The sequence below is a fragment of the Lactuca saligna genome, chromosome 7, assembly GCF_052625555.1.
Source record: "Lactuca saligna cultivar CGN05327 chromosome 7, ASM5262555v1, whole genome shotgun sequence".
NCBI lineage: Eukaryota > Viridiplantae > Streptophyta > Magnoliopsida > Asterales > Asteraceae > Lactuca > Lactuca saligna.
The window spans coordinates 51,059,566-51,131,654 of record NC_136423.1 but is presented as its reverse complement, the minus strand read 5'-3'; the positions used below and the strand labels follow the sequence as shown (position 1 = coordinate 51,131,654).

Sequence of the window (72,089 nt, the reverse complement as noted above, 5' to 3'; positions counted from 1 at the left end):
AAGTGATGACCTCATACCTCTCCTTCCTGGCACTTTGGTGGTACCTGTCAAGTAAATCCTGATGCATTTTGTAGGGATAGAAGTTATCGTAGGACTTTTGGAGTTCAGCAGTCATGGTCGCTAGCATGATGCAATGGACATTCATGGCATCACACTCATGGCCCTCAAAGGCAACAATCTCCCCGGGAGTAGTAGTGTTTACATCCACCTCCTTCAGCTCCTTGTCGAGGACATACTCCTTGTCCTCATAGCGGGTGACCATCCTTATGTTGCAGATCCAATCGTTAAAATCATTTTCATCGAAGGTCACCCTCCCACACAAGTTTATGAGTGAGAATAAGCCGGAAGAGCTTGAGCCGGAAGCGTAGTTGTTCGGGTTATATATCTGAAAAAGAAAAGAGAAAATTTTGATTAGATAAGAATCCCCAATTAAACACATAAATGAGAAATTAGGGCTAGGACCCAATAATATTATTTGCAATTTAGAAGACGGATGTCGTAATCTAAACTGCAAATAATTCGAAGGTAAGTGAATGATGATTCACTAACTTCCACCATGAAAAACAAAAGCAATTAATTTTTAAATGTATTGAAACTCCTAAATTCTTTGAGATTCATTCAACTTTTCAATGGCATGTTTAAGTCTCGATATGCCCCTCAAGTTTGTGTATGGTATACTGAGAATCACAAACAGGGTGTGAATAACCATGCAAATGTACATGGTGCCCTCAATGTTATAGTCACCTAATCAATGTGTCGGTTAACCACACACGCTCCATTGATCTATGAAAAATATCGAGTCACCCTTTTCCACCTTTTCTTAGACCCCAAATTAGTGTGCCGGTTAACCACACACGCCCTACTAACATCTAGGCAAGGGTACAAAGTGTAATTTCATGGATTAGCATCATTTTCACATTTTGCCTAAAGTAACTAAGATTGTGAATTTTATAAATAAATTAAGTTACTTTATTAATCATTATACTTTTAATGAGAAGTTAGTTTCCGTATCCTACCCATTCGACTAACGACCCTCCACCAATCAAGGAAGCACTGGGTGAGAGTGGACACCCATTAAACTGTCATTTTATAGGCAACAACCTTATACCCCCTTATAGATCAGCTTCGTGAATGAGGCCTACAAATGGTAAGACTAGATTTTATCTTATACATATATAGTAATTATTCTTATAGTAGTATAATAGTATAGGGTTGGATTTTAAACTTGTAAAATTCTAGGATTTGAAATTTAATTATTTCAAAATTAAACTTTTAATCAAAATTTTAAATTCCAAAACTTGAGGGCACGTTTTGAAACATTTCAAAACTATCTAGATCAAAATTCAAATAACACAATTAAACAATTAATTGGTGATTATCTAATTTTGACCTAATCCAATTTCATGCAAGATAATTGATCAAATAATTCAAATAATTAAGATTTATCATATAAGGCAATAATTATCTAATTAAATGATAAATATGTTTTATTTTGACTAAGATAATCACATAGAATCAATAAAATCCGGATTTTATTAATCAAAAACATTTTTGGTAATTTTCTCAAGTCAAAATAAGCCAAAATCCTTCTGTCTAACAGCCCGAATCGCTGAGTCCTTTACAGGACTCGTCAAGTTCATCCTAGTCGTCGACAACCTCATAGGGCTCGATGAGTCTGTCAAGCAGATAGCATAATATTCTATTTTAAGCAATCAATAAATACACGATGCATGAAATACAATATAAACCAAGCAAGTCTCTGATACCACTGATGGGTTTTGAGCAAAAGAACATCCTATGTGCACATGCAAAACCCTAAAGCTTTGGATCTAGGTTTCTCTATTGTACATGCAAATTTATCCAATGCTTGTGAACCCTAATCTAGCATACAACAAAAGTAATTGAATATAAAATAAACAAGTTAGATGAATACCTTGATTGTTGATTGTAGATCTTGAAGTTTTGAGAACTTTAGCACCCCAAATATTGTACCTCTAATGGCTTACAAACCCCAATGCAATTGGATAAAGCAAGAAAGATGGGAGAGGGAAAATTGGCTCCAACACTCCTAGGGTTCAACTGTAGCCAAAATCTTATGCTCTAGGGGTCTTTATATAGGTGTGGAAATTAGGGTTTCAGTGGTCATCCTTATCTGGTTACGTAGCCACCAAGCAGCCCAAGAATCATTCTAGAATCCCCTTAGACGAATTTCGAAGGCGCTTATCCTTAGAATTCATCCACCCTATGATTTAGGGTTTCCTTACCTAACTTTGCAACTATCACATAATTCCATGTTCAGTCCCCTTAATTTAATTAACCTCTTTTGATCACAAAATTAATTCTTAATTAATTCTTGACTAATGTTAACTAAATAAATATGATTTCTCTTTTAATATATTATTCTTATAATATATTAATAAACCATAATATCCTCTTTCTCCATTATTCATCTAGTCAAGTTACTTTGGTGAAGGCAACCCAGAAGGATAATGAACAACCGGTTCAAGTACATACCAAATATAGTTATGGACTTAGACACTAATCCAACAACACCATGATCTTTCTAACAACTCTTTACTTTAATTTTTTGGAAAAACTATATTCTTGTGAAAATCTTTCAAACCCTTGATTTGAGTCCAAACATTCCCAAAAGTGTGTCCAAATACCTAAAACCAAGGCTTTGATACTAACTTGTAACATCCCAATTTTCCAGACCAAAAATTTCATTTTTGATATAATGTTTTAGAAAAACATTTATAAGAAAATATGATCAAGTCATATCATTTCATAAAACCATTATCACATGTCTCAAAACCATATCATAAAAATAGTAATAATGTCATAGTACAATCCTACGAATCTCATAATGCGGAAATCTTGTGTGTGTGATGCGTTGCTACCGTGCCAGCTCCTTCCCCTTCGATGAACAGGTACTTACAAATAAACCTGAAAACTATAAGCACGAAGCTTAGTGAGTTCCCTCATCATACCACATACCACATAACTAACATACTGCCAGACAATTCTGGGGTGTCAACCTACCATGTCTGGAATTTCTGGGGTGCCGACCTACCCTATCTGGCATTTCTAGGGTGCCAATCTACCCTCCGGTTTATCTCAACCGGATACAGGTACTACTCCACCCCCTACCACAAGCACATAATAACATAGCATAAACATACTGCTAGGCATAGGGTGCCCGACCTACCCTTTGGCCCTTACAACCGTAACATGTGGACTATTCCCCCTACTACCTACTATCATATAATCATCATATCATGCTAGTACATAATCATAACAAATAACACATACTAGACAAATATCATGAAGTCAATCATCTCTACTATAACTCTTACTAGTGGGCCGGCCTTGGTGCCTTAGACCCACTTCTACTGGAAGGTAACTCACCTCAATGTCGCGTAGTATCTAAACTATCCTCGGTGTTGGTATCAACTCCTCAAAAAAATCCTCAAACTCCTACACGTAAAAACCTTCCTTAATTACCATTTCATACTCTTAACCCTTTCAAGGGTAAACTCAGGTCAAAGTTAAAGTCAAGGTCAACACCTTGGTCAAAGTCAAGTTTTGTTTGACTCAACTCGCCGAGTTGGTCCACAAACTCATCTAGTTCCTTAACCCACCAAAATCCTAGAACTTCAATCCTACTTATCGAGTCTTTCAAGAACTCATAGGGTTCTCCTTCATATAGAATCGGGACCCTTTTCTCATGACTCGCTGAGCTCATCCTTGAACTCATCGAGTCCTATTTCATTCAAGTTAAACTGTTTAGTCCTTGACTCACCGAGTTCTTCCTTGAACTCATTGAGTTCTTCTTCATATATTTGGGACATTGCTTTGAACTCGTCGAGTTCATCCTTGAACTTTTTGAGTTCTTTGATCTTTAAGCCCATATTATTGGGTCCTCTTTTAGACTCAACCAGATCGATCAGAAACAGAAAAGGTTGGGGAACCATAAACTGACTCGCTGAGTCCCATGAATGACTTGTCGAGTCCCCCAAGATCCATGTATATCCAGTCGATTTCAGTCAGGCTTAATGCATCCAGAACATAGATCTGACATCCTAAGGTCAATATAGCACATAAAGTTACAAACTTTATGTGCATGCATGGGTTAACTAGCTTATAAGGACCTAAAATGAAGTCTACATGGTGTATGGGACTCCCATGCTATAAATTTGGCACCTTTATGCCATGTGAACACTTAAGGTTCAAGATTTGAATGTATGACCCCAAATATGTACACAACTCCTAAAATGGCTTCACCATGTCTTAGAAAAGGTATAAACTAGCTGTAAATATAGATCTATGAAATGAATAGTCAAGGTATCAGCTTTATACCTCAACTGAGTTGGAAATGTGCCAAAACTTGTGGATCTACTTGCTTTCTCTTGATCTCCTAATTCTCCTCTTTCTTCTCAAGCTTCAAAGAAACACATAAATGGCACAAAATCTCAAGAACACTCAATAATCAATTAGGGTTTCATGAAGATATTATGAGGGTGATGGAGGCTGGAGTGTAGACCATGTAAGTTGTTTAAATAGGGTGCAAACCCTAAAACTTAAGGTTTCATCCAGACGGGTCTACTCGTCGAGTAGGGGCTTCCGACTCGACAAGTAGATTCTTCCACCCGCATCCCAAAATTCGCATCTACTCGACGAGTTGGGGTCTCCCACTCGTCGACTCCTAGAGTAAAAATGCAAAACTTTTATTTAAAAATACGTACTGAGAACCGGGCGTTACATATTATTAAAATCAAACAACACAAAAGGGAAGCTTTCCACACATTTTGGGAAGTTCAAGAAGCTTTGTTCCCATTAACTAAAGCATGGAATCACCAAAAATCAACTCTTCTAGTACATCATTAAAGGCATGACACCATGCGAAATGAGGCTTCTTAATGCCGCAAGAGGAGGGTCTTTATCCAACAAGACCAGAGTATTAAAGAGGTGCATACTTCTCAAATTGAAGCTCAACTCTCTTATCTTACAAAGGTAGTCATGTGGTTAGCCAAAGATAAAGGCATGCAACCCATACCCCACCCTTGTAGTATTTTCACTCAAGTAGGACATCCACCCAATATGTGCCTACGACTACAAGAAGATATGAAAGAAGTGCAAGCAATGGGAGGTTATCATGTAAAAACTCAGAGGGATTTTGATGAGCCCCGAGAAAATCAATGGTTGGTTAAAAAGTAACATATGGGTTATTAACTGAGCAAACCACCTACTTACCAATAAATACCACCATTTCTACCTCATAATTTTTAGCTAAGGTAGCCACAACATCCACCTCAACAAATAGGTTCATCAAGTATGTCATTAGAGGACATAGTCAAGAGCTTTGAAACTAACACCCACCCAATCCTTCCAACAAGAGACAAAGGCAAGAAAAAAAGAATTTAGAGAAACAAATGTCACATCTTGCTATATCTGTAAGAAAATTAGAGTCTCAAGAAATGTTGAATGCCCAAACCGAAAGCAATTCTAGGCTCAATGAAGATATTGTTGAATATATAGTGGTAGAGAAGTTGGGTAAAGATCAAGAATAGAAAAAGGAAGAAACCCTAATCAAAATAATCTAATCATCACCAAAGCCAAAGTCACACCTGTTCTATTTATAGGTAGATTGTTAAGTTTAAAGAAAGAATAGGAAGAAAATGAAATTATGTAAATATTCTAGAAGGTTGAAGTCAACATCCCACTCATTAATTCCATGAAACAATGTACCTATATATGTTAAGTTCTTAAAATAACTTTGCACATATAAAAAGAAACTTAAAGGTAATTCAACGGCAAAAATGAGTGAGTATATCTCAGTAGTTTTGAAATAAAGGATGTCTCAAAAGTTTATGGATCTCAGTGTCTTTATTGTGACTTGAAAATTGGGAATCTTCATGCCCCAAAAGATATGATTAATCTTGGTGCATCTATAAATATCCTATCATATTACTTTTGGGTTTTGAGCATTCTAACACTTCCTAAGTGTACATGCAACCCTAATAACCTTGGATCTATGTTTGTCTAATTATCATGCAAAGTTGATTTCCAAGGCTATGATCCTATCTAGCATACATGGGGAAAAATTTTAACTTGAATAATAGATAGAACTACATACCTTGTTGTTGTAAGTGTTCCTTGAAACCTTGTGAGCCTAGCACCTCAAGTGTGATGCCTCAAATGCTTCACACCACACCAAATGCAAAGTATAAACTTGAGAGAATACTCTAACACACTCAAAATCGGCCAAGCCCTCTTTTTTGTCTAGTGTAGCCGATTTTGGGGAGAGACATGGTCCTTATATAGTGTGTTGCATTAGGTAAAACCCTAATGTAACATGACTCTTCTTTTCTCAATCCATGGGTTAACTCCGTGGAGCATCCATGGAGCATCCTATGGGTGGAACCCAACTTGATATTCCATGGAGCCTTTTAGCCCACTATATAAGAAATGGAAGATTTATATAATCTACTCATATATTTAATTAGTTATTCTTTTGATCACTTAATTAATTCTAAATTAATTATTGATCAAAACTAATTAAATAATATTATTAATCTATTAGAACTTATAATATATTAATAAACCATAAGTGTTATTTCTCTCATTTAGTTTTCCAATTGCATGGTGCCATGCAACCCAAATGGACCATGTCGAGTCGGGTCAAGTATTAACCAGAAATAGTTATGGACTTAGACACCTTATCCAACAATTACATTTACAAATAAAATGGGGTAGGAACATTGAGCAAAACCAGTGTAATTATTCAACTTGTCCCCCAATCGATAGTTCACCCCAAAGGTGTACTAGATGAAGTGTTTGTGCAACTACCCAAATTCAAGTTCCGTTCCTTTAGTTAGACCTTTTCTTAAAATAAAAAAAAAAAACTAAAATTGATGTCTATAATGGTACTTTATCTATGGAATTTGATGGGTGAAAGACCCCAACTTTCGTATTTATGAAAGACCCAAACTTTGATACTATTTCAGAAAAAAAAAAATCTTAAGTTACTTCCACAAAACATGCTACATGCATATTTATAAAACAATATTTTATATTGATAAAGTGATTAAAAAAGATTGGATACAAACCGACTAAGTTTTATTACATTTCATGTCTACCCAGGAATCTACTATTCATATACATACATGAACATTAAAATACAGAGAAATAGTAATAACTATTCTAAATCTTTCAGCAGTATAAAACTACATTGGATACTCATCACCTGCAATTGTTAAACATTGAGATGGATAAGCGATAACGCTTAGTGAATTTAATAAATAGATACAATATAATCTTATGCCTTATATATACAAATATGAGAAAAGCAAAAGGGAACAAGAACAATAATAGCATACGCGTATCATAGGTCAGGCTTTCAATATCAACTCAAGATTTGATTCAAAGATTTACGATCAATGAGACATAACGATTTCAATACTTGATATGCATCAATAAAGTTTTGACCCAAATGGCACATAAGACATATAATTTCTGATTAACATTTTGGTAGATTCTAGCCCTATCTAACCATTTGCCAATACCATAGAATAAAGTTCATTCTCTTACGGAGTCATGCTCTACATGGTCAGAGGCTACATACCATTCCTATCTAACCTTCTGCCAATGCTATAGAATAGAAGTCATTCTCTTACGAGACATGTTCTACATGGTCAGAGGCTACATACTAGTACCACCGTGAATCTAAGTCCTTGCACTGATCACATGGTCAAAGGTATAACTTTGCTATTAAAAATAGCGAATAAAAATAACACGGGAAAATAACTCAGAATAACAACATTGAAAAGCACATATCACATATAACACATAACATACAATTGTTCCTATATATTGAACTCACCTTAAATTAACCGGGGGTTAAAATAGTAATTCGGACAACACTTCGGCTTTAAATATGACTTTCTATGTTGAAAACCGGGAGCTTAATTGAAAACCGGGCTCTGCGAAGGTAGGGCTTCAAAACCGAAAGATAAAATTTTAGGGCTTCTCGAGAGCTTCGGGGCGTGTTTCGGGTGCTAAAATTGATACTGGGGCTTTGGGGAAAGTCAAAATGAAGAAAATATGGAAAAGGGGTGAAAAGTGTCAAAAATTCAAAGTTAGTTGGCAAGTCTCGAAGGTCTCCCTTTTATAGGGTGCGAGACCGAGGATTTCTTGGCTAAGGAAGCTCCACGTCGTAGCTACGAAGCTTGGATCTGGAGGGGAGACGTGGCTCATGCGAGCTTCAGACACGCGGCACGAAGTGCGAGGGCCACGAGGCTGCTGCGAGGCTCGGACGTGGCTTCAGGAGGAACGAAGCACGTGGCTCGCATGCGAGAGGGGGTGGCGGTGGCGAAGCGAGGCTCGGACACGCGTGCGACACTCTTCGCTCTTCGGACGTGCCACGAATCCGGTGATGTACCTGCTTCGTGCGAGGTGACGTGTCTGGTACTATTCATGCGAGATTTCTCGGAAATTAAGTCCCGAACTTCTAAAATCCATAACTTTCGCATACGAGCTCCATTTTTGACGTCATTTATATGCACATGTAGCTAAAATTACGCTCTACAACTTTTGTTTAGACTTTGTCGGCTGATTTTGAATTTATTTTTAATATTATTATTTTTAACAGAACGGGACAAGAAAATCCGTTAAAAAGTCATAACTTCTTCATTTGACATCCGCTTTCGTCAAACTTTTTACTGTTGTACTACAAATGACGAGACCTTCGATTCTAGTTTAGGATGTATCGGTCAAATATCGCTCGATCTAAAATTTGAGTTTTTAGCTGTCTACTGCTAAGTTGAAACTTCAAAAAATCATAACTTCCTCATACGAAGTCAGATTTTGGCGTTCTCTTTATCGAATTTCTCGGTTTAACGAATACTACGAATTTCATTTAGATCACTAAGGATAAAAAGTATTTTATCAAAAACCTCAATTTTAACGTCATTCAGCGTCGTGTCGGTTTTATCGCGGATCTTCAGTTGGTTATAACTTCTTCGTTATAACTCGAATTTCGACGAGGTTTTCGCCTACAAGTTTCTAACGAGATGATTTAAAACTTTCAATAATAAAATTTTACTTATTTAAAATTTTATATTTTCGCTAAATTTCACTATTTGGCTTTTAATTGGAATCTCATAAGACTTCCAATATTTTCTGAGTGATTGTAAACATAGTTTTACTTCATTTCTAGTAAAAACTATCTTGTTAGAACTCAACACTCAATTTAACATAGTATTTCACAATTTTATTCATTACAAAACACGATTTCAAAACGTGTATGTTACAATGGGGAAATCATTATGTTCAATATTTATGAAGCCATGAGGAATCCGTCTGACACGCATTCTCTTAATTGTGTAGATGTGATTTAGCCCTTGAATGAAGAATGTTTTCATTTATCTAACCATGAGTTTTTTGACTTATTTTGTCACAAAGTTTAGAAAAGGATACAGTCACTAAACTTGCAAGGAAATTCAACATGGACAAGGAGGTATTTTAAATTTCTGAGTTTATAGAAGACAAGAAGCACATGGGGATTGATGATAAAAAATCCAAGATGGAATTGAAGACTCTCCCAAACCATTTAAATTATGCATATCTTGGAGAAGAAAACACATTACCAATCATCATTTCCAATAAGCTGTCAAGAAAGGAAGAGGAGGAATTGATCACTTTCTTCAAACAGCAAAAGAAGGAACAATCACGTATATTAAAAGTTTGAGTCCTTCCATATGTGTGCAAAAGATCATAATGGAGGAAGACTTCAAACCAATGAGTGAGGTATAAAGGAGGTGGAACCCTTTAATGATGGAGGTAGTGAAGAAAGAGATCATGATGCTTTTGGATACACGTATAATTTATTGATCTTTAACAGTAAATCGGCCAACCCATTCAAGTTGTCCATAAAACAGTCAGAGTAACAGTTGTGAAAAACTCTAAAGGAGAGTGTGACATCCCCAAATTGACAGTCATTTTAAAAATTTTATTTATGCTTAATTTAAGATCAGAGTAATCTTTTAAAGAGAAGTGTTGCAGAATTTGTTCCCAAAAAAACATGGTAAATATGTTATCAAAGAATTTCCTAAGAAATGTATTTCATTCATTTTAAAACTTTAGGATGTCATTGTCAATAAAGAAACATAAGTATAAACATATCTTACATTCATTTACGCTAGTGATCTATATCTCCTTAATCTCTCGGTGTAATGTAGCTTCATATCGACACTTGTGATACAAATAAAGTGAGTGAGTGGGTCAGGTTGGGAAACCTGGTGAGTACATAGGGTTTTCAACCCATAATAATATAGTTGTTATGTTTCATCATCAAACAATTAACCCATTTACCCATCCTCATTCTCTTCTTTATTCTTAATTATCTTCTCTATGAATCATCTACTCCTCATTATTTATTCCTAAGGAATAGGCACGAATTCCATTGTTGCTAGGGTTTATATAACAGACAATAAGTCCACAGTGTCCAGGGTTTATATAACAGGCACTAAGTCCATAATTGTCAGGGTTTATCTCGTTTATTGACAATATTATTTTTGAGATTCCACTCGCATTATATATCAATGGGTTTTTAGAGTACACCAGGTGAATGTCTCGTTCACAACACCTATAGTTTGCGAGCCTGCTAGTGTTCCACCAGACTGTCTAGAATAGTTTGTGGTTGTCATCCATACTCTGCTAGATGACAGGGTCAACGCTTAGGTAAAGGCTTCTCTCATTTTTCACCTATCACCCTCATCTCATGATCTATTTCACCTTTCATTTCATCATCCAACTCATCTTTCATCTACCTATCTTTACCCGTTATAATTTATACGTATAAAATACGTATACAGTTTAAATCATTTAAAACATGTATAATACTGTTCATATAGCATATATAACAAGTATACATATAATATGCACACATAGCACGTAATTTATATAAAATACTTCATATTTATGTGAAAGATGAAAGTAACTATGCACTCATTTGTTAAAGTTATGATTCCAAACTCGAGCAGCGCTTCGCTTTTAACAATTCTATTTTCCTTCGACTAAACCTAACATTATTATTTCTAAGTTTTAGTCTAATTTTTATTGCGACTAATTATTAGTCTACATTCATCATTAACTCAAAGTATACTTTATGATCTATCAAGTAAGGAACAACCAGGTAGGATCATATCGGAGGTAGGATCTGTTTGGTACACGAAGTATACTGTTTGGAAATCTCACTTTAAACACCTCACTAAATCACAGTCTAGACATCATCCCAGTAAGTAGACCAATTAGTATAACGACTTTGAATCGTTGATAAATTTTATTTATAGGTTCATAATAAAGATATTATAAGCTATATTTAAAGTATGGTAGCATAACTTACTTAGCTAGGAGTTGGGCTCTACACAGGTAGAACTTCGTCACTGAATCTTTCTAAGAAAGATTTTTGCAGCGCTTCAGCGCTCACCTTACTATACTAAAAACTAAAGAAAGATAAGTCAAATCACAAGGGACCGAAATGCTCGGGGGATAAGAAGAGAAAGATTCTTGAATCAAGAGAATGGTGCAAGAAATATGAGAGCCTATAGGCTTTTATTTATAGTAATTGAATTTTCAAAAACCATCCTATATATTTACTTAAATGACTAAACACCCCTTTATAATATTATTTTAAATAGATTTAATGATATTTGTATTAAACTAATGTCGAAACTACTCAACAATAGTCTTATAACGACAGCATCGTCGATAACTTTCTAACGATATATATATATATATATATATATATATATATATATATATATATATATATATATATATATATATATATATATATATATATATATATAATTTATACTTTATTTTAATACATAAATGTATTATTAAAAATTATAACTCGTTCATACCAACTTTGTTTTTGATGTTTTTTATATCCATGCATAACCATTGATGAGATCTACAATTTTCGTTTAGACTCTGTCGGCTAATTTTGAATTTATATTTTGTCCATATTTTTATAAAATTAAATAATTTTGTTAAAATCATAACTTTCTCGTGCGGACTTCGTTTTTGGCATTGGTTTCTCAAAATTCCTATTTTAAGGTGTACTACCATTTTCATTTTGATCGCATTAGCTAAATGTCAACCATTCTCTTCGTAGCTTTTTACGTCATACATTCGTTGTACGCGGCTCACTTTTATATCTTATAAAAATTATATTTAATTCATAAGGATTCAGATTGCGACGAAATTTATATTTTCGTGATCGGGACGACGTATACTTCCTATATATATATATATATATATATATATATATATATATATATATATATATATATATATATATATATATATATATTGGCACACTTATTTTTACAATTTACGGATGACTTGATTGATTTTTCCTATTTTATTATATTATAATAATCGTGAAACATATAATATTCAAATAATTATTTTTTATTATGTCGAATAGGTTACAATTGTTAACCTTAACTATTACTTTGGTTAAGATTATTTATCCTAGTTAATATTCTATAAAAAAAATTCATTTTTAACACTTATTATATCTTAATTGACTAGTCCGAATCTGCATGTGTTAAAGAGAGTTGGTCTCCACTCTTGTGCCAAATGGTTGGAAGTTTTGTATTGACTATTGGAAGCTAAATGTTCCCACAAGTAAATACCATTTCCCGTTATCTTTTATTGACCAAATGTTAGAGATATTAGCCAAAAAAATATTACTACTATTGATTAGATGATTTCTCGTGTTTCATCAAATTCCAATAGCTCCAGAACACTAAGACAAAACCATCTTTACTTGTCCCTTCGGCACATTTACATATATGTGTATGTGTTTTGGTCTATGCAATGCACCCACAACTTTTTATAGTTGCATGGTGAGCCTTTTCTTTGAATATTTTGAACAGTTTATAGAAGTCTCCATGGATGATTTAAATAGTCTATGGAGACTTCTTTTATGTATGGTTAATCAATCCTACAAAAATTATGCAAATGTGCATTGATACAGACCATGTGCTTTAATATGAAAAATGTTCTGTCATGGATGACATTGGGTTAAATTTAGGACATATTACGTCCCAAAAGTATTTAAAGTTCCCAAGTCCAAAATAGATGTTATCAAGAGTCTCCTTATCCAAAAAATGTTAGGGATTTTTGTTCGTTTCTTGGTCATGTGGGTTTCTATCGGCATTTTCATCAAGGATTTCTCAAAGATCACGGTAATGATGTGTCAGATACCCAAAAAAGATGTTGAATTTGAGTTTAGTCAACCATAAAAGTATTATTTTGATCATTTGAACGACTTACTCACCTGCACTCCCATTATCCAACCATCTAATTGAGACCTCCTATTTGAGATCATGTACGACGCGAGAAACGTGGATGTTGGGGCATTTTTAGGTTAAAAAGTGGATCGAGCACACCATGTCATATATTATGTATCCTAGACTCTAGATAGTGCATAAGGAAACTACTCCACAATATAAAATGAGTTTCTTTCTATTTTCTTTGACCTCGAACGGTTTTGGCATTATCTCCTAGATACAAAAGTGACATTTTATTTTGACCAAACAGCTATCAAACACTTATTATCAAAGAAGGATTTAAAGCAATACTCATTAAGTGCATACTGTTACTCCAAGAGTTTGAGCTTGAATTCAAATATAAAGTGGAAAATAGAATTTGGTGGCAGACTACTTAAGCTAGATTAAGTCGCCTGAAGACTCCACACCCATGTGTGACACTTTCTTAGATGAGCACTTGTTTGCATCTAAATTCGTGACATGGTATGCAGATATAGTGAATTATCTTGTCATAAACCAATTACATTCCGACCTTTCCTATTGGAAAAACGACAAAATCAAAAAAGAAATGAAAATGTACATATGGGACAAGCCTTACTTATGGAAATATTATACTGATCAATTCATCCAAAGGTGTGTTGAGAAAAACGTGATACAATATATTCTTGATTTTTGTCACTCTTATGCATGTAGGGGGACAGTTTAGTCCCCAACTAATGACAAGAATGATTTTTGATAATATGTTCTATAAGCCACACATACTTCATGACTCCTATGTTTTTTGTGTAAATTATGAGAGATGTTAAAAGTTCGGATCCCTTAGGTCTAGGAATCAAATTCCCCGTACACTTATATTAGTTTACGAGATATTTAACGTGTGCGGCATAGACTTCATAGGATCATGCCCTTCATCTTTTGGTTTTTCATATATCTTATTGGAGGTGGACTATGTGTCCAAATGGGTAGAGGACAGAGCCACCTATACTAATGATTCCAAAGTTGTTGTGGATTTTATAAAAGCATAGGTTTTCTCCTAATTTAGCACTCTAAAAGCTCTTATAATTGGACCCATTTATTCAATCAAATGCTTGATGCCATTTTGAAGAAGTATGGGGTGACACACAAAGTTTCTACAACTTATCACCCTCAAACTAATGGGTAAATGGATGTACTAAATACGAAAATTAAAGAGAATTTAAGGAAAACAAACAATCCAAATTGCAAGGACTAGAGCATAAGTTAGATGATGCTTTATGAGAAAACCGGATAGCTTTCAAGACACCCATTGGTATGTCCCCACACCGGTTATTGTTAGGAAAACCATGTCGCCTTCCGATAGAGCTTAAACATAAGGTATTTTGGGATGTCAAGAAATTTAACATGGACGAAGATGAAGTAGGTAACAAAAGCAAGCTAGACATTCAATAATTAGGGGAGATTAGGAATGATGCATACGAAAATGAATTGATCTACAAGGAGAAGACCAAAGCTTACCATGAAAAAAATAATCTATTGGAAGAACTTTTAGAAACAAAAAAAGGTACCCCTCTATCATTCCCATTTCAAACTCATTTCTGGGAAATTGAGATCTTATTAAGTGGGAACTTTTTCTATGACTAAATTATTCGCTCATGAAGCAATAGGAATCCCAATTCCATATACTAGAAAGACCTTCAAAATCAAAGGACATTGGTTGAAGTCATATTATTAAGAGTTTGAGGTGATAAATAAAGAATTGGAAGAGTTTGAGAGCCTCACATGCAAAGAATGATGCATCCTTAGGGTCCAAGCTGAGTGAACAACTTAAAATAAGGGAGGCGGCCCAAGGGTATTTTCATCAACTTTTTATTTTTCAAATTCCATTTTTCTTATATGTTCCAAATGACTTTCAGTAGTTTTTATGATTAAAAATGAGTTTTAAAATAATTCTTGTGGAAGGCTTGAGAGCGCCGGAATAAAAAACGTAGCCTGATAATAGAAGATCCTACACGGCTCATGTTATTTTATTCATTTGGTTGACATGAGTCGTGTCATTTGGGCTGCTATATTTTTTCATAAAAAAACGAATAACACTACCCATGTCATTTTTCCTTTAGCTGACAAGGGGTGATGTCATTTTTCTTTTAGGTGGAAAGATGTCATGTTTAAGGATTTCATAACAATTTTTAAAGAAAAATGGCTTTGATCATTAAATCACAACACATACTACCTTGTATTGGTTTTTCTCTCAAGCTTTTCCCTAATATCCGATTTTTAGACAAACCCTATCCTAGATAATCCAATTGAAAGTGTAATCTTCTTCCAAGGTATCAATTTTATCTTCTCCATAATGAAGATTTTTCTTAGATCTTTAATGAGGTATTTACGTTTCTCATATAAATATTCGGTCCAAAAATCTCATAAAATTTATGCTTAATTGTTTAAGTTTTGTGTAGGATAAGCTTCGTAGGTTGAATAAGGAATATACATCACGAAATTCACACATTCAAGCTCAAATCCGTTAAACTCCTTCAAATTTTATAACTTCTTTAATTTCTTGAAAAAGTTAGAATTTTGTGTGTGATATTGTATGGAATTCGATTAGGACTTAGTAATGGTTTATCGCCCTTTGTGCACCAAATTCTAATGGCTCCCCAAAAAAGGACTCGTGTCCTAGATAACCCAGACCACGAGGACCTTGTTTTTGTAGGTGCAATTCAATAAAACAATTTTGGTACTCTCTTTTATAGAGATTTTGGAAATCAATAATTTCCGTATCTTGATGTGCTCCATCATCTCCATGTGTTGCATGGTGTTTAAACCCTCTTATAAAATATTCGGTGGGAACATATACTCGAATACGTATGTTGTAGCTATAAAAAGCCCACTATTGAAATCATGTAACACCGTGAATTTCAAAAAAAAAATTCAAATTTTCGTAACACATAATTCAATTAATATTCATAAAACAACCATATTAAATTTCCAACTCAAGTCAATACAAAATCCCAAGATCACAAATGTATAAACTCCGTGTGTGTGTACGGATCAAGCCGGTGCCTTCCCGCGGTCGTCACTAGTACCTGAAACAATAACATCAAACACTGTAAGCACAAAGCTTAGTGAGTTCCCCAAAATACCACATATAACACATATTAGCCACTCGAGGCTATAACTCTGTGGGTCCGTGCACCCAAACTCTATGAACCCTCAGGTTCTAACTCTGATAAACATGTACCACATAAATCACATAGAAATAATGCAGTACAACACATAACATACATAGCATACAAATACTCTATCACATAACTCTGGTTACCTACTCAAGGTAAAGTATAGTGAGAAGACTCACCTCGCGTATCTCAGTATCTCACGAATCCTGGAAATCCCTCGTGCTCGATCCTCCGAGCTCTAATCCTCCTATAACATCATATGTCTCTGATTAACACTTTATATCTCTAAGGTTGACTATCCCTAAGAAATCAACACATGTCAACTCCGGTCAACGGTCAATGGTCAACTTTGACCGGACTCGGCGAGTGCGCTATGGCGACTCGGTGAGTCTAGATGTTTTCACCAACTCTCTAGAATTCCCTTCCTACACGTCGAGTACTCTCCCTGACTCGACGAGTTCCACCTGGAAGAATCGCGGGGCCACCCTGACTCAACTCGCCTAGTCTCAAGAACAACTCGGCAAGTCCCAGTTCGACTCAGTCCACCTGTCGACCCTCTCTAACTCACCCTGACTCACTGAGTCAACCTATGACTCGACTGGACCACTCACTGAGCGAACTCAAGGCAATATTCAAACTACTCACCGAGTCTGTTCATCGGACTCGGCGAGTCCATGCCATGCAACCACTCCAACTTGCTTCTAAGGTCAGATCTGCTTCCACAATTTATAGATCTGGCCTTCCTAGACTGATTCATCACGTAAAGCCCCTAGCTTGGTGTCCATAACACATCTCATGGCTCATAAATAACATTTTGACCTAAGGCATAAGGATTCCAATCCAAAACCTCCATTGATTCCCAAAAAGCTTGGGCAAAGGGACACTCTGGACCTCCAAGGGTCCAGATCTATGGTTTAAATCACTTAAGGGACCAAGGGAGCACTAGATCTTGCCACAAGAGGGTTCAACAAACCCTAAATCAAAATAAACATCATCATGGAAAAGGATAGCTTGAAATTATTACCACAATAGTGATGCTCTGGACTCCAAACTCTCAGAAATGGCTCCACTTGCTTTCCGTTAGCTGGTTCTCCCTTTCCTTGCAAAAATGACACCTCCAAGATCAATAATGGCCTCCTACTTTGCTCCAAACGCTAACACTCGATTAGGGTTTCACTCAAGGGACTGGTGAGCACAAATTACGGCCATAAGGCCCTTTAAATAGGTCCCAAACCCGAGAAATTAGGGTTTCATTACACAGCGCGGACTCGCCGAGTCTATATCGTGGACTCACCGAGTCCAGGCGTGATCCCGCGACCAGATCCGCGATCCTACTCGGCGAGTCTGAGCTCCAACTCGCCGAGTCCCCTCTCAGAACACCAAAATCATAAACATAAAAGATACCTGGAAATCCGGTTGTTACAAATCATATCCTCCCTTGTCTTTGATCAAGGCGTCTTATCATTTCATTTAAACAACCAACTGTGAAAAATATCAACAGAACAAATATGTGCTTATCTCGAAGCTCCCGTTAACTACACTTTTGAACCAAATATTAACCATATTGACGGGTTTAATGTAGTGAACGTTTGGTTGCAAATCTCAAGTGATACAACCTATCAATCAAAAGCTTGTAAAGCCTCCCGCTATATCACGGTACATGATATGCCCAAAAACATAGACTTTTCAGGTTCTCATCTCTGTCTGGAATTTAACACTGAATCATAAAACACTTAAGAAGAATGATAAGGACAAGAAAAGGTTGGTGCGTGTGATAGCCAATAGTACATAGTCTAACCATCGGCATAAAGTTTTGAACTTTTTAGTGTGTGATATTACACAGTGGATCATCAAGTTCTTATAAAGAAGACTTGTGGGAAAGAAGTAGGATGTCTCAATCATGCAGAGGTGAAATTAGTGTGAATCATTGACAATGAAAACCCATTAACAAAAGGTAGTTTAAACTTTGCATCATAGAGTTAGTTACAAACTAGAATCAAATATTTATCGTCAGTTTGTTCAATGGTACCATTCCATACATCAGTTTAGGAGGTCAAGGACATGAAAAAAAGATTGGCTAAGAGAGGGGAAAACATCCTTTCCATATAAGAATTTTCATTTGTGACTAGGCAATAACTGTAGGTAAAGAATAGACCTTGCTATTAGTTTCAACACAAGAGATGGATGGCTCACTTAGTCTCAACATATAAGATAATGACCCATTGGGTTAAAGACTTCTGAAGTGAAGTCTCATTAGGCCATTAACTGCTAGAAGACATGAGACATAAGGCATGTGCAGCAACATTTGTTCCAGGGATAATGAATTGTCAACAGTTGCATACTTGGCTTATGAAATGTTACCGTCAAAACATGAAAGGTACAATGATTTTAGAATGAGTGACTATACGAGATGAAACATATGTTTCGGATTCAAAATTCATTACTACCTGCTTTTCAACTTCCAGCTCAGTTACCTTTGACAAACTTGATTGCTCCCCCTAAGCTTTTGATTCATCAACAACTTCAGTTTCGACTCATAAAGCATGACATCTTCGAGCACATAGTTCATTGTCAAATTGTTCTAAAAAGGTGAAATGAAATTGAAAATCTTGAACCAATTGTGTATTGGCACATTCGGTAGATCGTTACCTAGACATACTAGAAGCTATCAAATCTAAGTAAAAAGAACCATCATGTAATCTAACATCCAAGTTATCACTTGTTCAATTGCAGATTAGTGCTTGAAACCAAAGAGCCTTGAACACACAAAAAGATATGAAGGTTAGAAATTTGAGGGGTAAATAAGTACTAATGTTCATAGATAATTTGAACATCAGACACAACGTTAATTCTTTCCCTCATAACTGAATAATTTACTCCATTTTGTTGTTTCTGAGCATTCTTCCCATTTATGTTTCTATCAAGATGATAGAAAATATATATTTGCAGAAGTTTGCTAAGAAAACATGTACAACACTTTTTTTGTATTTTATATTTAAAGTATAACTAGAAAAACTAAATAAGTATAAAGGATAAAATTGCAACGAACGAAGAGGAAATGAATTTAACATCTAGAAACGAAAATAAACAATTTAACCCGAAAAGAAAAGCTAATCAGCTGAAACTAAATAAAATAAGAAATTAACTAATAATTTGAAAACATTTATTTATATATATATATATATATATATATATATATATATATATATATATATATATATATATATATATATATGTTATTATTTATTTATTTATTTATTATTTTATTTTTTTAAATAAAAACCGAAAAGAGCATGTGGCATTTGACTAATCTAGTCTTCATAGTTTTCTTCTTCTCTTTTTTATTTATTTATTTTTTTTTCAAAAAACTTTTTAAGAAAGTAATTTACAACACATATCAATAATATTTACTGATTACTTACCTGTGGTACTGATTACTTACCTGTGGATCTGACTTTTCTTGTTCTTTGATTACTTTCTATGCAAACCCATTGTCAATTTGTACTTCATAGGCTTGACTTGTTTTTCTTGATTTATCACCACCACCCTTTAATTTTATGCTTCAGACATTTATATCAAAGAACCTTTACCTTCACTAGAGCAATTCGTTAATGTAGGCATTTGTGCATCTTTAATGCACCATTAATGCTTTGACAATTTCACACCATTTAAAATCCCATGTTATGAACTATCTCGTACAAAAAAATCTGATGCTTGACATATTTCTTGAATTGCTTTTTTTTTTTTGAAACAACAAATATATTGAAACAAGGCCCAGCCTAGCAAGAAGCTAGGTGGACAAATATATATTACACATTTCAAAACAATTAAATGACTTATAGAGAACTAAAGGGGTAGTGCAACCATTCTTCCCACTTATAGTTTCCCAATTTCCCCCTATGTTTTAACCAAAAGAATACCATCGATTTAACATATTCCGTCCCTTTAGCTGGATTAGTAAACACTTGTTGGAACAACCTTTCATTTCTATATTTCCATACACTCCAAAGAAGACCGTAGCATATTGTTGTGAACCTCTTACTCATCTTCGGACTCCCACCCCATGTAGCTACAAATCTTAGAAGATCTTCCACACTGTTGAGGAATGTTTGCTGCACATCACACCAAGTGAAAATCTGATCTCTGATCATGCACGCATACGGACACCCAACTAGTAAATTATCTGTGCATTCAATACCATCAATGCAGGAACTACACAAAATTGTATCAATCACAACTCCTCTCCTTCTTAAAGCTACCGCATATGGGATTTTGTTCTGCATAGCTCTCCATATGAAGCATAAAACTTTTGATGGAATTTTCTTACACCAATTCACCTGTATGGATTCGGGGTTTGTTAGGGGATGAGGGTCTATCAATTTCAGTAAGGAGTTAACTGTGTAGCGTCCATTGGAATCTAATTTGCATCTCCAAATATCCGACCCCGAAGCTAGTTGCACACCATCAAGTTCACGTTGTATGCTTGTTATGTCATTAGTCAATTCATTTGCGTTGGGACAAGATTTCTAATCCCATGACCACCCACCTACATGTATCCTGTCAGCCACCATACATCTTTTTCTAGTTTCGAGATCGAACAGAGAAGGATATTTTTCTTTAAGCGAACTAGAACCCAACCATGTGTCTAGCCAAAATAAAGTGTTTTCGCCCGACTTCACCTCGTGTTTAAATATATCCTTTAGTTCAATGCCCAGTTTTTGTAATGACTTTTTTGCATTAGCTATATTGTTCCATACTCAACTTATAGCCTTATTTGCTAAGTACTCTTTCGGCTTTCTATTGAGATTGTGAATACCAATAATACCCCGACTCTATTAATTAGGACTATCTGATTTCAATCGCCACCACCACTTAGCAATCAGACCTAAGTTTAAAGCCTTGATGGATCCAACTCTAAGCCCATCAGATATTTTGGGGGCGATCACCTTATCCCATGTCACCCAGTGAATTTTCTTTTTGTCTTCTTGGCCACCCCATAAAAACCTTCTTCTTATTTTTTCAAGTTCCTCTAACACTCCTGATGGTGCCTTAAAAAGTGACATAAAGTAGGTAGGCAAGTTTCCTAACACCGACTTTATTAATGTGAGCCTACCACCAAAAGTCAATGTTTTAGATCTCCAATTAGAAAACTTAGATTTGAATTTTCTAATTATTAGTCTCCAATATTTTCCAAGATTCATGTTCCCTCCTAGGAGCACTCCAAGATAACTAAATCGAAGAGTACCCGCCTCACACCCGAGAATGCTGGCCCAATTCATTGTTTCAAGATCGTTTACACCAATACCAAACACTTTTGACTTATGAAAATTCACTTTGAGTCCGGATGAAATGTGAAAGCATTTGAGAATGCGAGCCAAGTTTTTAAGATTTGTACGTGGCCATTCACCAGCAAAAAGTGTGTCATCTGCATAGAACAAGTGAGATAAGGTTGGCCCATCATGTGGTATTTTAATCCCATTGAAGATACCTTGATCCCTAGCTGCCTCCATGGCCACATGTAAACCTTCCATCGCAATTATAAATTAGAAGGGAGACAAGGGTTCTCCTTGTCGAGCTCCTTTAGAGATTTCAAATTCTTTTGTAGGCGATCCATTGACCATAACTGAGGCTCTTGAAGACTGTAGACATCCTTTGATCCATGAATGCCATTTATTACCAAATCCCATCTGAGAAAGAATGGAGTTAAGGTATTCCCATTTGATTGAATCAAATGCCTTGTCGAAGTCCACTTTAAATAGCAAAATCTTCTTTTTAATCTTTTTGGCCCATGAGCATAGTTCATTGATCACTAAAGGCCCGTCAAGTATATTTCGTCCCTCCACATAAGCGGACTGGACATCACTAATGATGCTACCAATGACGGGTTTGATCCTTGTGGCAAGAATCTTTGATATGATTTTGTAAATACATCCAATTAGGCTGATTGATCTATAATGAGCAAGGGTAACCGGATCTTTAAACTTCGGGGCAAGCGTAATGAACGATGAATTACATCCCTTCCCAAGAGTACCATTGCATGAGGCCTTTAAACACATCTTTAATATACTTAATTCACTAATTAAATCTAACCATTGAATTGAATTAAAATGGTATTTATTCCAGAATCTTTTTGTTCCATTAGGTAATAGAAGGACCACGTTTTCTCTAACTATTTGACTATGCTTACCTCATGCAAGATATTACCCACTGAACCTTGTGTTTCCTTAGGTGTTTTGTTTGGCTAACTTCGATAGGCAGGATTCTTGTGGCGGATACTTTATTAGCAAGAGGATTAAATGTTACTAATTAGATGTGTCCATTTTGCAACAATGACTTAGAATCGGTGAACCATTTGCTCCTCCATTGTGAGTTTGCCCAAAATGAGTACTTTTGGATCTTCAAATGGCTTCAATTGGGAAGTAAAGGTGCTCAAGTATCTCAGAATTTCTTAACTCACCTAATGGGTGGCATAACAGTCAGTTACAGGCACCGATTGGTGATACAGTATTATATTGCACACTCTAGAGTATTTGGATTGCCAGGAACAATTGGATTTTTAAAAATATTCAAGTGTCTTCAACAAAGATTGCAAATGTCATTATCGCTAATTCATACTCATGGTGCAAATACAAAAAAAAAAAAAAAAAAAAAAAAAAATGGTTGCGGCAACTGGGTTGAATAGATTTGCTCACCTTTTACTCATTTATCCTTGTAATTTGTTTTACTTTTAATATCGTCTTTTTCCCCTTGTATTATTTTTCTATCGCGATTTACTTTTTCTCCTTGTATTGTTTTTCTATCGCGATTTAGTTGTTTGCTAATCACTGACCTTTTAAAGATATTTGCCGTTTCTAAAAAAAATAAAATAATAAAAAATAATAAAAAAAAAAACTTTTGTTTCCTTGTCTTCATTTGCCAATGAATGAATTAGTAGCTAGGCGTGGGTATTTACCTATTCTTTTTGCTAAAATACAACCGTATTAAACCATGCAATTGAAAAAATAACCTCTTTTTTTCTTTGTATCACCAGGACACAATCCATACAAAAAGGATCACATACAGTATTTTCTTGACTGAAGCAACCTGACAAACAGTTGATGACATAAATTAGTTACAAAGGTGCTTTTTAGCATCACAATCAATGCGACACCATGAACGACCCTATGGATATTTAATAGAAACTTATTTAAAATTGTTGTGATTCCTGCCATTATACACTACATCCCATGTCTTTATTTGAGATAAACGTCAACCAAATAAAGACCAAAAAATCCATACTTTCGCTGTAGTTATCCTTGTAAACCAAAGAGAAAAAAATTCACATACTCCTTTTCAAACTTTAACCAAAATGTCCTTGTAGCTTTTCTCACTTAATTTATTGAACACACTTCATCTTTCCTTTTGTATTACAGGCAAAAAATGATGGTGGTATTCATCGGGTTTAGAGAAAGGTGGAGTAGATGGAAATGAGGGATTCCATCACAAGTGAAGCTAAAGGATCTTGAAGCTGCATGAAATAGTGCTGACGAAGCTCATGGAGCTGATTGGTATCAATGATCCAAACGATTTCTTTGATGAGACACAAAAAAAAATCATGAATGTCAATGAATAGATGAAGCTGGAACTTGAGTCAGCAAAAGAAATGGTTTCCCAAAAATCTTCAGCCTGACTGTTGTTTCTTGAAAACGAGGCCCCATAAAAATCGACATTATGCTTGGAACTTGATCCATGAGAAACTTCCCATGTACTATAACTTTTTTCTTAAAATAAACTAATCATTACAACATAATTATCTTTTTATTAATTATCATTACATACTCATGATTATTGACCTACGTAAAGATGTGTTTATAGAAAAAAAAAATAATACCATTTTTATAAAAAAGTATTAAAATAAACATTAATTTGATTTTTTTGGAAATGGCAAATTTATTAAAAGGGAGAGCCTTACATAGCAAGTAACTAGATAAGGGTCCCGAAAACAAAATACAAGAGTACAAATTTTACAAACCAGAGAATGGAGATACAACCCATTCCTCCCAATTGCACATCATTTACTACCTCTATGTTTACACCAATGGAAAACTATAGTTTTGATGCTACTAACCCCCTGCAGCAAGGAAACACCTTCATTACTGAATAACCGCTTGTTCCTGAATCTCCATATGCACCATAGCATTCCATAGATAATAATTGTAAGCCTTTTCCTTTTCTTGGGGCAGCTTCCCCACGCCAAAATTGACTGAAGTAACTCCGCCGTAGTATGTAATGGTCGATGGTTTAGAGAGACTCCGCACCATCTCATAATGTTCTCACGGATTTCATGAGCAAACGGACAGCCAATTAGAACGTGGTCTACACTTTCCTGCTGCCCTATACACAAACTACATATGAGAGAATTGACCAAAATACCCCTCGATTCTAACTCAACAGCGACCGGAATTCTACCCTGCACAGCTCTCCAAATAAAACCTGAAACCTTAATGGGTACAACCTTGTACCAATTAATAATTGAGTGGCCGATGGCTGAGCTAAGGTTAATATCAAGAACCTTCCAAACTGAACTAACAGTGTACATTCCATCACCAGTCAGCTTACACTTGTATCTGTCTGCTCCATGGGATAGCTGAATCCCAGATATATCGGCGATGAGAGCTTGAACAGCAGGTCCAAGGCCCAGATCTGAGGGCTGAGACTTCCAACACCAGGTGAAGGTTGATCCCGAGATTCTGTCAGCAACACTACATTTTTTCTGCACATCCAATTCAAATAGAGTAGGGTATTTTTCTTTTAGAATCCCTGAACTTAACCAGGGATCATACCAGAATAAGGTATTGTTCCCAGACTTAACCTCCAGCTCAAAAATATCATTTCCAGCCACTCCATTACTCTCCATTTGCTTTATTGTCCTTCCTATACAACTCCAAACTCCACTACATTTCTGTCTAGAAAGGTAACCAAACGGCTTTTTATCTAAATTATGGATCCCATGAATTACCTTTGACCAAAGTCCTTGTTCTTCCTTTTTTAGACGCCACCACCATTTTATAAGCAGCCCCACATTTAATGCCCTGATCGATCCCACCCCGAGACCACCTTCACTTTTGGCAGCAAGTACTTTATCCCAAGAGACCCAATGTATTTTCCTCTTATCCTCACACCCACCCCTTAGAAAGGTTCTTCGAATTTTCTCCATCTCCTCAATTATACCACTCGGAGCTCTAAATAACGACAAATAATATGTGGGGAGATTTCCAAGGACAGGTTTTACAAGAGTTAACCTGCCCCCGAAGGAGAGGGTTTTGGCCTTCCAAATTGATAGTTTTGTACGGAATTTCTTAAGTATTGGCTGCCAGTGCTTTTTCAGATTCATGTTGGCTCCCACAGGAACACCTAGGTAATCGAACGGTAACTCCCCATATTCACAGCCCAATAGACTAGCCCAAGATGCTCTAGCCGAACTCAAGCTACCCCGAATCCACCTCCTCCATTTGTTCCCGAAACCCATTTGGCCAAGAATTGAATACAAATATTCCCAATTCACCGAGTCGAATGCTTTGTCGAAGTCAACTTTGAAAAGCAAGACCCTTTTTTTGGATCTCTTCGCCCAAGAACATATCTCGTTAATTATGAGAGGGTCGTCCAGAATACACCTTCCTTCTACATAAGCTGATTGAACATCATCTATAATACTTCCTATTACGGACTTTAAACGAGAGGAGAGCAGCTTACTTATGATCTTATTAAGACACCCAATTAGGTTAATTGGACGATAGTCATGAAGGGAGAGAGGGTCTTTGACCTTGGGGACTAATGTGATGAAGGAAGAGTTGCACCCCCCAGACATTGTTCTGTGAAGCTCAAAGTGCCTTACAAAGTTCATGATATCGTATTTGACTGTATCCCAGAATTTTTTAAGAAATGCAAATGTAAAGCCATCAGGCCCTGGGGCCTTATCGCTGCCACATTGCTAGACTGCATCCTTTACCTCCTCTAAGCTAAAAGGAGCTTCGATCCTAATGGCCTCCATCATAGATAAAGTCTTGAAAGCAGGGTTAATGAACTTGGGGCGAACGGCAGAATTTTCAGAGAACTTTGCTTTGTAAAAATTCAGAACTTCCTCTTTGATCAAGTTTACCTCAGTAGTCCATCGTCCATTAATTGTTATACCATGAATATGGTTCCTCCGATTTTTGTTATTAATGAAACCATGGAAGAACTTAGAGTTCTCGTCACCATCAATCGTCCATTTAATACGCGCCTTTTGTTTTAGATCCATTGTTTTTAAACGTTCCAACTCTTCAATCTTTTTAAGGCCATCGTTCCACTTACCAATCTCCAAATCTGTTAGGGGTCTGGATTCTGCCTGCTTCTCATAGTTCTTCACCGTACCAATCCAGCCATCTAATTCCTTTGACTCTATCTTGCTTGCTTCCTTCATCCAATTTCGAATCACATTCTTCAGGTATTTCAGTTTAGCCGCCAAATAAGCATCAGGATTACCGTATCCAACAAATCGACTCCAGGAATCAATCACTAACTTATCAAAGCCCTCTTTGAACATCCAGGAGTTAAACAACTTGAACGGAATAGGCCCAAAGTCCGCAACCGCCGATTGTAAGGTGATGGGGCTGTGATCCGAAAGTTCGCGGGGATGGGCAGTTACCGCACTGAGAGGAAAGGAGTTGAGATAACCCGAGCAGACCAAAAATCTGTCCAGCTTACTTAATTTGGCATCACTACGGCTCATAAATGTAAATTTTTCCCCGCCCATATTATACTCCTTTAGATCAGCATCTTGAATGAACCTGTTGAAGGCTTCAGCGCTAGAGGGGCAAAACCTCGAGTGATGCCTTTCACTGGGATAACGAACCACATTAAAGTCTCCAAATACAATCCAATACCCTTGCTTTTCATTTTTTATCCTTGTTAGGTCCTCCCACAGCTTCCTTTTCTCAGACCTCGACTGCGGCCCGTATACGTTGACCAAATTCAAATTGCACTCTATCGACTTGCATTTACCAATAATTATAAGGTAGTTCTGATTCTTTATAACTTCACTTTTTTGAAAAACCTTGGTGTCCCAAATAGATATTAACCCCCCTGATCTACCATTAGAGCCGACACCTTCATAGTCGAATTCATTTGATCCCCAGCACCCATTTATATCAATACGAGAGTAATCTAAAATTTGTGTCTCCTGTAAACCAATAAGAGATACTTTGTGCTTCTCTTTCAGCCTTCTCACCCATTTTACTTTCTCTGCATCACCCACTCCTCTGATATTTAGGGATAGACAATTCATTGAGTATTAGTATTAGTTCCCCCATTGGCCACGGCCTCCACCAGTAACTGATCAGATACATCCATTTGGAACCCAATTGCAGCTCCGATTTCCGCCGTTTGTCTAATTTCATCCGACTCCGAGCCATCCTTTCTTTCTTTGTACCCGATTTCTGGCAAGGGGTTTGAGGGGTTTTTATTTAGATCCAGCGAGGAGGAAATTTGCGGGGAGTGAGGAGGATCACCTCCCAAGGACATTTGTTTGCAGCTGCTCCTTGAAGAAGAGGATCTTGAGGATGCACGACTACCGAATCTTGCTCTTTTCCTTTTCTTAATTTTGGCATCACTACTACTGTAATCGGATGAATTATCACCTGGCTGGGCTGCGAAGATATTCGGGCCTAGGATGATTGTAGGGAGGGAAGAAAACTGAAGCCCATTTGGGAATTTGTTATTGGGCCGGGTCCCCATAGGGAACTCTCCATGTTCAGTATTGTGCGACTCTTTATTAGGGACTTCCAAAGTGACTTCATTTATGTTCTTTTGCCGCCTTCCACTCGGAATACCAAACGACATATCAATCTCTTTCGACATATGGATGCGTTCTTTCGTACTATCTTCAATGTTTTGGGACATGTTTCCCATGCTCTCCCCACACCCATCATCGATGTTTTCGCCCTTCCCTGGTGACGATACAGTTCTACCGTGACTTTTTGGCTCCTCCGGTTGAATTTCCGGTGAGCCATCGGGCCTAATCTCGCCTTCTTCCAGATCCTTTGTCTTGTCGTTAAACCACGTTTCAGATATACCCTCTTCTTCGTCTCCCACTCCGGAGGCTTCTGACTCGCTATCGTTTTCATCATTATCATTAGAACTGGAGGTAAACGGTGACCAAACCTCATTATACTCATATACCCCCACTGATAATACATTGCCATTCACCATAACTTCAACTTCTTCATTGATCCACTTCTTACGAGCTGTGATAATTCCAACTTTGCCCATGGAGAAATCGTTCCTGTTATGAATGTTATCGAATGGATATATAACCTTACCGAATCTACTGGCAATACGGGAGAAGTTATCTTCATCCCAATATTTGAGTGGTACACCAGTGATCCTTAGCCATGCCAGCCTTTCAAAGCAGAGGTCCGACTGGTCCCCAAGTGTCATCCATTTGAACCATTCTTGCCACCTGCATTTGTCTTTCACGAACTCCTGGGCCCCTTTTGAAGAGTCAAATAAGATGGCCACCCTTAAATCGCCCATGTACTTTGTACCATCGTTCATTAAGGATGGAGCCGGGAGATTAACTATATGGTCAATACTGTGTGCCTCTCCTATCACCATGATTTTTCGAATCCATTTGCTCATGATTGTATCAGATTTAAGCGAAATGGGGGAGGGGTTGCTCATGTTGAGGCCGTTTTTGCCGGACACGACCTGCGCAAACGTTCTGTAGTCTCTGGAGCTATTTCTTGCCTTAGGAGACCCAGGAGACTTACCATGAAAGTAATTTGGTGGTCTAGACGTACTCCGATTTTCTTTCTGGTATTTGGCTATGTTTGACATGAGTGGAACACCTCTTAATCTGACTCCCTGTAAAGCTGCCTCCAAGGTTTTCCCGTCCTTCACCCCCTTAAATCTTACGAACGCGAAGTTTTGCTTCGACCGGTTCTTCTTCTGACAGATGTATATGTCTGAGATCTTGCCAAATCTTTCGAATGACCTCTGTAACTCCATTTTGTTCGCTCCATCTTGAAAACCTGATACATAGAAGGTAGTAATCTCTTCGTACCTATCTTGTTTTGGATTGCGCCGCCTGACCTCCGTCCACCCTTCATCCATGTATCACTTTCATCCTTTCCATACATTGTGAAGGTCAACACCCACTTGAAGCTGCTGTTAGACTAAGGGGCTAAACATTTGAGTCCAAGCACCCTTCATGTCTTCTTCTCACTTGGAGTACCCATATTAAGTCCACCTCTACAAGTAGTTAAAATTCTTGACTAAAATACCCTTGAAGACTTGTCATAATTGCTTTAAGACAATTTCCTTGTTATTTGAGAACCGAACCACATTCAAACAACCACCCCCAAAAAAATATGTCAAATTATTTTTTTTTATCTAAGAGAACTAATTAAATAACACTCTGAAAAACGAAATTATTTAAAAAAAGGAAGCAATAAAAAAATTTATTATGATTATATATACAAACTAAAAGAGAAAATAATTTACATTACATATTTTACTTGACTAGACAAAAGAAGGGGAGGTAGTGACAAGTTTGTCCCATATAACAAGAAACATTTGTTTGTTTAACTTCCCAAACCTGAACAAGGCTTGCCCGGAGGATAGTTATCCGTTGTAGAAGATAGAACAAAAAATTGAGTCATTTGGGAGGATATAAGTGGAAATCCTTCTTGGATGATACAAAGGTTATCACTAAGTGTAGATGGCAAAGGAAGATGAAAACAAAACCGGCCTCCATACCAAAAAAAGGGACTTATTGTTATCAAAAGATGTTTTGTTTGAGGAATGTAGGGGATACTTATCAAAGTTTGGTTGATCGAATATTTGAAAAGAAAATCAGAAGAAATGTGGAAGTGTATGTAGATGACATGGTAATTAAGCATAAAGATGAGCAAGAGTTCCTAGGGGATGTTGTAACCACTCTTAAAAATAGGTCAAAGTTTGTCGGCCAAACCACCACAAACACAACCATAAAAGGGCCTATTGTGTAGTATTGCTTGTTCTTGAGTGAATTTGAAGTCATTATACTTGAAATTCATATAGAATACCTTAAAACTTTCTCAAAGTTGACAGTCGTTAACAATCGGAAAATGATTCACAAAATAAGTATTCATTGATGCCCTAAAATTAAAATTATCACATTAAGTATACTTGAGAGCTATAAATAATTTATTTGAATAGATTATGTTCCCCTGACTCCATGGATATAAATTACGTCTAAACAGGAGATCGTATGAGGAAGTCACATGTCTTTTAAGTTATAAAATCAGTATTTATCTTATTTTCCTAAAACAAATTCTACACTGCTTCGTTTGGAATAACTATGAATCTCATAAATTGCTTTTAAGCATGTTTAGGAACTCATTTTTATAAAAATTGTTAATATTGAGCAAAATCAAGTTAGGAACTCATCACTATGGTTTGGTATGATAAGTCATCATCAGCTTATAGCCATGGTCGATTTAATAGGCCACCACGGTTTGGAATACTAAAATATCATCATCTTATAGTTAGGGTTCGACCTAAATAGCCACCATGGTTCACCATCAGGGTCAAGTGAGGCAAGTTACCATCGGTTCACATTCATAAACCAACTTAAGAAGCCACCAAACTTGGTCCAACATAATAAGCCAGGTCCAGCCTAAACGGGTGATCCAACCCAATAGTTCATAATAAATTAAAACCATAGCCCGACATAAGACCATTGTTGGCTCAAGACTATGGTCAGATACGTTCTTGAGCTGGCATATAAACTCAAGTTAAGGATTTCTAAGGAAGAAATAAAGATCTATATAGTATGGAAGATCATCTGTTTTGTAAAGCATGAATACTTGAGATTGATGAAAACAGAAAATGCATACATATTCAATTAAGGGAAATAAGACAAAGTACATAAGTCAGGAATTTCCATTACAACCAACATTAAAAGTGTGTAATCTATACATACGAGCACATCAATCAAACAAAACAAATTTAAAATGCACAGTAATCATGAACACTTACTACTTGGAAGAGCTACCCTGTTCAACCCCATCATTTGGAGGGAGGATATCTTCTACATGTTTCTTCATGGACCCTACGTCAACATCTTCAACAGCCTGCATCTTAAGAAGAGAATAAACATAGTTAACCATCTCGGAAAAGCTTTCCAATACATCGGGCTAGGAGTACAAAGGGTCTTTTCCTGATAACTTCTCGGGGTACTTAATTTTCATTTATACACAAGCTTGGTGATGACCTAACTGGATGGACGTCGCCTGAAGAGAGGCATCCATGGTGCCAAAATCCTCAGAAAACAACAGCGCTCAAATGAAGGTTGATATCCCTTTCTTCAGGAGCTAGCACAAATCATGGGAATTTGCCTTAGGCCTTAGCCAACAAGTGATGAAACACGACATCCTGGTTAGCATGGGACTTCTCGGAATCCAAGAGTTTAATATGGGATTCAATATTCATAGCTCTCCATATTAGCTTTTCACAAATCGAGTTCATCTTCTATAAATTTTATGCGAACATCCTCTCAAAACATGCAATGTCTAGGCTCGACACTTTCTCTGTAAAATGAACTTTCAAACCCTCGAATTGTTGATTCGGTTAGCAAGGGAAGTTTTTTACTACGTGTGTCCTCGGTTTTCATTTGTAAGTCCAGGTTCAGCTTATTTTTCTCTTCCTCCATGTGCATGCTTCCGCTAAGGTCAGATATCAGTTGTTTATTGCTAGTGACCAGAGTAGTATTTGCCTGAACCAATTACGCTTTTTCCCTTTCCAAGGCTTCATAATTTACACTGGCCCCTTCCATAGCTTTTTTTCAGAGTATCAAACTCAAACTCCTTGGCATGCGGGCCTGACTACAAAGTGACACCCTGTTTATCAGGCAGGGTCCCTCAAAAAGATGACAGCATGCCTTATTGATACCCTCTTGGTTGTTAATCTTACCCAAATTAGGTTTGTTCACGAATTTGGTACTATCAAATGGATGAAGAAAAGAAGGAAGATATGTAGCATAGGGCATCAAGGTTGGTTGAGGAGCTTCGTTCTTAAAAGAGATTACTCTTGCATTTAAGTCAACATAAAATAAAAGAACAAAGAGAAAGTTATACCAATTTTCTGGGAAGGACCTTCAATAGATGTAAGGCCTTTAATGAGGGTGGCACCAATAGGGGTCTCGGTAATAGGAACTTTTACATGGGGTAGAAAAGAGTCCAATTCGATGAACCCTACAACCTTAGAATCAGACTTCTCCTTTGAAGAAGGATCAACACTAACAGGAACAATGGGAGATGATGCTACCTTCGAAACTTAGGGTTTGGAACCCCCAAGACCAAGTCCTAGACCAAAGAGCTTCTAACGAAAATCTTTCTTTGCAACATCGGTAGGAAAAGTGGTAACACGGGTAGAAGAAGGAGCAATAGTAGAATTCACAATAGCATCAGATTGAATATGAGATACCTCTATTGAACCCTCGGGAGGAACAAATGAGGTAGTAAGTCTAGTTGCGATGTTAATGGTATTAGTTAAAATAGGTTTGGAGTTAATGGGGCACTCATGTAATCTAATATCCTTACTCACATCTAAACTAACCACAATATGTTAGGGAATTTCGACCACGATATCATCTGCAAAGGTATCTTTACTCTTCGAAGAACATTGAGTCCTCTAACGCTTGAGAGGAGAAATGTTTATGGAATCATCCGTGCATTCATTTATCACCTCCAACGATAGAGTCTTCTCAACCTCGGTGTCCCCAAATCCTACATCGACAGAAGGATTCGCTTCTTTCCTCTTGCAGGGCATGCATATTTTCATCAATTTCCCCGATGAGAAAGTGGGCAGCGTGCTGCTCAATCGTTCCGATTTACCCACCTTTTTAAGACACAGGAAGAGGTGAATTTTTACAGCCTCGGCATTAAGAGGGGAATCAATTCTAGAGTCAAGTTCAGGGTGAACATAACATATCCCCCTAAACAACCTAGCGACTTAGTAGTAGGACCCTCGAACGATTTTGAAATTACTATAAGTCGCCTGTGATGCAACCGATCCAAAAGAGTAAGGGTATCAAGATTCTCATCCTTGTCCCAAAGGATATTTAAACCAACTATCTCAAGTGTACCCTTGTCAGGGTTTGACCACTTCACGTATATCTCAGATAGTCTACAATGTTAAAGATCATCACTAGCCCAATAAAACAAATATTATTTAGAAGACTTTAGCTTGTTCTAGAATGCTCTAGAAGATTCTAGAACATTATGGAAGACTATGGAAGACTCTGGAATATATCGGAAGAGTCTAGAATACTCTAGAACGACATGGAAGACCCTGGAAGGATATGGATCATTCTAGAAGACACTGGAGCAACCTAGACCTCTCCAGAACATGGTAGAACATTCTAGAAACATATGGAAGCATGTAGAGTATGTTAGATAGTTCTAGAATTATCTAGTATGTAGTAAGTGTATGCTAGTATCTAGAACCTTCCTATGAGGCCTATAAATAGGTATGGAGCTCATTTGCTCCAAACCATCCAAGAAAGCAAAGTGTGTAGTAGTCTCACAAAGTGTAAGTTCTCCTTAAGTGTCTTAATAAAAGTCTTGTTGTTTCCCATATAAAAGAGTCGTGTTCAACAATCTGGTATCAGAGCAAGGTTTCTTGATAGTGAGAACGAGTGATTCTCGTTGTATCGTGAGTAGTTTGTGACTCTGCAAGTTTAGTATCAAAACTAGCTTGTTTGGTATTACCGAGGTACTGCCAACACGATGGGTGATTTCCAAGTCATCGAAGGAATCAAGAAACTCAACAACAACAACTACAAAACGTGGGAAACATGTATGAAGTCCTACTTACAAGGACAAGATCTATGGGAGGTCGTTGGTGGAAGCGAAACTACGCCACCAGAGGAAGACGTTAATGGTGCTTTACGCAAATGGAAAATCAAAGCAGGCAAAGCAATGTTTGCCTTGAAGACCACAATTAAAGAAGAGATGTTGGAGCATATTCGGGATGAGAACACCCCGAAAGAAGCTTGGGACACGTTTGTGACGCTTTTCTCAAAGAAGAATGATACGAGACTACAACTTTTGGAGAACGAGCTATTATCAATCTCACAACGTGACATGACGATTGCTCAATATTTCCACAAGGTCAAGTCGATATGTCGGGAGATTACTGAACTAGATCCACAATCCGTCATTGCAGAAGCTCGAATGAAGAGAATCATTATCCATGGACTGAGGCCGGAATATAGAAGCTTTGTTACTGCTGTACAAGGATGGCCCGCTCAACCATCACTTGTAGAGTTTGAGAATTTGTTGGCCAGCCAAGAAGCTATGGCTAAGCAAATGGGAGGCATCACGCTGAAGAGTGAAGAAGAAGCACTCTACACAAGTAAAAGTCGGAGGAATTTCAAGCCACCTTCTAAAGAAGGATACAAAAATGCTGACAAAGGGAAGAGTCAGCAAGGAACCTCAAAACCATGGAGATCTCAAAAGACCGACAATAAGAGTTCTCGGGGGAGGAGGTTCGAAGGCAACTGCAACAACTGTGGAAAGTGGGGCCACATGTCCAAGGATTGTTGGTCAAAGAAAAAGTCTGTGGAAAGCAATGTAGTAACTTCCAAAAAGGAAATAGAGGATGAATGGGATGCTGAGGCATTATGTGCCATTGGAGAAAACGAGTTGGCACTCATGACAATGATGGGAGAGCGTATCAACTATGAAAATGACTGGATCATTGATTCAGGATGCTCCAATCACATGACTGGCGATCAGAACAAACTACAAGATGTGAAGGAGTACAAAGGGAGTCGCATGGTACTTACAACCAACAATGCACGACTTCCAATTGCTCAAATTGGAAAAACGACGATCATGCCTGGTAATAAATCTGACATGGTGTCACTACATAATGTGTATCACGTGCCAGGTATGAAGAAGAACTTGTTGTCGGTATCGCAACTAACATCGTCAGGCAACTACGTCTTGTTTGGCCCACAAGATGTGAAGGTCTATCGAGATCTTAAAATATCAGAAACGCCAACAATGGAAGGACGAAGAGTGGAGTCCGTTTATGTGCTCTCCGCAGAGTTTGCCTATGTAGATAAGACTCGTAAGAATGAGACAGCAGATCTATGGCATGCACGGCTGGGACATGTTGGTTATCACAAGTTGAAGGTAATAATGGAGAAATCCATGCTCAATGGCTTACCTCAACTTGAAGTTAAAACAGATGTTGTTTGTGTTGGATGTCAGTATGGTAAAGCTCATCAATTACCATACAAGGAGTCAAATTTTAGAGCAAAGAAGCCACTAGAGTTAATTCACTCAGATGTGTTCGGTCCAGTCAAGCAGACATCAGTTAGCGGGATGCGGTACATGGTGACGTTCATTGATGATTATTCGAGATATGTGTGGGTTTTCTTCATGAAAGAAAAATCTGAAACATTCTCAAAGTTTCTAGAATTCAAGACAACGGTCGAAGGAGAAGTGAGAAAGAAGATTCGGTGTCTACGCTCAGACAATGGAGGAGAATACACCTCAGAAGAATTCAATCGCTATCTAAAAGAATGTGGTATACGTCATCAATTCACATGTGCCAACACACCTCAACAAAATGGTGTAGCTGAGAGAAAGAATCGACATCTTGCAGAAATTTGTCGAAGCATGCTACACGCGAAGAATGTCCCAGGAAGATTTTGGGCTGAAGCAATGCAAACTGCTGCCCATGTGATCAATAAACTTCCCCAACCAAGGTTAGGTTTCATCTCACTATTTGAGACACTATGGAACATGAAACCTACTGTTAGCTACTTCCGAGTATTTGGTTGCATTTGCTACGTATTTGTACCTAGTCATTTACGTAGCAAGTTTGACAAGAAAGCAGTCAGGTGTATATTTGTTGGATATGACAATCAAAGAAAAGGATGGAGGTGTTGTGATCCAACAAGCGGAAGATGCTACACTTCAAGAGATGTAGTGTTCGATGAAGCATCTTCATGGTGGTCATCAGAGAAGAAAGTACTACCAGACTCGGAAAATATTGAAGAAGTTTTAAAACAAAAGATGGGGGAGCAAACTGCACATATTTGGTCAAGTGTTGATACACCTGAAGATCCGAGCGACACTGATGTCATTGAGCAAGAAGTAACTCAAACAAGTGATGCCGGTGAAAGGGAGCCGCCGCCTCCACAACTTCGAAGGACGGAAAGAATCCGAAAGCCTAATCCCAAGTATGCTAATGCGGCCATTTTAGAAGACGGTGTTAAAGAGCCGGAGACATATGAAGAAGCAATTAAGAATAAAGCTTGGCAGAAGGCGATGGAAGAAGAAGTTACAGCCTTAGAGCAGAATCAAACTTGGGAACTAGTACCAAGACCAAGAGATTTAAAACCCATTTCCTGCAAGTGGGTTTATAAAATAAAGCGTCGCCCAGATGGATCAATTGAGAGATACAAGGCTCGTCTGGTGGCTCGAGGGTTCTCACAACAATATGGATTGGACTATGATGAAACATTTAGTCCAGTGGCGAAGATAACTACTGTACGGGTGTTGTTAGCTCTTGCAGCTAGTAAAGACTGGAAATTATGGCAGATGGATGTGAAGAATGCTTTCTTGCATGGAGAATTAGATCGGGAGATCTACATGAACCAACCAAAGGGATTTGAGGATGAAGTTAATCCCAATCATGTGTGCAAGTTGAGAAAAGCTCTTTATGGATTGAAGCAGGAACCAAGAGCCTGGTATGGTAAGATTGCTGAATTTCTTACCCGAAGTGATTATTTAGTTGCACATGCAGACTCAAGCCTATTCATCAAAGAAAAAGAAGGGAAGTTGGCAATTGTGTTGGTTTATGTGGATGACTTGATCATCACCGGGGATGACGAAAGAGAAATCCATCAAACAAGAGAAAATCTATCGGTGCGATTCCAAATGAAAGAGCTGGGGGAACTTAAACACTTCTTGGGGTTAGAAGTTGATCGTACAAAGGAAGGGTTGTTCCTCTGCCAACAAAAGTATACAGGAGATATACTTCAAAAGTTTGGCATGTTGGAGTGTAAGCCAATATCAACACCAATAGAGCCAAATGCCAAGATATGTGCTCATGAAGGAAAAGAGTTGGACGATGGAACGATGTATCGACAACTAGTAGGTAGTCTTATCTACCTAACTTTATCTCGGCCTGACATTGCTTATGCAGTTGGAGTTATGAGTCGATACATGCAAAGTCCGAAGAAACCTCATTTGGATGCTGCCCGACGGATCTTGAGATATGTCAAAGGTACAATTGACTATGGTCTCTTGTATAAAAGAGGAGAAGACTGTAAGTTGGTTGGATATTGTGATGCTGACTATGCAGGAGACCATGATACCCGAAGATCAACCACTGGGTATGTGTTCAAGCTTGGGTCAGGACCAATATCATGGTGTAGTAAAAGACAACCAACAGTATCATTGTCAACCACGGAAGCGGAGTACAAAGCAGCGGCTGTAGCAGCTCAAGAAAGTACATGGTTGGTACTCCTAATGGAGGACTTACATCAAAAGGTTGACTATGCAGTACCACTTCACTGTGACAACCAATCTGCAATTCGGCTGGCAGAAAATCCAGTATTCCATGCTAGAACAAAGCATGTGGAAGTGCATTATCACTTTATCAGAGAAAAAGTCTTGATGGAAGAAATTGAGATGCGGAAGATCAAGACCGATGACCAAATAGCAGACTTGTTCACCAAAGGGCTGAGTACTGGAAAATGTGAAGGTTTTCGTTGTCAGCTTAACATGGTACGAAGAATGAGGGCTAGTGTTGAGGGGGAGTGTTAAAGATCATCACTAGCCCAATAAAACAAATATTATTTAGAAGACTTTAGCTTGTTCTAGAATGCTCTAGAAGATTCTAGAACATTATGGAAGACTATGGAAGACTCTGGAATATACCGGAAGAGTCTAGAATACTCTAGAACGACATGGAAGACCCTGGAAGGATATAGATCATTCTAGAAGACACTGGAGCAACCTAGACCTCTCCAGAACATGGTAGAACATTCTAGAAACATATGGAAGCATGTAGAGTATGTTAGATAGTTCTAGAATTATCTAGTATGTAGTAAGTGTATGCTAGTATCTAGAACCTTCCTATGAGGCCTATAAATAGGTATGGAGCTCATTTGCTCCAAACCATCCAAGAAAGCATCCAAGAAAGCAAAGTGTGTAGTAGTCTCACAAAGTGTAAGTTCTCCTTAAGTGTCTTAATAAAAGTCTTGTTGTTTCCCATATAAAAGAGTCGTGTTTAACATACAATTGCTTTCTCTTCAAGGGTGATTTTGAGGGTGGAATCAGAATCTCGGTTCGCAAGATTGCCAGACGTCATAGGCCCGAGAAAGGTAGATGCATCGACAAAGCAAAACTATTGCTTATATTTTTTTTTAATAGAAGAAGGGAACCCATCATAGATATTAATCTTTTCCTTGCAAAGAGAGAACGATATATAGTTATTAGTCACCATGGTTACGTAAAAGTATCAAAACAGAGAAAGAGTGGGAACGATGTTTAAAGGTTTACAAAGTATTACGAAGTAGATGATCTACCAAAAACCATTGGGGGTAAGTTGTGTGATATAGAGATTGTAGTGATCAACAACCACCTTCAGGAAATCAAAGGCAGGTAACCTGAGACCAGCCCGAAAGAATTGTTGATATACCTCCATGTACCCCAATGGCGGGTTAGTAATCATGTGTGATTAAAAAGGAAGTTGTGGCTTAAATCGAGGATCAATCTTGTAAATCTTAACGATGTCATTTAACTGTTCGGAGTTAGAGAAGATATCATTGATTGAAAACCTTGGTTATCCTTCACCATGGTAGAATTACAGAACAACCGTAAGGAAGAAGAAAAAGGAAGGAGAGAAAAAGAAGCTAAGGGGAAAATCGTAGAGTGGGCAGTTAAAATCGTGGGTTCCTTCTAAATAGTGATAACTTGGGGATTTAATTAAGAGAAAATTCAGCAAATGATAAAAAAATTTAGTGAGGTAGTTCTTGTTTTGCTTAATGAGTAATTTATGATATAATAACAAAAAGGAACTCTTTTTAGTTCTTTAATGTCTATACTAATTTGATTATTGTTTGAAACTCATATTTGTTGAAGGAATGCATGATTATACATAAGTGATTAAGTGGACAAAGATTTCATTTAGAAATTTTAACTTATGTTTTATTAATTTGTAGTTTTGTGATTAAGTTTTACTAAAGTATCATTTATATTCTAATTTTTGCTTTTTGTTCATTTGTCAAATCATTTGTTTCAAAAGTTCAAATGTTTTTATTAGCATCTTGAAACAAAATTGATGGATTTATTTATTAAGCTATAGATTTAACAGGGCATGTTGCTGTTAGAAACACATAAAGGAGAAATCACAGTCATCTATGTAGACTACAATGACTCAAAAAATAATCAAGAAAGATTGATTTTTTTTCAACGATAAGGAAAATATTATACACAAAAAAGAAGCCAGTAGGAATTTGGCAAGTACAAACAGACGAGATACAAAACAGAAGAATAGCAACAAAACCAACTGGGGAGCACCAGAACAAAAACCAACTGGGGAGCACTGGAACAGAGAGAAAGATGCAAAGAAGTTTTGAGGCAACACCAAAAATAGCAACAAACTTTAAAGTCCGCCTAGAAACAACCAACTTGCAAAATAAAGGAGAAAGCTAATCTAAAATCCATAATGAGGCAACAACCATGTACCTAATCAGTTCGGCATGTAACCGTACCCCACACAAAGTTGTTTTAGGTAGTCATTGCATGTTTAGTTGTATGGTTATAGAATTTATAAATTAAAAAAGTGCTACATTTTTATTTTAAAATTTTATATTTTATTTGAGTTCTCTTCAATTATACATACAAGCATATTTATGTCTCTTCACCCGGGGCATTGAAAACGTATGGACCGGCCCTACTCCCGGGCCCATGCCGGTGAACTTCTGACTGGTTGTGTTGTATTGCAAGCTCACACCTCTTGCTCTCAACCTACATCCACACTTGGCCATCACGAAGAAGACCAAGAGGTTCATCAGTCTTGTTGTTAAAAAAAGAGAGAGAAAATAAAAATAGAAAAGGAACCGAACTAAGTGATTAGTTTATTATATGTTTCTCGTTCTTTTTGCTAATTAAGTTAGAATATTTTTGAAAACTTTATATTTCGTCTTTCATTTTGTGTTTTTAGGAAAGAGTTCCATTTTAGTAGATATCTACATAGAACCTCACGATTATCTATTACTTAAATATTTTCATCATTATTGATCTTATTTGGAGTTGAACATTAGTAAATCCAAATGGATTTCGGTTTTCAAAATATGGATCCAAATAGTCCAAACTAAATTCAAATCCGATCCGATCCAATTACAATTTGGCTGGATCGGTTTTTATAATTCGGTTTACAAAAACCATAACATTTTAAAAGGATATAAATTATAATATGATCTAATTTTACAGAAGAAGCAAAAACAAATTATTTACTTGTGACAGAAGAAGCATATTATAGCTTATTATTTAATAGATAAATTTTTTTTTGACAGAAAGTACATATTAATGTCTTTTATAGGTAAAACCATTTGAACTTATTTAAAAAAATTATAAAATTAATAAATAATTATAGATATATTGAAAACAAAAACATAACAAATTGTTATTTAGTTTTTTTGGACTATTCGGTTCTTATTTTATAAACCAAAACCAATCTACAATCCAAAATAATAATTCGATTTTGTTGAAAACCAATCCAAAAATCCGAATATCCGAACCAAATAGTCCAATCCAAATTTTCCAATTGGACAATTCGGTTTTATCCAAATAATGAACAGCCCTAGATATTTGTAGTCTTTACCAAATTTATATAAATTTATATATAGTTTGTTACTCTTACATTTTTTGTAGGTTCGTGTTGCGCTTTGTTTTTGTCCCCATGACTTGGAAGAGCATATATTTGGTAATTGCTATCTGAATGTAGTGGAAAGTCTCGTAATATTATGCCTAACCGTTGTATGTATTGTGTCATAATTGCTAAATCTCATGAAGTTGACCTAATTTCTTTTACATCCTAACCATACATGTCCCTTTGCTACGTATTTAGCGAACACTAGTTCATTTAAGTGATCTTTTATTTTATAAATGTGGGATAATTACGTTTGGTGTTATATTGATTTGCCACATAAGGTGTTTTTTTTTTTTTTTTTTTTCCCTTTATCTATTTTTTTATAATCTTGATTTGTTATGTTGTTTTCTTCTTTGATGACAAGAAAACGTTCAAGCTTAGGGAGGGTGTTTTATTTATTTAATTTTCTATTTATTTCGTACTCTTTGCATTTAGAATAAGTTTTTTTAATTCATGAATTGCATTTAGTTAATTTCATATGCTTAAAAGTTAAATTGTTTTAGCATTTTCTTATTTTTTTAATAACTTTCTTTTGATGATACATTAAGTTTATTTAGTAGTTTATTTTGTTGAAATTAACATATTAGGCTTACTAGTTATGTTAGTTGCTTGTACCGAATTTATTGAAATTCTAAATTTTCTATTTTGTTTCAACATTTGGGTATAAGCTGAATTTTTTTAATTATTTTATTTATTTATTTATTTTGCATAATTTTTAAATCGGTATCTTAACTTCAACTTACATAAGTTTGGTCTAGTTTTGTATGAAGTATTTGAGAAAAGCATTTATTATATTAGTCTTGATAAACCTGCATTTATCATATTTTATTTTATCGTTTTCTTCGGGTTGACTTTTCCATATTCTCTTCCTTGATCTTGAAATTTTAACTAGATATTCTGAGATATGTGTTATAATATAGCAATTTTTGGAAACTATTTCAGCTAGACGTAGATAATGTCTTTCTCTACGGCAGTATTGATGAATATATTTATATATACTTTTCAAATGTGATAAAAAAATATGTAAACTTATTAAGTCACTCTATGAGCTTAAACAATCTCTACTAAAGTGGAATGAGAAGCTTATTGTTTTTAGGTGAGTATGGGCTTAAGTAGAGTATGAATATTACTCTTTATCTACAAAAAATGTTTGATGATAATAGTTTTTTCTTTTTGGTTTATGTTTATGATATTTTGTACATAGAGAGGGAGTTCTATTAGTGAGATTAATGAATATGTCGATGAACTTGCCATCGTTAAATAATAGATGGTAATTATTTTTTTTATTATTTATAGAGTGTTATAGTTACAGTTGCACTCAATTTGTTATTGTAGTTGGGGTTGTTGTCTTTGGATTTTTGAAGCAAAAAAGTTGTCTTTTCATATACATGTCAATCATTCTATATTGTTTTTATGTTTTATGTTTTTGTTGTTGCTACAAGTGGATGAATTCATTGATTTTTCTATGTGGCTTTTTTGTGCATTGTTTATTATGTTTGATGATTACAACCATCCAACTATATTGTTCATTCTTGTGGTTTTTTTAATTACTCAATTTAATTTATTTTTCATAGAATCAACATTTGTAATAATTATATGGTTGGATTTATTTTAATTACTCCTTTCAGTTGAATTTTTCATACATTATATGTTGCTAAACAGTCGTTTTTTAAACAGTTGTTAGATTGCATTGGATACCTTATATGTTGCTAAAGATTCGTCTGAAGAATTGTTTTTCTGAATAATTTCTAAAGCACCTCTTCTTAACAACATAGCAACATAATTATGGCTAATTGCAAAATAGCACTTTATGGTAATTATCATTGATTTTTTTTGTTTGTTTTTCAAGTTTTTATTTTTTTTTATTTTTAATTTTTATATAGTCTATACTCAAGAGTTTATATCATTTTTAAATACACATCTTATATACCAAAGGAAAATAAAGCTCAGTTTGACCCATAAAAACATCATAAATATGACTTTTTACCAATAATTGCAATGAAAGAAAACATAACAGAAATGGTGCATGTGTAGAAAAATACTATATAATTGGTCCCTAGGGATTACAGTTTGTTGGTAATTAGTGGGTGATTTGCCACAAATTACCCACAGAACAAAACCATTTTTCATTTTTTGGCCATTAAACATTGGTTTTTCATTCCTTATTTCTATCAATTTACTAAATCAATGCATTTCTTTGTTTTGATCAACTTATTATACCCATACACATGTGTGTGTGTAGATATATATATATATATATATATATATATATATATATATATATATATATATATATATATATGTGAGTGAATAATAAGTTGATTAAACAAACGATACATTGATTTATAAAGTATGTATGCATGTATATGTATAATAAGTTGATAAAACAAAGAAATACATAGATTTATTAAACATTATAAAGGATGAAACAAAAACAACAACGGTAAATGGTCAAAATGAAAAAACTCTTCACAGCGGTGGGAAATCTATATGTGATTATCCACAGATTACCCATATACCAGGATCACTTTTTCATTTTTCGACGCTTAAAGGTTGTTTTTTCATTTCATACTTAACATAACTTAATAAATTATTGCATTTTTTATCGATTTATTATAAACATATACATACACATGCATCTATGTGTTAAATAAGGTAATGAAATGAAGAAGTATACTGAATTATTAAGTATGTATACATGTATAGGTGTACTTATGTATGTTAGGTGTATTTGTCAAATAAGTTAAACAAACAAGTCGATACATTAATTGATTAAGTTTTGTTAAATATTGGACGAATAAAACAATGTTTAATGGTTGAAAATGAGAAAAAAAAAATATGGTACGTGGGTAATCTGTGGGTGATTTCCCACGAATTACCCACATAACAAAACCATTTTTTCATTATTCGGCCCTTAAATGTTGTTTTTCGTTCCATATTTTCTATCAATTTAGTAAATCAATGCATTTTTTTTTGTTTCATCAACTTATTATACCCATACAAGTACATATATATATATATATATATATATGTGTGTGTGTGTGTGTGTGTGAATAATAAGTTGATTAAACAAACCAAACATTGATTAATTAAGTATGTATGCATGTATGTATATAATAAGTTGATAAAACAAAGAAATACATTGATTTATGAAACATTATTAGGGATGAAACAAAAACAACAACATCAACTTGTGAAAAATGAAAAAAGTCTTCACCATCGTGGGAAATGTGTGGGTGATTATCCACATATTAGCCACATACTATAATCATTTTTTCATTTTTCAACCCTTCAACATTTTTTTTTTCATTTCATAGTTAACATAACTTAATAAATCATTGCATTTCTTTGTTTTATTGATTTATTAGAAACATATACATATACATGCATTTGTGTGTTTAATAAGCTCATAAAATAAATCAGTATAATGAATTATTATGTATATATGCATGTATATGTGTACTTATGTATGTTAGGTGTATTTGTGAAATAAGTTGAACAAACAAGTCAATACATTAATTGATTAAATTATGTTAAAGATTAGACGAATAAAAAATGTTTAATGGTCGAAAATGGGAAAAACGATTATGGTCCGTGATAGAGGGACATGCTGTAACGTCCGTAGATCAGGGCTAGTCAATTTAGAGACGATAAGCGTCAAAAATGACTTTTTGATGGAAGATTATTTTGAAGAAATAATCTTAACTAAGTTGTAATGTATGTTACAAGGGTTTCGTACATATAAAGAACGCTAAAATCTGAGTTATAACGAAGAAGTTGTGACATGTCAAAGTTTCGCGACAGAACCGGTACGACACAGTGTGACGTAAATCGTGAATTTACATTAGAGCAATATTTAGCCTTAGCGACCTAAACGAAAGTCGTGGAGTTCGTTAAACCGTGAGCGTGCATAAAAAGAACGCTCAAATCTGACTTCGTATGAGGAAGTTGGGATTTTTCTAAGTTCCAGCTTAGCAGTATGCAGCCCGAAACTCGAACTTGAGATCAAGTGATTTTTGGCCGAAGTAATATACACGAGAATCAAAGATCTCGTTATTAGTAGTGCAGCGATAAAAAGACAGACGAAAACGGATGTCGGATGAAGAAGTTATGAATTTCTAACGGAGTTTTCCTGCCTACTAAAAATAGTAATAATAAAAATAAAGTTAAATTTAGCCGACGGAGCCTAAATGAAAGTTGTAGAGGATAGTATCACCTACGCGTGGATATAAAGAACGTCGAAAACAAAGCTCGTATGCGAAAGTTACGCAATTTAGAAGTTTGGTATGTCGGTGTACGCTAAGCGTAATGGAGTACGCCCAGCGTACCCATATGCATGAACTGAAATGGGCCACGTCGACCTGACCCAATACTCGAGTGCATCGGTTCGTAAGCGATGACGACTCCGGCCTGATCCGAAGCGTACACCTAGTGTACCGAGTACGCCCATCGTACTCCGAAATTACGCCCAACGTAATCCTTCTTTCAGCACCCTATAAATAGAAGTTGAGGGTTGCCAAATTTATTTGCTCAAATCTTTCTTTCTCTCTCAGTTTTACCTCGTTTTGCGTGCAAGTTATACCCCAAAGCTCCGGTATCATTTTCGAGCCCCGTAGCAATTCCCGAAGCCCCGAAGATCCTGAGAAGTGAAATTTCCAAGCCGAAGCTTTACCCACGAGAAGCCCGGTTTGTGTAAGATCTCTCGATTTCACCGAAGAATACTAGTTCTACAGGTCGTAGTGTTGTCCGATCATCTTCTGATCAAGTGAGTGTATAGTTACTTTCTTCTAACACATAAATATAAAGTATTAGCTATGAAATACGTGCTATGTGTTATATATTATTTGTCTATTTGAGATGGGCTTGGAATTGATGTTTTTATACGGGTGTTAAATGATTTAAACTGTGTAAGTATTTATATCTACGAAAATGTTGGGTAGAATATTGGTATATGGAATAGTTGGTGTGTGATGAACGATGGTATTTGATAAACATTGGTGACGATGCGGCTTTGTGCCTATTGAGTAAATAAATGTAAGTTTTGTTTATGCTTATGTGTCTATATCGGAACATGACATACCGAGATTTTGTTATATAATGAAAATACATTTCTTTAAGAAATGTTTTGATAAATTCTTATCATAGTTTATTTTGAGGACAAATTCCGCAACAGTTTTCTTTAAACGATTACTAATTTTAAAAATAAAGCATAAACAAATCAGTCTTTTCTGGCCGTGAAATTGGGGATGTCACATAGGCCAAGGAGAGGTGGTAATTATGCCCGATCTCAACAAACAGTATAATTCTTTTATGTAAAGTGTGGTGATAATAGGGTGATATGATTTGACTAGTTAAATTTTTTTAATTTGTATGTTTAGGGTTTGTTAAGTTATTATAGTGGTACATTTTTCTTTGTTATTATATTGTTATATATATATATATATATATATATATATATATATATATATATATATATATATATATATATATATATATATTTTTTGGTTGTTTAAATTGTTAAAATGGTATGCTTAGGATTTGTGAAATTGTTATATTGGTTGAAATTAATATGTTTAGCTTTGTTAAATTAACTTGGGGATGTGTTCTGAAAAAAGTCTGTTGCTAGATATAAGTAGGCTGCTATTATTGATTGAAAATTAAATATATTTATATTATGGATAATAAATGTAAATATGCTTCTTGTATTTGGTAAAAATAGTAAACTATGTTGTTATTATGGACAATAAAAGCAGAGTATGTTGTTATTGCGGATAAAAAAAATATACAAATAATACTTTTTTAATCTTTTTTTCTAATAGCACTGTTTGATTTGACATTTTTTTGGTAAAACGAGTACATATGTTAGCTAATATTGTTTGGTTTACCATATTTTAGATACCAGACTTGCAAACCTAACTCGATGAGTACGAAGCCTACCATCAATGAGAATCGGAACAATTCACGAAAAGAATGTGAGGAATCCAAAGCACATCAAGAAACTATGGAAAAACGTACGAAAGAACTTTGGTATAGATTTGGTAATTTAAACTTTTGTGGATTTGATATTTAAAACTTTCTAGATTAAGTTTATGGATTTCGTTGAAACTTTGTTATTCATATTAAATTAGCAGCAAAAATTTAGATTTTATGTAATTTGTAAATATATATTTTTTGAAATCTATTATAATAAAGAAAGACTATCCATGGAATCATCCAAAAAAATTTGTGGAAAATCCGTGTGTAATATTTTGTGGATAAAATCTGTAGAAAAATCGTTGAAAAAAATTTAATGGAAAATTTATGAGTAAACATCCGTGAAAAAGTTGTGGGAAAACTTTTCATAGATACTACGTTGGTATAATCTTGTCGTTGATAAGTCGTGGTTAACTTGCACGTGGATAAATTGTAGATAATTTCGAAGGTAAATAGTTTATGATGAATTTATGGGTTAATATGTTTGTGAATAATTCCAAGGGTAATCTGTAGAAAAACATTACCCATGAACTTTTACCCACAAATCTGGTTTCGTGGAAAATCCGTAGATAAAGACTATTATCCACAGATAGGGTTGTGGGAGAAGCCCAGTTTTGTTAGTTATATATATATATATATATATATATATATATATATATATATATATATATATATATATATATATATATAATTTTATCATATGTGAAACTCTCTAATAAGTTGTAATTTTGTGATATTTTTTAAATAAATAATACCAACATGCCAATTTATGCGTTTTTTCAATTTTTAAAATTAAAAAGCAGTAAATAATATATATATATATATATATATATATATATATATATATATATATATATATATATATATATATATAAGCTATCGAATATAATAAATATTATAATAAATTGCAATAAATATGTTCTTTATTTCAAATTTTAATACTTTATGTTAAAATTTTATTTTAAAAAATATTTATTATTTACATTTGAATATTTTATTTTTTAATCAACCTGTGTAATATATATATATATATATATATATATATATATATATATATATATATATATATATATATATATATATATATATATATATATATATATATATATATATATATATATATATATATATATATATATATATATATATGAAAATTATATCTACTTTACCACTACTCGTTTAGACATTTTTTTTACCATTCAGCCTCTCGATCAATTTATGCATTCCTCTAGGACCTTGATAACCTAGAGCTCCCTCCAAGGGTTTTGAGACACTAGAAAAAGCTTCATGGGATTGGAGTTAGTATATATTGGTATGAGTCTCTAAAGTTGTTATTTTTGTGGATTTATAATATTGGGGAAAGTGTAAAATATTATGGATTTTAAAGTTATCTCATTTGGGGATTAAAGATTAAAACAAGTTCATATATTTTGGTAAATATAGTTGTGATTTTTTTGGGACAAAATTGCAAAAATGGTTCCTGTGGTTGGCAAAATTTTGTAGTTTTGGTCAAAAATGAAATGTTGGTGCACCACTGGTCCAATTTTAGATACGTTGTTTTGTTTTGATCCCTATGGTTGTATTTTCTTGTGTTTTTGGTCCACATCCACCTAAAATGACTAATACGCCCCTAAAATAATTATATTTTGATTTCTTTTGTTTATTTTCTTATTCTTACATTTAAAAGAAAAACAAAAACAAAATAAACCCAACCTACCCCCTCCCCATCTCTCTCTCTCTCTCTCTCACACACACACACACACACACACATCTTCGAACGCTATCTTCCGATTGGAACCACCATCATCATAAACAAATCAAACCTACACCGCCATCAACACATCTTCTTCTACAACCATTGCTTTACCGGCAACGACTTCGTCAGAGCACCCTCTTCTGATGTAATTTTTTTTGGTTCATACATCTTCATCTCCTAAGCATTCAAGACAGTAGTTGTTTGAAATCTCCATCCTCCTCGTTTCCTTCTTTGCCTGCACCGACCTCTGCCCTAGATCAATGGAGTTGTTGATGGTTGATTCCTCTCACTGCTTCAGTTCTTCCTGACAAACTTAAACCCAGAAATTGAAGTCCCCAAATTGAAATTTCTACTAAAATCAAATCCAATTTTGTGTTCTAATCTGGTTCCAAGATCCATAATCAAAGTCAGTGTTGGATTAAAGAAAGAGATGAAAGAGAGCGAAGGGCTTCCGATCTAACTTAAATCCAAAAAGTGAAGTCCCCAAATCGATTTTGAACAAGCCGAAAAAGGTGAAGCCAAGGCGTTGGCCTTGCCTTGGGCGACGATAGTAGCCCTACCTACCACTGCCTACACTAAAAATTCAACAATTGTTGTCATCGCCAAACGCCTTCTTGAGGTTACAGAAATTGAAAAGCTTATGGATGGTGTTCGTCATCCGGACCACGTTTCTTATTTTTCTCCCCTATCATACAAACATCTCTTTTATTTTTCTTCCCAACCATACATAATCAAACAACTCACTGGATGAAATCTTTTTCATATCTTCATATCAAACCAAAATTATACAGAGAGATATAGTGATGATGTATTTAACACCAATTTCTTGTGATCTGAAAAAAGTAAAGAGGAACATCAAGATGAACAGATAAAAAAAAAAAACTTTAAATCTAAAAATCGTATTCAAATCTAACCCAAAATTAGAACCCACATCTTAGAAAAATGGATCACCATAAAAACAATCCAGTTTTTGTTTCCAAATTTGGTTTATTGGAGGTGGTGGTGGAGTTGAACGAGAGAGAGAGAGAGAGAGAGAGAGAGAGAGAGAGAGAGAGAGAGAGAGAGAGAGAGAGAGAGAGAGAGAGAGAGAGAGAGAGAGAGAGAGAGAGAGAGAGAGAGAGAGAGAGAGAGAGAGAGAGAGATGGGTTGGTGGTTGGTATTTTTTAGTTTTAATTAACTAAAAATATTAAACATAAATAATAAAATAATAGAAAAAACAAATCTAAGGGGTATAATGGTCTTTTTAAGTTGATAGGGACCAAAACCAATAAAAAGATTCAATTTTAGACCAATAGTGCAACAATAGTGTACCAACATTTCGTTTTGGATCAAAAGCACATAAATTTGACAAACAAAGGACCATTTTTGCAATTTTGTCTTTTTTTTGGCTTCCAATACTATTTTTCATGAACCAAACATACTGAGTTCTTCCTTCATCTCATAAGGAAAATGACGGTCGATGGGTTGTCAAAATTCTATAAGTTAATACTACTTTACAAAAGTATATATTTTAAATATCCCAATGCTTATCGGGCATGACTTTTTGATAAGAAAAAGTTAAACTACTTTAACCCATTTTATTGATATGATTGAAGGCAGGTATTCGACGATGCAATTGTTGTCCATTCTTGTCAATAAAAGAATAAATAGTATTGGTGTTTTTTCTCTAACTTAATGTGGTTTATGCAGGTTGTGTTTCTCATCAGATGAGTTGAAACTTCAAAACCCCTTGATTGATGAGAATAATTAAAATGGCGGTTAATTGCACAAACAATATAGAAAGGCCAAATGACTACAATGCCCTTTTGTCTACGTCACATGGCCGATGGCAACACGTAAGGGCCGTGCTTTAAATCCATATATGTGTAAAAATTAATAAACATACGCAACGAAAACCAACTGTAGTACAAATTGTCCAACAAATGAAATACATTGATTAAATCAATGACTTTTTACATACTACATACAGTACTAAACTTGTAATTTAATTTAAAAAGGTCATTTCAAACTTCAACTAACTCATAATCAATAAGTTGTACGATACAATATAACCTTCTATTAATGACCTAAAAATCAAGAAGTTTGTTATTCATGGTAACATATGGAATGACCAATCGACCCTTACCAAGCCCAAAACGATCCTTACATTCATAAACTTGACAAACACCAACGTAAATAGCCAACAGTAGACTCAAAATCACAAACACGACTACAAGAATTTTCCACGATGCCAAAAACAGCTTCTTGAGAAAGCGAAAAACTTTAATTCTTGGAATATTACCATAATGGTTATTTACTTTCTCAATGGTATTTTTCAACTTCGATTTCTGCCCATTTACTTTCACACTCGATTTAGTAATCCCATTAAAAAGTTTTACGACTTCCTCATCCTCCATATCACCTACGATGACTTCTTTCTCCCGAAGAATCTCTACATCTTTAACACTATCAACAATCCCACACATAAAATCAACATACTCCGTGAAATCAAGATTTGTAGCGATACCATTCTTGAACATTAACTCTTCGTATGCCACCAAATTTCTTAATATAACTTCAGAATCAGGTTTCAATTCAAGAATGGGGAGGCAAAATGTGAGATTTTCGTCGTCGAATTTAATGTCCCGAATGCCTCCAATTGTGGTGGAAAATCCAATCTTTGCGACTCTTGTAAGAAGTGAAACCGAAGGGATGTCGATTTCAAGCACCTCATGAGGATCTCCCAACATTTTCTTGATCAAACTTCCGATCTTGTCCCATGGCAATTTGAGTAGGAGTAAAACAGGCTGAAAAAAGACATTTAAACAAGGGAATAACTCTCCTGCGGTTTGCACTACGTTTTCCACATTCTCTAGATTTATACCAACCGAGAAATTGATTCGAGCAGAAGGGGTTGGAGGAATAGTATGGTTTACGATCAAGTGATGCATGCAATCAAGCAGATGAAAGCGATTATCTATACCAAGATCAAACTGGTTTTTGGGTATAATAAACTTAAAAATCGCTCGTGTTTGGCAAAAGTTAAGCAACAAATTCGTAAGAAACAAATTGGCAGAATCGCCAGTTGATACGTCAAGAGCTTTTAGTAGTTCGATTAAGATCACTAACGGGATTTGGTTTTCAAGCATCATAACATCTTCCATAAACGCCGTTGAACGTCCGTCTCTCACTTTCGATAAAACATCAAGCAACACGAGTGCATCTATGGCGAAAACGCATGCTAAAACATCATCATCGATGTCGAAAGGCAAGTCGTAGCAGTATTCAGCAACTGGGACAATATTTATGAGACTCTCTTGTACAATCTTTTCGAACTCAGTCGTGATATTGCAGGGTTGTAGAATTATATTTGCTGTGACGATTTTAAGCTTTTCTTGCTTGCTGTAGAGGTCGGTTCGGAAATGGTGGATAGGTCCGAGACCGATGCGTTGGGGAACGTAAGAGTCTGGTTTTTCGGAGGTTATGGTTTCTGGAAGTTTGAAGATGCAGATAGGAAGGGTGGTGTTGGAGGAAAGAAGATTTTGCAAGGCTTTGGTGATGTCTTTCCGCCATTGTTGCAGGTCTTCAGTGGAAGATGGAGGAGAAGACAAAAATAGAAAATCGGATGAGGCCATTGAGTCAGCGTTGTAGGTCTTTATTAGACGATGCATATATTTAGCGGTTCATGGCATTCCACGTTATGTAATTTTCGTTTTCGAACAGTAATCAGTACCCTTTACCCACCTACCAAATTACGTAAGATTATTATTACTAATGCATAAATGTACATTACTTAATAAACATATTTTTGTTATTGATAAGCATTTTAAAGGTTTGTAAAGTTTTCTATATCCCAAAACACAAAAATATCTAATTTTTTAATATTTTTTTATACTCACTAACTTTTTTTTATGTGGGTTACCATTAAATTTTATTCAATTATTGTAATCGGGTATTATAGGTTATGTCGATTATCTTGTTTATTTGAAAAAAAATGGTAAAATATTCATCACACAGATAAGTTACTGGAAAGGGAGAAAGAAGATGCATGGGAAGCTATCTGAGAAATGTGTGGAGGAGTTGAAGAAGAAAGGTTTGGAGTTTGATTTGTTGAATGAAATTGATGCTCTTCTAAAGATTCATGTAGAGGCCTAAGTATTTTACCCTCTTCTCATTCCAGTGTAAACCCACCTCTCCTGATTTTCTCTACTGCTCGATATGCCTCCGCCAGCACCATTGATTTTACAGGTTCAAAATTGGGATTAATTAATTCATCATGTTTTGAGATAATAAAAAAATCCCGTGTTTATCCACAATATTATATATATATATATATATAATATATATATATATATATATATATATATATATATATATATATATGTTTATTTGAGACCATTCTAATTTTGTGAGACCGTTTGACCAAATCTAAAAATAATTTTAAAATGCAAAAATCTAAAAAAAAAAATTTAATATTATTTTCGGAACTTGAATTAACTAAAAAAAAATTAAAAAAAAAATCTCGTTTGTTTGTTGAAAAATACGTGAAATATTCTAAATAGAATATTACACTGTACATATTCTAAAAATAATTTTAAAATGCAAAATAAATGGAAAAATCAAAAAAAATCTTTTTTTAAATACTATTTTCAGAACTTGAATTAACTAAAAAAAATTAAAAATAAAATAAAAAAACGCGTCTCACGGTCTCACAAAATTAGGCCGTCTCACATGAACCTAACCCTATATATATATATATATATATATATATATATATATATATATATATATATATATATATATATATATATATATATATATATACTAGGTGTGAGACCCATGTATTAAATGAGTTTAAATAAAAAAAATATATATATAAAATTTTAACAATTTGAAAAGTTTGAATTTATAAGAAAAATGAGAAAAATTTGAATTATTAAAATTAATGAAACTTTAATGTATTGAATATATTACATATATAAACTTCTTCTAATAAATACTTTACATATATATTACCTTATACATTAAATATGGAATTTTAATTTAATAAAATGAAATCATACACAGATAACTTACTGGAAAGGGAGAACGAAGATGCACGGGAAGCTATCTGAGAAATGTGTGGAGGAGTTGAAGAAGAAAGGTTTGGAGTTTGATTTGTTGAATGAAATTGATGCTCTTCGAAAGATTCATGTAGAGGCCTAAGTATTTTAACCTCTACTCATTCCAGTGTAAACCCACCTCCCTTGATTTCTCTACCGCTCGATATGGCTCCTCCACCACCATTGATTTTACAGGTTCAAAATTGGGGATTAATTGATTCATCATGTTTTGAGATAATAAAAAAATACCATGTTTATCCGTAATATTTTAGCCTCCCAATTTCTTATATATGTATGTAACATCTCAAAAATTATACGAATATTTGGGATTTTCAAATTAACATATAACGAAATAATAAATGTAAAATGTATATATATATATATATATATATATATATATATATATATATATATATATATATATATATATATATATATATGTAAAAAGTATGTAGAAATGAATGTATAATAAAATTTTAATCAAGTTATGCATGAAACTCAATACAAGCGAAACGTAAACTACAATGTAAAAATATATTAAATATGAAAATTTCAAAAAGACAAAGTTTCCTAATTTGGAACCGTATAAAATAAATTACAGAATGATCAGTTACGAGTTGTAAGTTGTAGCGTAAAGAGGGGATTACAAAGTGTATGACCCAATAGGAATTGGCCAAAACCGAGGTCGTCGTAATGAGAAATTAGTACTCAAAGTTGCAAAAAAATATGGTAAAAATAAACACTTGGAATATATCTAAGTATAAAATGAAAATTGTAAAATGCTAATATTCCGGGCTAAATTACTAGAACGATGTATGATCAATTGAAAAGATACTTGAATTTAACATGAAGTTAAGATGAAGAAGAAAATATAGAAACAAGAATCAAGTAGATTGAAGTTCGTACAAAGAAGATACAAATGCAAGAAGTTGATAAAAAGTTAAATTTGTTAAGAAAATGTCAATAACTAAAACTGAGTTTAAAATCGAACCAGGTTTGGGATGATGGATTTTAAAAGTTTACATTCATCTATAATAGGTAAAGAATAGTTTCGAATGGCCGAAAACGTTTTCGGAATAACCGGGAGTAAAATCGTTAACTTTTAGAAAATAATAGCGTTAGTTAATATGCCAACTTTGAAGGCTTGGAAGATTGACTACACGGCATCCAAATTAAGCAAACAATATATCATTTCAAAGAAATCATGACATACTAAATAACGCAAAAAGAATCGGGTAAAACGGAGTTCGGATGAAGAAGTTACGGTCCTTTGAAGTTGATCGAAAAAAGGAAAAAAAACACAACACTGATGGCAGTTGACAACCGGCCATTCCACCGGCGCGTGGCTGCGAGTGGCAACGCGTGGTCGGTGGGTTTAGCGCTGAGATATGAAGCATTTTGTATATAATAAATGATTTGACAGATTTTTTTATTATAAATATTATATAAATGAGATATGGGGTATTTGGTATATAATAAATGATTTGACAGATTTTTTATTATAAATGTTTTATAAATGTTGTGATATGTTGGAGATGTTAGTGTTGAGATTGTCGGTGGGTTTAGTGTAGATGTCCTCTCCTGATATCATAATACAAAAATGGGAAGTAGATCGTTAGTCAACGTTCGTGAGGGAATCCCGGGACGAAGCTCCGACGATCTAGTTAGTGTTTGTTCTCAAAGAAGAGAAAAAATTATCACTCGAAAGAGAATCCTCCTCCTTCACGAGGAAGAAGGATCCTTTTATACCTGGTTCTAAAGGAATGTGGACCTCAAATGATTTTGTTGGACCTTCCTTCGTGTGGCGTGACGTAGCGAACTCCTATTGGAAGATTCTTCGTCACACCTTTTTGCATCCTCTCCCCATTGCATAGAGAAGGATCTTTCAGTTATTACAGAGATCGTAGCTATCGTCTGACGAGCACGTAGGACACTGTGAATGGTCTCACGCTTGTCGGGATGTCAGCTCAGGTCGAGCTCGATACTAGTCTTGACATCTCTTTTTGACGTTCCCTCTAAGGGATACGTTAACAATAAATGAGATATAGAGTATTTGGTATATAATACGTGATTTGATAGATTTTTTTGTTATAATTGTTATAAAAATGAGATATGGAAAAACAATTATAATTTTTATATAAAAGTTTAAATAAAAATGCATCATGGCAATTGTGTGTTTGAGAAGTCAAATGAAAAGTGGTGCCCATGCATACATTGAATGTGGCAGCATAAGAATTGAATACAAGTCTGGACAGTAATCCCAGAAAGGGCATTAGAACTCTATTGGGGTGGTACCTTCATTCGCAAAGTAGATGTCCTTTGCTATTATAGGTTGATTTGTTCTTCCTATTTTGGGCAAATATCACACTAGAATGGTATGTCATGCTAGTGTGACAAAACGGATTGTAACATCCCGATGTCAAGGTAATTTCAATTTCAACCCTATGTTTGAATAATATTGCATTTTTGACCCTTGGGTTTGAAGAAGGTTGCTAGATTGGCCCATTATAGCAATATGATAATTTTTGTCCAAGTGTGGTATGTTGAGTGTACGTTGTGTACGCTAGGCCTACTTGGGCGCACCCTAGCATGCTGGCCATACACCTCATACGCGGGGCGTACATGAAAAATGTGAAAACCCTAAATGTTAGGGTTTGGTCTATATATATAAACCCTATTATAGCCTCATGTCTCATTTCTTCATCAGGTTCCCTCTATGAAAATCGATCCCAAGCAAACCCTAAGTGAGAAGAGTGCATTTGGAGGCCATTGGAGTGTTTTGGAGGTGTTCTTGAAGAAGAAGAAGAGAGTGGTGAGAAGAGTATGGACCTTGGTGGAATCTTGGATTTGAGATCACCTTCTTGTTAGCAACCTCCTAGAGGTATAAAGTTCACATCTTGATCACTCCATCTTGTAGATCTAGACATCTCTTCCTTTAAGGCACTTTTTGTCCCAAAAATGGTTATTCTTGAGCATGGCATGTTCTTGACCTATAAGTCAACCTTTCATATCTTAAGAGGGGTCTTGAGTCATAAAAATGTGATCTTAAAGAGTTACCCGGTGTGCCATTTTTCACGGAGTTTGCCAATGTATTCTCGGAGGAATTACTCGGTGTGCCTCCCGAGAGGAAGGTCGACTTCAATATTGATCTAGTGTCATGTGCGGATTCAATTGCAAAGGTGTCGTACCGCTTGGAACCACCCGAGATGCAAGAGTTGTCCTCTCAGCTTCGGGAACTGTTAGGCAAACAGTTCATCAGGACCGAACAGTTCACCGTGGGGAGCAATGATACTATTCGTCAAGAAGAAGGATGGGTCATATCGAATGTGCATTAATTACCGGGAATTGAACAAGTTGACAATAAAGAACCGTTATCCCCTTCCATGTATTGATGACCTCTTTGATCAGTTACATGGTGCATCTTGGTTTTCCAAGATCGATCTGAGGTTCGGATATCATCGGGTGAGTGTGAGAGAGGAGGACGTAGAGAAAACCACGTTCCGGATTCGTTATGGGAATTACGAGTTCGTTGTGATAATATTTGGGCTCACCAATGCCCCTGCAATTTTTGTGGATTTGATGAATCATGTGTACAGGTCGATGCTCGACCGATCTATTATTGTGTTCATTGATGATATCTAGGGGTATTCCAAGACTAGAGAGCAGCATGGGAGTCACCTTCGAGAGCTTTTGGGAGTATTGAGGCGGGAACAGTTGTATGCCAAGTTCTCGAAGTGTGAGTTTTGGTTACGAGAGGTCCAATTCTTAGGACATCTCCTTAACCAAGACGGGATTTTGGTCGATCCGGCCAACATTGAGGTCGTGATGCAATGGGAGGTTCCAAAATCTCCCTCAAAGATCAAGAGTTTCTTGGGTTTGGTGGGATACTATCAAAGATTTATTCAGGAGTTCTCCAAGATCGCAGTACCCATCACTTGTCTGACGAGGAAGAGAGTGGATTTCCAGTGGGGCCCTAAGCAACAAGTTGCTTTTGAGACATTATGATAGAGGTTATGCGAGGCCTCGGTGTTGACCCTTGCAAAGGGTGCCGAGGATTTTGTAGTATTTTGTGATGCGTCCATCACTGGTTTAGGGGCGGTCCTTATGCAAAGGGAACGAGTCATTGCTTATGCTTCTCGACAATTGAATCAGCATGAGGATCAAATAGGTAGATAACTATTAATTATGTGGAAACTGTGACATCCCCAATTTCACGGCCAGAAAAGACCGATTTGTTTATGCTTTGTTTTATAAAAATCAGAGTAAATCCTTTTGATTTAAAAGAGTTGCGGAATTTGTTCCCAAAACAAAATATGATAAAATTTATCAAGACGTTTCTCAAAGAGAACGTATTTTCATTAAATAATAAAACATCGGGATGTCATGTTCCGATACAGACCAAAAGCATAAACAATATAAAATAGACCTTACAACAGTTATTTATAACTACTGATCTATAATCCAAATTCTCTCGTCAAGACCACCAACTTATACTGTTGTGCCATTACCTGTAATGTAAAGAAAACTGAGTGGGTCAGGCTTGGGAGCCTGGTGAGCATATAGGGTTTTCAACCCACAATAATACATTTATTATATTCAATTATCAAACAATCAATCCAATTACCCACCCCCTATTATCTCCATTTATTTCTTAAAGATTTATCCTAAGAACCGACTATCCTTCATTCATTTATTCCTAAGGAATTGGCACGAAATCCATTGCTGCCAAAGTTTATTTATCAAGTACTAAATCCATAGTTATCAAGCGCTAACTCCATAGTCACCAAGGTTCACTTAACAAGAGCTAACTCCATAGTCGCCAAGGTTTACTCAACAAGCGCTAACTCCATAGTCGCCAAGGTTTACTCAACAAGCGCTAACTCCATAGTCGCCAAGGTTTACTCAACGTGCGCTAACTCCATAGTCGCCAAGGTTCATCAAATAGGCACGAAGTCACATCGTTGCCAAGGTTTATACAATAGGCGCTAACTCCATAGTCACCAACTATCCCATCTACCCAAGTTCTACTCAACATTTTTGTAGATATGAATACTTACACAGTTTAAATCATTTAACACTTGTATAAAACATCAATTCCACGTCCATCTCAAATAGACAAATAATATATAAACACATAGCACGTATTTCATAGCAAATACTTCATATTTATGTGTTAGAAGAAAGTAACCACACACTCACACATATAAACAACAATATACTTAGTACACTCAAATCATACTTGTATTATTATCATGTTTATGAAAGGTAGTATACACTCACTTGATCAGAAGATGATCGGACAGCACGACGGCTTGTAGAAGTAGTATTCTTCGGTGAAACCGGCATCACTTCACACACCGGGTTTCTCGCGGGCAGAGCTTTGGATCGGAAACTCTTTTCTTCTCCGGATCTTCGGTGCTTCGGGACTTGCTTCGGGTATCGGGGTTGATATCGAGGCTTCGGGGGGTTAAAATAGGGCTTAGAGGGTGTATCGGGAGTGGGAGAGAAGGGATGGAGCAACCATAGTCGGCTGGCCCTTCAAATCTATTTATAGGGCAAATTTGGCCCTTTCCACGTCGTGGGATCCTTTTGCCACGTCATGGGCTTGATCGTCACTGCATGCGTCATCCCAAGTTGCATCTGGGGGACTCCCGGAGCTGTCAAGAGACTTGCCACGTCGTGGCACTGCTTGCCACGTCGTGGTCTCTGACAGTTTTGGGGTTTCGCGCCCCGAACTTCAGAAATTCATAACTTTCGCATATGAACTCCGTTTTCGACGTTCTTTATATCGACGCGAAGGTGAGATTATGATCTACAACTCTAGTTTAGACTCCATTGGCTAATTTTGACTTTATTTTTAATATATTATAAGTATATTACTTATATATTATCTATAGTAGGCCGGGACAGGAAAACTCCGTTCGAAAATCATAACTCCTACATCTGAACTCTGTTTTCGTCTGTCTTTTTATCGTTAGACTACTATCGAAGAAATCTTCGACTCTCGTTTAGATCACTAAGGCTAGATATATATCTACCTTAAATTCACTATTTACGTCGCGCTGGGTCACGCTAGGTCGTGTCGGTTCTGTCGCGAAACTTCGACAGGTCATAACTTCTTCGTTATAACTCGGATTTTGACGTTCTTTATATGCACGGAAACCTTGTGACATATACTAAAACTTGGTTAAGATTAATACTTCTAAATAATCTTCCATCAAAAAGTCATTTTTGATGCTTATCGTCTCTAAATTGACTAGCCCGGATCTACGGGCATTACAGAAACCACGGTCGTTTATTAGAATAGGTAGATTATCATTTTTTAGGTTTCGAATAGGTAGATAACCGTTAGTAGATGACGTACAAAGAAAGAAATCTATAGGTTTTATTAAAATTTTAACCCAACCAAATACTCTTAAATCTTAAGTCTAATATTAATCTGTAATTGCAAATGGAATAATTTTAGGAATTTACTATCTATACGCGATGAGATTGCATAAATAACAACCCTATACGACATATCCTCGTGTTATGGTCAAACTGCATGAGTAGCAACTTACTTTTTCTCAAATTTTGTTTTAGGAATTTACTATACGGTAAATAGCAACCTACTTCTTTTATTCCAAATCTTGCAAAATAATAACATTTTTTGATTTAAAGGTTGTGTTAGTTTCGATTTCCCTTCCTTTCATGAGTATGATTGGTAACCATGGGATCTGAATTCATTGCTCTAGAATTTTAACATCAAACCATACAAACATCGAGGTTGATGTAACTAATTGATGGGTTTTATACAAACAATCCTATGTGAGCATGCAACCGAAGATTTGATCTATGTTTTGTCTATTAGACATACAAGCATTGAACACAAAAAGGAAAACCTAATATGTATCTAATAATTCTAAATCTACATATGAAATATTAGATCGCATACCTTTGTTGCTATATAGTAATAAAAACCAATTCTTAGAGATCCTTTGTGTTGGAATAGTGTCTAAGGCTATAACTATATTCGGTGGTGCATGGTCCTTTTGGGTTGCCTTCACCATAGCAACTTGAAGGATGATTTATTAAGAGAGAGTAAATATTATAAGGAATAATATTTAGCTATTTGATTAATATAAGTCATAAATTAATTGGTATTAATTTGGTGACTTAAAGAGATTAATTAAATAAGAGGGTATAAACTGTCAATTGTTTGATAGTTAAACTTTAGACTGTAAATCCATTAAGATATACCTTGGACGGATTCTAAGAGCTTTAGGATAGCTCAAATAGTCCATAGGGTTATTTATGGAATGGATTTGGATAGCCTTAAGAGAAGATTATCCAATTAGGGTTTAGGGTGAAACCCTTAAGCAGTCTGATAGTATAAATAGACCCTATGGATGAGGGAATTCGACACACAACCTTAAGCAAGGAACCTCTGGCCGAATTCCTTCCCTCTCCTCTCTCCTAAATCATCTTGCTTGCTATTGGTGTTTGTAAGCCATTAGAGGAGTGACAATTGTGACTCTAGAAGCTCCAAGACAAACAAGATCAACAAGGGATTCAAAGGTATGATTCTAGATTTGTTTCAATATTGTTATTTAGCCTAATTAGCCATTATAAGTCTTGGATTCAAAAGCATGTTTATTAGAAAGCCTAGATCCAAGCATTAGGGTTTTGCATGCGCACATAGGAAAGTTCTTATGGCTTAAACCCATCAGTGGTATCAGAGCCTAGATTGGTTTTCTTTAAATTGTTGCTTGAATAACTGAAACAAACCTGCAAAATTCGATTTTTTGGGTTTTGAGTCACTGACTCGGCGAGTTCCAAGGTGGACTCGTCGAGTAGGCCTGACTCGGCGAGTCCCCTTGTGCACTCGGCGAGTCCAGGCGTCAGGAATGACCAGATTCGGGATTTTTTCATAATTATCTTATGGAAACTTACCTTAATCATATTAGATCAATCTAAATCCGATTTTTTGATAAATATGACTATTATCTTGATCTAATTAAAGATATTTATCATCTAATAAAATATTTAATTTCCTTATATGGTAATAATTAATTATTTTGGTAATTATCTTCAAAGAAATCAAGATAAATCAAATAAAGAAAATTAGAATATTAATTGTTAATTGGAATTATTTGTTATTTGATCCTTCATGTTTTAAATGTTTAAAACCTACCCTAAAGTTTTGAAATTTATATTTGTGATTAAAAGTTTTAATTTAGACAACTTAAATTTCAAACCCTAGATTTTGAAAAGTTTAAAATGCAACCCTATACTTATATGATATTACTAGAATAATATATATATGTATAACTAAATGCTAGTCTTACCGCTAGTAGGCCTCATTCACGAAGCCGATCTATAAGGTGGGTATAAGGTTGCGGCCTATAAAATGGCGCTTAATGGGTGTACACTCACACCCACCGCTTGCTTGATTGGTGGAGGGTCGTTAGCCGAACGGGTAGGATAGGGCAACCTCATCCTCTCATTAAAAGTATAATAAGAAATACGAAGTAACTAAACTTTCTTTTAAAATTTCCCAATCTTAGTTACTTTAGGAAAAGTGAATTGATGCAATCCCATGAAATTACACTTTGCACCTTGCTAAGATGTTAGTGGAGCGTGTGTGGTTTACCGGCACACTAATTGGTTCTAAGCGAAGGTGGCAAAGGGTGATTCATTGTTCATCATAGTTCGATGGAGCGTGTGTGGTTTACCGGCACATCGAATAGGTGATCGTTACAATGAAGGCACCATGTGAATTTGCATGGTAATTCACACCCGCTTTGTGATCCTCGGCATCCCAGTCACAAACAAGAGGGGCATATTGAGATTTAAACATGCCATTGAATAGTTCAATGAATCTCATCCGAACCTAGGAATTCTCAAAAACACTTAGGACTAATAGTTTAAGTTTTGTGATGGAGAATTAGTGAATCGTCATTCACTTACCTTCAATTTATTTGCATGTTAGATTACGGCATCCCTTTTCTAGTATGTAAATGTTATTGTTGGATCCTAGCCCTAATTTTTCTTATTGGGTGATAATTAGGGATTCTTATTCTAATCAATCTTTGTCCTTTCTATAGATGTTAAACGCAAACAACGCTGCTGCTAGTTCTTTCACGTTGATGAGCCTTTGCCAAAAGGTCACCTTCGATGGAACGAACTTTAGCGAATGGATAAGATACATTCGCACCATTGCTCGCTATGAGGATAAAGAGTATGTCCTCGATGAGAAGCTCGAGAAAATCAACCCAGAAGTTGCTACTCCCGCCGAAATCACCGCCTTTGAAACTCATGAGCGAGATGCAACGAAAGTACATTGCATCATGATCGCCACCATGAACTCCGAATTCCAAAAGTCCTACGAGGACATGTATCCATACGAGATGCATCAAGACTTGTTGGAGAGGTACCACCAAAACGCGAGACAAGAGCGTTACGAGATTTTCACTAACATGATTTCCGCTAAGATGGGTCATGGAGAATCTCTTACCGTGCACTTGCAAAAGATGCAAAGGTATGTCGACCGCCTTCGCAAGTTAAATGTTGACTTCGGCGAAGACTTGGCGATCGACATGGTGCTTCACTCTTTGCCTCCGATGTATAATCAATTTAGGATGACCTACCACATGAACAAAGAGGAGGTCACTCTAAGTAAACTCCAAGGTCTCTTGAGGGTTGCTGAGAGCAATTTCAAGGACAAGTCTGTTGCACCAACTCCCAATCCATCCGCTGCTCCTGTCTTGGCTATTGGTCAAGGGAAGGGAAAGAAGAGGAAAGCTTCTTCAAATAACTATCGAAAGGTGAAAGCCCGAGATGGTTCCTCTTCTAGTGGGACCAAAGTTGATCCCTCTAAGCCCTGCTCTAACCCGAAGGAGGCAGAGTGCCACCACTGCCACAAGATAGGACATTGGAAGAGAAGCTGCCCGGATTACCTGCAAGCCATCAAGGAAGGAAAGATCAAGCCATCTTTCGCAGGTATATATGCAATCAAATCTAACGATTCTAATCATGCTATTTCTTGGGTTCTTGACACCGGTTGTGGTTATCACATTTGTTCTAATATACAGGGACTAAGAAGAAGTATGGATGTGGAGCAAGGAAGGATCAATCTAATCATGGGGAACAGAAGATCGTCGCCTGTGACCAAGATTGGAGTGTATTCTTTAGTGCTTAAGAATAGTTTAGTTTTGGATTTGAACAATTGTTGTTATTCGCCAGAAATGGCTAGAAACATCATTTCATTTCATGGTTTATATAGACAAGGATTTAGATTTTCTTTTAATAATGAGAATGGTTCTATTTTGGCTTATCTAAATGGTGTCTTTTACTTTGAAGCTATACCATGTAATGGAATATATGAAACTGTTATGATTGTTGATAACTTAGGAAATGATGTTTTGAATATTGATTCTTCCACTAGTATGGATAAAGCATCCTTGTGGCATTGTCGTCTTGGACATGTCAACAAGAAACGCATAGCCCAACTCCAAAAGGATGGAGTGTTGGAGTCATTCGACCTTAGGGAAGATGACACATGCGAGTCTTGTTTACTTGGAAAGATGACTAAGTCACCCTTCACGAGTACTTGTGAAAGGGGTGAGGGACTATTAGACCTAATACATACCGATGTATGTGGACCTTTTAGAACAACCACGAAGGATGGGAACCGCTTCTATGTGACTTTTACCGATGATTATAGTAGATATGGGTATATCTATTTAATCAAGCAAAAGTCAGAAACCTTTGAAAAGTTCAAAGAGTTCAAGAATGAAGTGGAGAATCAATTGGGCAGGAAAATCAAGATGCTTCGATCCGATCGAGGAGGAGAGTACCTAAGTCTTGAATTCCACGATTATCTCAAGGAGTGTGGAATAGTTTCGCAATTGACGCCTCCTAGGACACCGCAGTTGAATGGTGTGGCAGAAAGGCGTAATCGAACCTTATTGGATATGGTTCGCTCTATGATGAGTCGTGCTTCACTACCTATCTTCTTTTGGGGGTATGCCTTAGAGACTGCCGCCCATATCCTTAACCGAGTCCCTACTAAGAAGGTTGCCAAAACACCTCACGAGATGTGGACGGGGAAAGCTCCCTCGTTGGCACATATCAAGGTTTGGGGTTGCGAGGCTTTCGTAAGACGAGATACTCACGACAAGCTTGAACCTCGAAGTGAGCGATGTATTTTCATCGGCTACCCGCAAACTTCCTTTGGATATCTCTTCTATAGACCGAAAGATAATGTTATCTTTGTTGCGAGGAGAGGAGTTTTCCGAGAGCGAGAACTCATAAGCCAAGGAGACAGTGGGAGGCAAATCGAACTTGAAGAGATTCAAGAGTCGATAGATGAAGGAACCTCTACCGCTAGCATTCAACCCGAGGAGGAAACTCCGGTTGAACCAATTGATGAATCCTTACCTCTTAGACGTTCCGATAGAGTTAGAGTTCATCCCCAGTTTTATGGTTTTCATATTACTACCGAAGGGGACACGTATATTAGTGATGGTACACTAGTAAATCTTGATGAACCTAATAGCTGTAAGGAAGCCATGGCAGGCCCGGAGTCTGCGAAATGGAAAGAGGCGATGGATAGCGAGATCCAATCCATGTACGATAACCAAGTTTGGAATTTGGTTGATTACGTGCCCGAACGTAAGACCGTAGGGTGCAAGTGGATCTTCAAGAAGAAGACCGACGTGGATGGGAACGTACACACATATAAAGCGCGATTGGTTGCGAAGGGCTTTACTCAAACTCCCGGAGTTGACTATGATGAGACCTTCTCACCAGTTGCGAAGATTAAATCTATTAGAGTGATGCTAGCAATTGCCGCATTTCATGATTATGATATTTGGCAAATGGATGTCAAGACCGCTTTCCTTAACAGAAAGTTGGCTGAGGATGTTTACATGGCTCAGCCAGAGGGGTTTGTGGATCCAAAGCATCCGAATAGAGTGTGTAAGCTTGAGAAGTCCATTTATGGACTTAAGCAAGCGTCTCACAGATGGAATCTTTGCTTCGATGAGAAAGTCAAAGAGTTTGGATTTGTACGAAGCGAAGACGAATCTTGTGTATATGTCAAAGCCAGCGGGAGTATAGTAAGCTTCCTCGTTCTATATATCGATGACATATTACTCATAGGAAACGACATCCCGACTCTGCAGGAGGTTAAGTCCTGGCTCGGGAAGTGCTTCGCTATGAAGGACCTCGGAGAGGCTTCTTACATTTTGGGAATAAGGATAGTAAGAGAAAGAAGTAAGAAACTAATTGGACTTAGTCAGAATACTTACTTGGAGAAGGTACTAAAACGTTTTAGTATGGAAAACTCAAAGAAGGGAGAACTACCGATACAAGGAAATGCCAAGTTGAGTAAGACTCAAAGTCCGAGTACCGAAGCTGAGATAGCAGAAATGAGCCGAGTACCATACGCTTCCGCAGTTGGCTCAATCATGTACGCTATGACTTGTACTCGCCCTGATGTAGCCTTCGCTTTGAGCATGGTTAGCAGATATCAAGGGAACCCTGGCAAAGCACATTGGATTGCGGTGAAGAACATCCTTAAGTACCTTCGGAGGACGAAGGAATGGTTCTTAGTCCTTGGAGGGAGTGATGACTTGAAGGTGCGAGGGTATAGTGACGCCAGCTTTCAGACCGACAGGGACAACTACCGTTCGCAGTCGGGCTGGGTCTTTACCCTAAATGGAGGAGAAGTGACATGGAAAAGTTCCAAGCAAGAAACCGTAGCTGATTCAACGTGCGAATCAGAGTACATCGCAGCAAGCGAAGCGTCGAAGGAGGCAATATGGCTGAAGAACTTCATCGGTGATCTTGGAGTTGTGCCGGCCATAAAGGAGCCCATGGAGATTTTCTGTGATAACGAAGGTGCGGTTGCCTTGACCAAGGAACCGAGGGATCATGGTAGATCTCGACATATCGATAGAAAATATCACTTCATTAGACATCGTGTAGAAGAAGGACAACTCGTAGTGAAGAGGATATCATCAGAAGATAACCCAGCAGATCCGCTTACGAAGGGACTGAGTAGGGTTAAGCACTTGCAGCATGCTAGGAGTATTGGGCTGAAGGATGATATTAGCATAGATTAGATAGTATTAGAAACGTATAATAGATAAATGTAATTGACATTTGATGATTAAATAAAGGAGTTTTATTTATGAGTAAAGTTACTGTCACATGTTAATTGTTTAACTATTGTTTCACTTTGCATGTTTTGACTTCCAGAATAATTGAGTTTATTAGGAATAATCGAATTATTCAAATGGTCCACAATCGTTCATATGTTGGGAGTAGATATGAATGAAGATTGTCATGAATTGGTGTGTAGAGTGTCTAAATGGTGTTAGACATAGCAAGGGTTGCTGCAACGTTCATGAGTGCTTATGAACTGGTTTTGAGCATTGGAATAAACCCGCGTTTGCTGGAATCACCTTATGGAATACGATATAAAAGGTGATCGCGAGACGATAATATCATATGGTCTTAAAACCTAGATATATGGTTTATTATTTGTTAATTGATTGTACATTGATAATGCGAAAACGCATCAGTAACTTGATGTTATAAAACGCATTGTTGTGTATAGTTGGTTAATGAATAAGTAAATGCATATAAGTCGAAGTTTATCTGTAAATTTTATCCTAAGAGGGTAGAAGAGATATCTTGGCCACTCGATGATTTGATTTGACTTATGTGCCGGGCCCGGTCAGAACTGAATTGATGTGTTCGATTGAGTTCTATGTCAAATAAATCGGAGATCGAGAAATCTAAATGCTAGACTAACCATTCCATAGGATTGTTAGCATGATATCTAACAGAGGACTGTACGATCCCTTATCTAAAGGACAAGATTGATTAGATCAGAGTTGACAGCGTCTTTGAGAGCTACGATTGCAAACCGTATTGTACTTGTATAGTTACTAGACTTATCCAAGTGGGAGACTGTTGGAATAGTGTCTAAGGCTATAACTATATTCGGTGGTGCATGGTCCTTTTGGGTTGCCTTCACCATAGCAACTTGAAGGATGATTTATTAAGAGAGAGTAAATATTATAAGGAATAATATTTAGCTATTTGATTAATATAAGTCATAAATTAATTGGTATTAATTTGGTGACTTAAAGAGATTAATTAAATAAGAGGGTATAAACTGTCAATTGTTTGATAGTTAAACTTTAGACTGTAAATCCATTAAGATATACCTTGGACGGATTCTAAGAGCTTTAGGATAGCTCAAATCGTCCATAGGGTTATCTATGGAATGGATTTGGATAGCCTTAAGAGAAGATTATCCAATTAGGGTTTAGGGTGAAACCCTTAAGCAGTCTGATAGTATAAATAGACCCTATGGATGAGGGAATTCGACACACAACCTTAAGCAAGGAACCTCTGGCCGAATTCCTTCCCTCTCCTCTCTCCTAAATCATCTTGCTTGCTATTGGTGTTTGTAAGCCATTAGAGGAGTGACAATTGTGACTCTAGAAGCTCCAAGACAAACAAGATCAACAAGGGATTCAAAGGTATGATTCTAGATCTGTTTCAATATTGTTATTTAGCCTAATTAGCCATTATAAGTCTTGGATTCAAAAGCATGTTTATTAGAAAGCCTAGATCCAAGCATTAGGGTTTTGCATGCGCACATAGGAAAGTTCTTATGGCTTAAACCCATCACTTTGCTCTTGAGAACAAGTACCACAAGTGTAGTACATCTAATGGCTCACAAACACACTAGGGCAAGTGGATGCATATGAGAGAGAGGAAAGAGGAGTGATTTGCTCAAAAATTTAGCTCTTCTAGGGTTTTCAGAGGGGTGACCGAATTCAAAAGCCAATGGGCTCTTTTTATACTTGAGGCTAGTTAGGGTTTTAAGGTGGAAACCCTAATTCCTTAACTTAGGGCCTAAGCAAGTACATGGACCCCTTCCTTAGGGCATGGACAAAAATCTCTAGATCCTTCTAGGGATTTTCGACCCTCCCTAAGGGTGATCCAATGGCCAAAAACCTCAACTATCGAATATTTAGAAAACAGCCCCTACACTTTCAATCCATTCCTTTAATCCCAGAATTAATTCAAAATTACCTTGTTATTAAATACTTATTAACAATATGATTTTTAATTAATATATTATTCTTATAATATATTAATAAATCATATTTATGCACTAATTTATTATTCTAAATAATAAAATCAGCCTCTCTCTCCAATAGTCATCATGTCTAGTTGCCAGTGTGAAGGCAACCCAAAACGACCATGCCACTAACAAATCAAGCACATACCAATTACAATTATGGGCTTAGACACCTAATCCAATAGTCTCCCACTTGTATAAGTCTAATAACTATAACTGCAAGTATGTTTCAAAATCTGATTAACAATCGTAGCTCTCAAAAGCCGATGTCGAGCTCTGACCCAGTCAATGACACGTCCTTTAGATAAGGGATCATATAATCCTCCGTTCTGCAAGATATAATGTAGAAAAAGACATGGAATATAATCATTCTCCTTGTCCAAAAATTTGTTCCCGATTTCTGATTTGTTTGACAAAGAACTTAATTGAACACGTAAATTCAGTCCTGGCCGTGCCTGACACATAAGTCAACACAAAATCATCGAGAGGCTCAATATATCACATTTACCCCTTGAGATAAAAGGTGCAAATAAACTTTGACTTATATACTTGTACTATTTACTCATCAAATTGCACACAACAATGCGATTTATAACATCAAGTTACTGATACGTTTACGCATTATCAATGCATAACCAACTCGTAAACAATAATATATATATATATATATATATATATATATATATATATATATATATATATATATATATCGGTTTAAAGATTATACGATATTATCGCCTCGCAATTACTCGTGATAAATTCCATGAAGTAATTCAAATGATCGCGGGTTTAATCCAAGACTCAAATCCTATTTCAGGAGTACTCATGAACGTTGCAACAAACATTTTCTATGTCTAAGCACTTAGACAATCTACAAGCCAATTCATAACAGGCTTACCTCATTACTTACTTCCAAAGTATGATCGACTGTGGATAATTTGAACAATTCAATTATTCAGGAAGTAAAACATACAAAAGTGAAACACAAAATAAGCAATTGACAAAAGATAGTAAACTTTACACATAAATAAATCTTCCATTACTTAATCATCAAATGTCAATTACATTTATAATGTTACAAGTTTCTAAAATATCTATCTAATCACTAAAACTAATATCGTCCTTCAGACCAATGCTCCTTGCATGCTGAACGTGCTTAATCCTACTCAGACCCTTTGTGAGGGGATCTTCAAGATTCTTTTCTGACAATACCCTTTTGACAACAAGGAGTCCTTCTTCTACCCACAATAGTGCGATAAAGATTCGGATCAGACAAAGGAATACCATTAGTAAGAGAATACTGTGCATTGGTTTCAAGAGGAGTATCAACAGTTCGATTGTTAACGAGGCCCGCCCGTGTAAGCAAGTCAGATATATATTTAGTCTAAGAAAGAAGATACCCTTTCTTAGACTGAGCTACCTCAATACCCAAGAAATAATGCAGCAAGCCCAAATCCTTCATAGCAAATCGATGAGATAGATCATGCTTCAAAGACTCAATCCCACCATGGTCATCACCCGTAATAATCATGTCATCCACATATAAGGATTGAAAAATTCGTCTTGCACTCGAGCATCTAACAAACAGAGTAAAATCGTGATTACTCTCGACAAATCCAAGAGAGGTAATCACTATGGAGAATTTCTCAAACCAGGCATGAAGGGCTTTCTTAAGACCATACAAAGCTTTGTGAAGCCAACAAACCTCACCCGGCCGGTGCTAAATTCCTAGGGGGGAGTCATATAAACCTCTTCATGGAGGTCATCATTCAAAAAGGAATTCTTGACATCCATTTGAAATATCTTCCACTGTCGTACGGATGCAACTACAATCATAGTGCGGATAATCGTCATCTTTATAACTGGAGCAAATGTCTCTTTATAGTCAAAACCATATTGTTGGGAATACCTTTTTGCTACAAGTCTTGCCTTGTACAACTCAATAGACCCATCAACTTTTGTTTTTATCTTGTACACCTAACGCCAACCTATTTTATGTTTCCCAGGAGGAAGAGAAACCAAATCCCATATATGAGTTTGATGAAGAGCAGTGAGTTCCTCAGCCATAGCATTTTGCCAAAGAGGATCTAAAACAACTTCTCTATATGATTCAGGTTCAGACAGATGATGGATGCTTGCTATAAATAAAGCAAATGGTCCAGAATATGTAGAGTAAGCAAAATTTGATAGCTTGGTGGACTTAACAGGACGAGTAGATCTACTGAGGGGTGGTGGTGGAGGTGGATCCTCAATTTCAACAATTGGAGGAGCAGGCTCAGGAACAGGTGGGGTCAAGGCACTCTCTGAAGAAGTGAGTGTGTCACGATCTGAAGGATCAGGTGGCATAGATGGATCTTGAGCCCCTATATCTTCATTAAACGGGTCAATATGTAGAAGATCGAACTTCGTTACATTGTGGGTTGTAGCAGGAATCGAATAGAAAGGAATATGTTCCAAAAAAGTGACATTTCGGGAAACATATAACTTCCGACTCAAAGGATCATAGCAATGGTATCCTTTCTGTCCAATGCCATACCCCCAAAAGTACACAAATAGTAGATTTCGGCCCCAACTTGTTCCTTTCAACATGAGGACAAAGAAAAAAACAAGTACATCCAAAAAAATCGTAAGGAAGAGTAGTCTGGTAGATGACCATATAACTTATAAAAAGGA

At 36.0% G+C, this 72,089-nt stretch overlaps 2 protein-coding genes across 2 annotated transcripts; both read right to left on the bottom strand.

Annotated features, from left to right (window-relative positions):
- Positions 1 to 26,468: 26,468 nt before the first annotated feature.
- LOC145006928 (uncharacterized) lies at positions 26,469 to 27,803 on the bottom strand. The gene has a single exon (XM_078965944.1). The coding sequence runs from the start codon at positions 27,801 to 27,803 to the stop codon at positions 26,469 to 26,471; it is 1,335 nt and encodes a 444-aa protein (XP_078822070.1).
- Positions 27,804 to 51,253: 23,450 nt separating this feature from the next.
- LOC145006927 (putative UPF0481 protein At3g02645) lies at positions 51,254 to 52,801 on the bottom strand. Its single transcript, XM_078965943.1, has one exon. The coding sequence runs from the start codon at positions 52,799 to 52,801 to the stop codon at positions 51,254 to 51,256; it is 1,548 nt and encodes a 515-aa protein (XP_078822069.1).
- Between the last annotated feature and the right edge of the window lie 19,288 nt (positions 52,802 to 72,089).

Coding starts and splice junctions, on each gene's coding strand:
- LOC145006928 (XM_078965944.1), bottom strand. CDS start 27,803: ATGAATTGTCTATCCCTAAATATCAGAGGAGTGGGTGATGCAGAGAAA.
- LOC145006927 (XM_078965943.1), bottom strand. CDS start 52,801: ATGGCCTCATCCGATTTTCTATTTTTGTCTTCTCCTCCATCTTCCACT.